The 62,500-nt window shown below is 44.5% G+C and overlaps 2 protein-coding genes across 2 annotated transcripts; one reads left to right on the top strand and one right to left on the bottom strand.

The window, feature by feature from the left end:
- The first annotated feature begins 2,389 nt into the window (after positions 1–2,389).
- LOC128446350 (S-adenosylmethionine mitochondrial carrier protein) lies at positions 2,390–17,390 on the top strand. Its single transcript, XM_053429372.1, has 5 exons — positions 2,390–2,476; positions 2,694–2,763; positions 5,569–5,633; positions 8,752–8,825; positions 16,205–17,390. Exons 1-5 carry the CDS (start codon positions 2,390–2,392, stop codon positions 16,299–16,301), a joined length of 393 nt encoding a protein of 130 aa, XP_053285347.1. The 3' UTR covers positions 16,302–17,390.
- Positions 17,391–18,446: 1,056 nt separating this feature from the next.
- lrig1 (leucine-rich repeats and immunoglobulin-like domains 1) lies at positions 18,447–54,898 on the bottom strand. The gene is made up of 18 exons (XM_053444516.1): positions 53,897–54,898; positions 43,498–43,569; positions 42,618–42,692; positions 36,534–36,671; positions 36,088–36,231; positions 34,766–34,909; positions 34,048–34,191; positions 32,197–32,340; positions 29,479–29,559; positions 26,944–27,015; positions 26,387–26,458; positions 25,978–26,141; positions 25,309–25,662; positions 24,216–24,497; positions 22,228–22,662; positions 21,665–21,799; positions 21,157–21,435; positions 18,447–20,505 (listed from the first exon to the last, which is right to left on the bottom strand). Exons 1-18 carry the CDS (start codon positions 54,097–54,099, stop codon positions 20,303–20,305), a joined length of 3,141 nt encoding a protein of 1,046 aa, XP_053300491.1. The 5' UTR covers positions 54,100–54,898; the 3' UTR covers positions 18,447–20,302.
- Between the last annotated feature and the right edge of the window lie 7,602 nt (positions 54,899–62,500).

The raw sequence follows: 62,500 nt of genomic DNA on the forward strand, positions 1-62,500 counted from the left end.
AAAATGCCAGAGTGAAGGAATTTGGGGAAGTGAGTGTGTGTGTGGCATGATCTCCCAGCTGCTCTGCGGGATAGTAATGTGCTGCGTTATGACCTCTTTCTTTTTATTTCTCACCGAGCCAGCACAGCTGTCAGTGAGAGAAACAGAAAGACGGGAAAAGGGGAGAAAAACCAACTCACCCAACTTGCTGCAGGCCAGTTGGAAGAGGAGGCAGCAGACAAATCCTCTGCATTAACTTCATCTGGTCACTGAGTCTCCAGGATCAGTGTTCCATGCTTGGAAAAGTCAGAGAATTTGGTCCATTAATTTAGCAAGTCACAGGATATGAAAGAATTTTACATATTAGTCACTACATAGATTTAAAGCCGTTTCACACCAGCCACCAACATCCATCTGAGTCATTCTTACTGTTTTTCTCACACATTAATTTCACAGTATTGTGGTTTTTAACCTTGCAGTTTACTCCATCTGTTCTGAAACAACATGAGCAAAACAGGAGGGTGTAACACTGTTAGGTTATGATTGAACACCAAGAAAGAGCCACAAAAAATCCACGGAATAGAGCTTCCCAGGCATGATGGGAACGCGAACGAAACCAGCCACATATGTATCACAGGGACACAAGCACGCAGACCCACCGCCTCTTCCTGTGGGAAGTCGTCCAGGTGCAAAGTGCGACCCTGACACGAGGGTTCACAGGTCAAAGAGTTTGTTTTCCCAGGTTTAGCCCTTATTATTTATTCATGAAACAGAGGGGAAGAGGGAGGGAGCGACTCAGAGAGGCAGAGAGACGGAGAGGAATCCCCCAGTGTGAGATCTTTGATGTGAAAAACTAAATCTCCTTTTTTAATCTGCCCTCTAATGGAATACACATGACGCCTCCTGAGCTCCTACTCACTCTCCTTACTTTCTTCTATGTGTTTACTTGTTTGCATTTGCATGCACATGCACGCACACATAGTCTTTCTCGTGTGTGAGGTAGTAGGAGAATGAGATAAGATGCTGCAGATTAAATGTGCAGGGGGGAGGCAGCCGGGGATGAACAAAGAAAATATTAGTAATCGCTCCATGCTGTTTCTCTATTGCTCTCCCTGAGAAGTAATCATACCTTGCAGTGCCCGAGGCAGCCCAGCTGCGCATTTATACAAAGACTAACCTTGCGTAGTCTGTCTCCTCTTTGCCTCGCTGAAACTAGTGGTGGGAGAAAAAGAGACAGGCCGCCTCCCCATCCTGAGTTCATTCTCAAAACAGAAACATCAGGTGGTTTCACTCAGTGGTCACTTGAATATGGGGAAAGCAGTCCTGTGACCTGAGGTTGTTCAAACACAGATAATCACTACTGTTTGACTCGCATTTAATATTACAGTTTCATTTTTCAATAATCGACTAAATGCTGTGCGATTAGTTTAGTTTTCAGGTAAAAGACCTGTAGAGCCTCTTAAGCTCTGCAGTCCATACATGAAGAAGTTCATTTTGAAACCGATGTGATGAATAGTTTGGACAAATTGCACATAAACTGAATTGACAAATGTTCATCATTCATATTATGCATGTCAAAATGTGCAACATGATGCAAAAAGTTATTTGGTCTGTTACATCAGCATGATTATTTGCCCAAATTAACTCTGTTTGTTGTGATTTGCCCAGATCATTCATTTCAGCTAAAACAACATTTCCAAAATGTGTGGGATTTATTTATTTTATAGAAAAAAAATGAAATTGGTATATTTCTTGGGCGCTAATTTCACCTGCAGATTAATACATGGTTTCTTACTGTCCATGCATTTTAATGAAGGGATATGAAAGTAATGTGTGCGTGTCTGTGAGTTTTAGAATAATCTTTATTGAGTATTGTGTAAATTGCAATCGTGTGCGTGCGTGTGTGCGCTTGCGTTCCCGCCTGCCCTCCTGTCCTTCCCCTCATGGTAAATGTTGTACTGGACGCACCTACTGTTGTGGGAACTCTGTCTGTCTAAGTGCTTTTGTGTTTATGTTGTAATGAGAATCATGTTGACGAGCATCCCTGTTGGTGGGATCCCATCACAAGCTGCTCTTTCTGTTTTGGAACAACAGTGGAGCTCTGTAAGCTCAGCAATAACATTTATCAGCCTTTGGCTACACACACACACACACACAATATGTGTCAATAGGATCAGTTCATTGTGGCTTTTGACCTTGACAGAGCTTATGATGCTATTGTAACAATAGAAAATGACCAAGATCACTTGATTTATTTTATTTCACGACACCAATCAATATTTGTAAAAATGGCTGGACTTGATGCCATTCAGACCAAATGTGTGAAGCATTAGGATGACGGAGTGGGAGCGGTGCAGCGTGGTCTCCTGCCTCCCTCTGGTCCAGTCACAGTTCTTGGGAAACAAGTATCATGACATCATTGGGGAGAAAAGGCAACAGGAAAATAGCAGAACAAGCATTTTCCCAGCCGTGGTTCTGGACCCCAGACCAGACCAAGGTTCACAATGTGTTTTCACTGTGTCTGTTATCTCCACTAACTACAACCTCCTCTCTCCCTCTCTTTGTCGCCCTCCCACTTTCTCTCCTTTTTTCTTGCTCTTTCATCATCCTCCTCTCTCTCTCTCTCTCTCTCTCTCTCTCTCTCTCTCTCTCTCTCTCTCTCTCTCTCTCTCTCTCTCTCTCTCTCTCTCGACATTTCTCTCTCTTTCTCCCAGACTCTGTGGTCGCGGAGGCAAGGTCACACACTCTACCCTTGGCAGGCTGCAGTGTGCGGAGCTTTTGCAGGTGCAGAGGATTATACGGTGCTTTTGGAGACAGGGGGAGTGGGGGGGAAAGGGGGGCAGGGGATAGATGGATGGATGGATGGGTGGATGGATAGGTAAAATCATGGCCACAAGACAACAGGACAAGTTTGTCCAAAGTCATATTCTTATACAATTCCACAAAGGTGCAGAGCTCAGCTGGTGAAACTTCCATCCTCACCCTCTGAAGCCGGTCTGCAGAAGAAAAAACGAAAGAGGAGAAAAGGAGAACAACTCATTCCAGCCTTTTTCGTAGACTCTTAGACTCAAAATGACAATCCTCAATACTGTGACTGCATCACTGATTATCACACTATACCATGATTTGTATTCGTCTGTCTCAGTCCGGAAGAGCATCAGGGGAACGAGGAGGGATGGGGAACGGGTACGGACCCTGCAGCTGTGCGACCTCCTGAGTACTGGGGCTTGAAGTGGTTTAAGAGAGAGGACGAGAGGAAGGCACAAAAAAAAAGAGGGAGAGAGGGGAAAAGGAGCAGACTAACATAACAATGAATAGAGGAATGTGTTTAAGGATTTTTTTTTCTCTTATTTAAAGACTTCCATCTGACGACCAACTTCTCCAAAAACATATCAGACCTTTAGGATTTTTACATTATTATTTTGTTATTGTGAGAAATTTTCAATATTATTCAAGGTCACGTGACGTTCCATTTTGTTCACCTTTTAATTGCGTCATATCTGCTTTACCCGAAGCTTTTATGACTGTTATAACATCTTGGGCAATTATGACGTAGGAAAAAGTTGCTGCTTGTCAGTTAGCCAGTCAGCTGTTTCTGTCTGTGGTGCATTTGCAAAACACTGTTATGGATATTTGGCTTATACATTGTCAGTATAGGGGGTAGAGAATGATATATATTCAGGACCGTGCACCTCCAGTGTTTGCATAACAAATCTGTCACTTCACCTCTCTTTTCACAAAGTCTGAACTTTAGCAATGAGAAAGCAGAACCACGATCAAAACACATATTTCAGCAGAAGAACTTTCCTGCACTGGAATCAGCCCGTGGAGTTGTTATTAGACGGTTGTAGCTTTTAGTCCATAACTCCTGCAACACTGCGGCTCACCAGACAGGGCAGGACAGGAAGATGGAGGCTCGGTGCTCTGGGTGCGTGGAGAGATTGAGAAATGGAGCTGATGGAGACAGCACCCCGAGGAGCTGAGATGAGGATCTGTGCCTCCCCACCAGGACTTAATCCACCCTGGGATGAAGAGATCACAGAGGAATAGAAGAAGAGAAGAGGAGACAGGAGATGTGCATGAGTAGGCGTGCAGAGAAAGAAAATCTAAAAGAGAAAAGAAGTTTCCAGACAGAGCTTTGACCATTCGCAAGACTCGCAGAGATTACAATCTTTGACATTGTCCTAACTTGTTATCTTTATGGGTATATATGTGTAGTATTTGAGTATTTAGAATTAAGCAATCTGACGGCCTTTATATCCACTAGAATGACAGAATTGTTTATTGTGATATAAAGGCAAATGATTAAGAAGTTGACATATACGAGAAGCTAAGACAGCTAGAGGCCAAAAGCAGGAGAAGAGAGGTATAACATGGGGGCAGGGGTCTTGCTTGGTTATGGGGGAGAATGGGGGTGTGGGTTCAGGGTTAGGAGTCAAGTTCACAATCCTCTGCTTTCCAAGAGGGATCCTCAAGTTTCAGCCACATCCCGTTTTACTTTGCACTTCACACTCTCTCTTTGGCTCGTCCATAATCTGCCTGACACTGGAAATGCTCACACAGGCGCGTTTAATCACCGCAAACATCTCCACTAGTGCGCGGCGCTGACTTACGACGGACTTGACCCCGTTTGAACCAACCGGAGAAGCCTGCCCGAGACGGGGGGATTACATCACCGTCTCGTCTAACCTTCATCACATCACATGGCAATTCCAGCCAAATTTAGATCCTCCGATTCAGCGCCCCCACGTGTAAGATTTATCAGGATAATGCCTCCTTTTTATTGCTCTCCAAGAATATTACAGACCAGGCCGCTCTGCGAGGCCTGTGTCTTTTCTATTTCGGCTGAAGTTTGAGTTTCCTCAACCTAAGTAGGAGGGGAAAAAATAAATAATTTAAACCTGCTCTTAAAATCAAGCAGCATTAACTAGTAAAACATAACAGTGTGTTACACCACACTGATCCTAATGTTTTCCTGTGTCCTCAACTCGCCTGCGTCACATTGCTCCTTGGTGGCCCATATGGATATGTTTACCCTGGAACAGTTGCTATGTTTGTGGCAGAGTGACACACACACACAGTTTCTTACTCTGACACACTGTGGCCCAGTGGGGACACCTCTGGAGCGCAACGCCAGTCTAGCTTCCAACTTGGAGCGCTGGAGGGAAGTTGGGGTGTAACAGCTCCAATGAAACTCTTCTGAGAGAGTGGGCGTGTGTTTGTGTGCTCATTTGCGTCTGAACATTTCGAAATAAGCTTAAGCAGGTGTGTGTTTGTGTGCGTGTGCTTGTGTGTGCAATAGGAGGGAGTGTGTGTGGCTTGGATAAGGCGGTGTAGGAGAGGGGTGGCGGTGGGAATAGAAGTGTGTCTGTCTGGTTTTTGTGGTCTAATAATGGGGATGGTTCTGGATTGGAAATACCCTTTTTATGAACTCAGTGGAGACGAGAGCCAAGAGTTCTGCTGTTTACTGCAGAATTAGAACATTACTGTAACTGTGGTTAGGTAATTGAACTCTTTTATGACTTTATTTTTAGTATTCAAAGACAGCACGGAGAGGGTCTTTTCATGTTTGCACTTTGTCTTTTGCAGGGGCGATAGCGGCATTTGTTACCACTCCACTTGACGTGGCGAAGACCAGGATCATGCTTGCGAAGGTATACAAACACACACACACACACACACACACACACACACACACACACACACACACACACACCCACATCACTGGCAGCGACTTTTAAACACTGCTGTCAGGTGATGCCTCGCAGGCAGAGAGCAGAGCACACAGCACGGAGCAGGCCGATGTTGCACTGGGACAGTAGTGACACACACACACACACACACACACACACACACACACACACACACACACACACATTTATCACCTGATCTGGACCATGGACAGTGTTGGGAAGAAGTGTTTGTATTCATGGTTAGTGTTAGAGTCAGGACTTGCTGCTGCTCCAGAGGAATTTCCATCTCAAGGCTGCTTGTCACTGAGAGGTGAAGCAGAGGGCCACTGAGTCTCTCTCCTGTTAACTCATCTACGCTGTGTAAAGTCGTCCCCCCCCCCCCCACACCCACACACACACCCACACCCACACACGCACACACACACATACACCCTATGTGTGCTGTGTGGTGTCCCTCCTCTTCCTCCACATATCCACCTCCTCTCTTACTTCTGGCTCACACTAACTGTAAGTCTGGCTTCCCTCACTATGTCCTGTGTGTGTGTTTGTGTGTAAAGGGTAGTGAGTTCAGAGTTACCCCAACCAGCCTCTCTCCACAAACACACACACACACACCAACACACCAACTGTCCTTGGAGAAGACACAGTGTTCCTCCTCCTCCTCACCTCCCTCCATCCTAACTAATGAGATACTGGAATTAACAAAACACTGTCTGGCTTGATCTCTTGCAAGAAGCCGTTGGCTGTAGGTGGACGAGCTCGGGACAAACGCTTCCTGTAAACATGATCTGAAATGCAGCTGCTGTAATTTACCACCAGCAAAGGACTCGGCCTGTGCTGCCTCAAAGCTGCTCGGTTATAACTTTATAAGGCCAAGTTTTTTGATTCACTAACGGCTCCACAGGTCCGCAGTAAAAATAAAGGCTTCATTTGATTCAGGGGGAATAAAACATCTGTATTAAAGAAAATAAAAGCCAGATGAGAATGCTGCTGAACAGTTTAAACTCCCCCTGTCTGAACAGAGGTGTCCTGTATCTAAAATGTTTTGTAATTAGGATTTTTAATATGTTAACATTGCTGTACATTCAACATGTATAATTGCACTTTTACAGAAATAACTAGTCATTCGATATTTGCTTTAAAAACCTATTTTTACCCTTATACAACTCCCAAATGACAGTTACAATTAATATGCAGATTTTGTTCTCAATTAATGATCAATAAAAAGCAGTGGCATTATAAAATATCAGTGAAATAGTTAAAAATGCAGAACATAATTTCATAAGGCTCAAGGTAACATGATATCAGAGGTTTTGTTTGATCAGGGATCCAAAACTCAATCTGCAGGAGCTGAGAGTAAGAACATCGATTTCTGAGGGAGAGGCTCCGGACTCTCTGGGGAGTTTCACCTGCCAACCTCTTATTAAAACCTCCGGAGAATGTCCGATTGAGTCTATGTGAAAACACAGCATATGAACATAAATCAATCAATCAACATAAACCAGACGCACAAAGTAAGATCTACTTCCAATACAACAAAAAGACAGTCAGTGATGCCGAATACATCCTACTAGATCGAGTCGATATTGCAAATATGCTAAAGAGATAAAAATGTAAATGTGTGTTGTATGAGTTATGTGGCCCCATAAGACTTTAAAGTAAAATATGACCTTACCTAACCTTAGGTGGTTAAAACCTGTAAAGTGACATGTTATTTATTTGATAAACATGTCATACATATTATACTTAGGTCTTGTCCCACAGCAGCAGAGGATGACAAGTCCAGGCAGAGAGACGGGCAGAGGGAGCAGGGCTGGCGTTGATGGGTATGGAGGGTTTAGATTGGACGGAGCGGAGGAATTGTGGGTGTTGGAGCTTGTCACATTAGTTTCCTTCCCACAGCAGCCGAGGAGAGGGCTCTTTCTTCTCTGCAGCGGGCGGAATGAAAGAGCCGTGTTGTACAGTAGTTGCAGTCTGGCGCGGACGAGACTGACCAGGGCCGGCGTCCAGGGCACAGCTGGACGTGTAAAGCCCCTCCAGCGCAGGCCTCCTGCCACAGCACCACCCTGCCTGCAGCAGCAGGATCAAGCCTGGCACACCTCGCTGCCGCTGCACACCTCCTACACTGCTACTGTACAACACTGCTCTTCTGCTGCTATAATAGTCATATTCACCATCATCTACACATAGTCAGGGTGGCTCGATGAACCCCTTCATGTCACTGTATGAAACAGTAGAGATGCTATAAAGTTCAGTAAGAAGCCTCTTTTCAAATCTGTCATCATGATTTTTAGGACTTCATGACCTCAACGTGAGCCAATGAAATATGAATATGTTTTTGTGTGTCAGCCTAAGGTACACAGGGGCCGTGTGTGTGTCTGCCTGTGTGTTTTGGACACCCTGCTCCTCCATTCCTTCCTTCCACCATTCCGCAGCGGTAAAGGAAAAGAAAACTTGTTAGACGAGAAGAGGGGAGACTCATTTCTCAGCCACCTGTCTTCAACAGGAACATACAGAATAGGGGTATTTTTTCTCTCCAGCTCACATGAAAAAAGGGAGTGAATCTTCATCTTGTTTCTGCAGATCTGGGAGTCACAATGCATAGCGGACATTTTTCCTACACACTCAGTGAGCTGTGGCGTGGATTGAGCGTGTGCACCTACACGCATACTCCTACCCTCCTCTTATCCATCCCTATTTCGGTCTGCCCTCCATTGCCCCCTTGCTTTTTCCCCCCTCTCTTCCCTGCTGCCACCACCCACTCTCTCTTGACCCCGGCTGGGCCTTATCCTGCAGCTCTGCCACTCCGCAGTGATGGATTAATAACTCTCCGGCCAGCTAAGCCCTATTGTGTAAATACAAGTGCCAGACGGACGGGTGTGGAGGAAGACAGGGAGAACTTGTTGAGTGTGTTTTTTTGGGTGGGCAAATGGCTGGGTGTGTTTCCAAGCTGGTGCGCGATGGAGGTGTCACCTGCGCTGACACAGCTGTCCGTGTGGAGAAGCAGGAAGCAAAGGAGACAATCCATCCATCATCACACCTCTGTTTGCTCTCTCTCCCCCTCTCTCTCCCTCTCCAGGCTGGGTCGACCACAGCGAGAGGCAACATCCCGACCGTGCTCTACGACGTGTGGAAGAGCCGAGGCCTCACAGGGTGAGCGTGTGTACCTCTTCATTTTGGGGAAACGTTTAAAAGGCCAGTTGTGATTGTTTAAAACCAAATGGCCTCTTTACACAAACACTTTCGTCCCAGCACATTTAAAAACCTCTTACTTTACATGATTTGATTTAAGTCGGCCTGATCCCGCATTTAATCAAGTTTGGTGTTAGAGCGCTCCTCTCGGGAGGGTGAATTTACAGCTGCAAATTAAAAGATGAGACGTGTAAAAGCTTTTCCTGCCGTCTCGCTGCACCATCCTATTGATTAAGGTTCTACAGGGGCCAAGTGGAAGGGTTTATTTGAGTGTTTTGATGCGTTTATGATGCACAGCAGACAAAAGGGCCGCTCTAATGGGGCCACAGAGGGCTGCCAGCACTAAAACAAATCCTCAGCCACAGGGAATGATTGGCCCGCATGTGTACAAGCTGCTGTCATTTAGTAAGGATGCACCTCGGCTTAATGCTCAGAGGGGAGCAGGCCAAACACCAGTGGGACGTCCCCCCCCCCTCTCTGTTCCTAACCACTGTATCAGTGTTTGTTTGTGTAGCTGCAGAGCGTCAATCTAATCAGAGAGCAATTACGTTTCTGAATTATTTTAATAAAAGTCGAGGGAGATCTCGTCAGTCTCTCATTAACAGGCTGCACCTCATTTTGATATAAAATCAGGTTTAAGACACAATCTCAGAGAGGTGGGAGCAGGCGAGCCCCGACTACAAATCCCTCTCTCCTCTCACTGCAACAGCAACTGAGTGGTAATGTTCAGGAGAACTCTTCGATGCCTGTTCTGTGCACCACAGGGTTTGATGGCTTTGTTATCTCCCTCTTTCTTTTCACCTTTTTCTCCACTAACTAACTCCTCCTGGTGTCTCTATTATAACGCAGAGTCCAGAGAGAACGTGCCCAAAGTTCTGCAGCACGATGAGCTCCTGTTAATCTGTCTCTCCCCTGATAATGATGGAGGAGAGAGGGCAAAGGGAAAGAGGAGAGAATGAAATGCATAGACAATGGAGAGTGTGTTGAAAGTGAAAGGAGGAAGGAGGGAGGGGGAGCTGTTGTTCCGCAGGGCCAAAGGCCTGGTGGTTGCGCTGGTGCATGCCTGATACAAATTGCTGGAGCTTTAAAGCTGTAATTATGGTAATAGGCCCAATTGCAGTGTAGTGAAGCTCTAAAGTGCTTCCATGTGTGTGCCATGCCCCAGAGACCCCGGGTGAGCGCAGAGCGGTGCAGCCTCCCCCCAGTAACCTGCAAAACAACCACACTGCACCAGGAGTCATGTCAAAACAGAGACCAGAGGCGGCGCGGCCTCCAGGCTGTGTCTGCTCTGGGCCTCCTGTTAACCATAATGGAAGAACAGTAAACATGTGAGCCGCATACTCACAACACAGCAGCGTCTGGAAGCTTGTGGTAATTGTTCTTTTACGACTGCGGCAATCTTTGTTTTACAGCTGAGGAAATGAAGCTGAGGAAAGTGAACACTTTTCACCTTCTTTACACTGGATGTATTAGGACTGTTTAACTGGTTCTGTACAGTGATGACACTGTGATGAGCAACTGTCCAATCAACTGTCCCATCAACTGAAACAAAGTATGTACCTGTGCAGATCCTTGTGGTTAGTGAGTCCTCCTCAAACACTCAAACAATATACTGTCTCTTTTTATGGTTTTATGTGCAGAGCTTTTTATAAACAGTCTATGGTGCAGTCAAGTTAGAACACGTGTTTATCCTACCTGGTTTATCTGCAGTGTAGATTTTATTCTCAAAGTTTTTCATAAAGTGAAAAAAGTTTTAATGACAAAAAAGGAAAAATATAAATACCATTGTATTGATATATTGAACAGGTTATTATAAAAACATCTAAGGACTCAATTTCATATGCACCTTTTTAAGCAATTCTACAGCATGAGATTCTAAGAGATAACCCACCCATAGCAGACAACCTAACAATTCATGTTGGCTATTTCAGAGGTCGACACAATCGTTAGACCCAAGTTGACCCTGATCTTCTGCTTGATGTGCAGTAACTAAACAAATGTGCTTTTACTTTAAAGACAAATTGGTAACGAGTAGGTGATTCTATAAATGTTGCTGTCAAAGCAGAGACCAGCACCTGCTCAACCAGTGAATGTCTCTTCCAGTCCCATATGGTAAAATATGAATAATGAAGTTATTAAAATAATGTGACAGGCCAGATAATTAAAAACTTCCTTATTAATAACTTTTGCAAGCCAAGGGGACATAGAAGACAGACTATTTTCATGCTGTTGGCCGACAAGATAAATGGCTCTCGATATATACCTTACACACACACAGGAGTTAGGAGGTAGAGAACCCAGATTTTAAACTAAAGATGGAAATGAACTCCTAATGTTTTTCAGAAAGGATTTGATGTTCAAATGAAGCAGGAACTACTTCAAACTCTAAAGATTTCTCCATCCTCCAGAAAAATAACACAACAACTTCTGTATTAACAGAAACTAAAAGCAGGTTGACAAAATCAGAAAATAAGGCTTGTGATGTTTTGTCAGGAACACCCATAATTTCTTTACATCAGGCAAAGACAGTCACTTAGGATGATCTGATGAGTATTTAATCAAAGGTGAAAGATCAAAGTTACTGTCACCTCACTAGACTCTTTTTTGCCTTGTGAACATGTCATCTGAAGGATGCCTCAAGACAATCCTTTTAAATTTGGCACAAATTATCACTTAGACTCACCGTTTAAAGGATACGATTTGGATGGCGAAAGGTGAAAGGTCAAGGTAACTGGGGCCTCACTAAGTTTTTGAGTTTGACCTGTGGAACATATCTCAAGTCTGCCTTTGGGGAATATATTCAAATTGTGACCAGTTGTCACTTGGACTCAAAGGTGAGGATGACCTAATAAGAGTCTGGAAACTAAGTTTTTCAGTTTAGTAGCAGACATTATTCAGAGAATGGGGAATGGACAGTAGTGAAACAGAATATTATGATGAATATTATAAACTTCCTTCATTGTGGGTGGTGTTTGGATTCAATTTTTTTTTAGTAAGAGTGCTCCAACATCTGTGTTTTAACTTGACTTTTGTTATTATCATTCACCTTTTTCTCCATGAAATTCAAGTAAAGCCGCCCCCCCACTGAAGGAATGTTTAAAACATCAAACCGTCTCCGTTTTGATTAAAAGCCACACAGGTTAGAACTGGTCTGCTTCTCTTAAACGTATCCAATGAAAGAGACTTATAACTTATAAAGGTAGTTTATTGTCACCTCAGCATTGTTCCTAGACACGAGCCAGAAATTTGTTCTCGCTTCAAGATTTAAAGATTTCAACCCTTCTCTCCTACCAGAGCACAAACATCTCTCTAAAGTGAAGCCATGACAGTTTTCTTTGAGCTCATCACTGTTCTTCCATATGCTGCTGTCGAGCCCCGGGAACTATATTTAGTCTCATTCCTCAGTGGAGGTGATTGGTGGACAACGGGGAGAGGGTGACGGCTCTCAGTGGCCGGCCAGGCTGTGATGTCACAGTGAGTCAGGAAGCCGGGGGGGGATATCGGAGCTGGCTCTGCTGAGTCCACAGGTGGGTCTGATCCCGCACAGGAAACGTAACGCCGCTCCAGAGCTGAGACAAAACAAGAGGTTAAAATTAGTTCATTTCTCACTGTGCTGGCGATCACATGAGGAGACCAGGGGGATGTGTCAGGACGTGTTGTGTCTACCGCTACGTCCTTTAGCTCGTCCAGCTGCCCAGTGGACACATTCTCCTCTCTTCACTTTTTTATTTGGATGAGTTTTGGATCACAGTTAATGTTGCTGTGCGAGTAATGCTGAGTGGAGCAGGCCCGCAGCTCGGGTTGCAGCAGATGGCGATTGCAGTGTGGAGATGGAAAGAGCTTGCGACAACAACCTCTGACTCATGTCTCCACGTTTATTTGGAGCTTTTACACCTGCCCATTCTCTCACACGCACACACACTGGTCTCAAACTTCCCTGCTCGTCTTTTAAAACCACCTGATCTGGGTCAGGCCCCTCTGTGGAGTCGTGCGAATGGCCGGGGTGTGCAGGAGATCGCTGACGTACCTGGGACCAGTCGACAGAAGTGACGTACAGGCAGTAAATTCATTTGTGACCCAAACCTTCAATTTCCAGTGCAAGAGCTGCACATGTGCACAGCCAGAACTATTAGTAATGTAGGTCAGTATGAAGAAGAAGCACAGACACCATGTGCTCAGAGATTATTGAAGGAAAAATTCCCTCTATGTGGGGAAAAAATAGGCGTGCACATGTTGGCTTAAAGGCTGCTAACGTTTGCACAATTTTCACCATGTGCACCAGAAGCGACAAGTGGGTCGGTTTTGTTGGTTAGAAGAAGTAATAGTGCTCCATGATACACATAACACCCTCAGTCAACTCCACTGTCAGCTACTACTCAGTCCTTTCAGCACCTCTCAGAGAACTACATGTTTTGATGTTGTTCTAAATTGACCATGTACCGTATGTGATTGTGAGTGTGAGTGGTTGTGATACATTGGTGACCTGTCCAGGGTGAACCCCTTCTTTCTCCCAATGGCAGCTGGGACTAGTTCCAGTGCCCCTGCGACCCTCAAAAGGAAACACAGTGTAGATAATGATCGAATACATTTCAGACAATTAAGAAACTAATGTGAATCTGAAGAGAGAATCACAATGTCTCCCGAGGTGTAGAAAGGCAAACTTCCAACAGTAAAACTTTCCTCAGGCTCAGACACCAACCATGTTCTTTGTCTTGTGAGGAAACAAGAGAAAAAGCTGGATCAGCTCATCATACACACACAAATATTCATCCAAACTCAGGTTTTTGTGTTTCAAACGACTCCAGATGTCAAGTTTGCGAAACACAAATAAGAACCCAGATTGTGAGTTAATGTCTGGTCGACAAAAAAACAAAATTAGAACATATGAATCCTTCTCCTGCAGCTCCACAGGAAACTACTAAACTTATTCTAACTTTGGACCAAATTTGAAGTCAAATGTGGCACAGGAGGAAAAGTGACATCCCAGATCTCATGTCATCGGGATATATTGTTTGGGGACCATGAATGTTTCTACATTCACTGAATATGTGAAAGGTGTGACCTGCTGGTGGCGCTAGAGGAAGAGCAGTGGTCACCACTGTCGGTAGGATTCATTATCTAAGTCTCCTGACAGTGGATTCAAGTTTGTAGTGGTTGAGAAATTTCAGTCTGGACCAGCATGGTGGACCAGTATGATATTTACAGTGTTGTCCTGTAAAATATTCAAATAGACAGAAAGTAATAACACACAAACCCACAGGGATGATGAAGGCAGACAGTCCTTCTCTGTGTGGAGACAGTTTCACATACTTTCTCCTCACAGAGGCACACACATCCATAAACACACAATCCTCTTCATCGTCACATCTGGCTTGGATGAGTCCAGACCGTGTGAGCGTGGGGGCGTCTTGGCAGACAGGAGGTGTTGGTAGGCAAGTACAAGGCGAGAGAGAGAGAGGGATGGAGAGAAATGGGAAAATAAAGGGAGAGAGAGAGGTGAAATGGCAGATGAACGGACTGGACAAAGCGCGCACGTGTCGGAGAAGGATGACCCAGCAAGAAAAGGAGACGGAGGAGAAATCCCCGAACAACTGAGCCAGCTGAGGGGGCCGCTGCTGGACGTGGAGAGGGATGGATGGATGGATGGACAGTGGAGGTACATGTGGGGATGTCATCTGGACATCCGTCATGCTCCAAGCGAGGGGGGGAAGAGAGAGAGAGAGAGAGAGGGGAGGGGAGGGGGCTCCAGGGAGGCACCGCAGTGAGGGCTTGAAGCTTAATCCCCAAAACAGCTGTTTGTAGCGGGGAGGGTGGGGAAATGGTGGGAGTGGGTAGTTCTTGGGAGATGGGTGCTCTCTCGTGTCCTTTCAAATCCTCTGACACTGCTTCTTGTCTTGTCGGGGGCACCGGCCGCCGTAGTTCGGGGGGGGGGCACTCGCACTCGTCATGAGGTGGCTCCACCGAAGAGGCCTCATGTGGAACCCGCTCTCATGGAGCCGTTGTGCCTGAGGCGGTCCCACAGTAAATCACTCACAGATACTGTCCATCAGCCGAGTGATACCTGATCCAGTCTGTCCACAGCGTTCCTGCACAGACTTAAAGCTGCAGCAGACAAACGTTAGGAAACTGTCCAAGAAATACAAAAAAAACGTCTACTTTGAAGTTTGGGTGTGTGCATGTTGGGAAAAATGAAATGCGCTGAATGTAACGGATACAGTGCGTTCACTTCGCTGGGGAAGGGAGATTCAGGTTTATTCTCGGTGTGCCTTTCCAGTTCTCTCATGTCAGGTCGTCTGTGGACGTATTTGTTTTCTCTTGGTGCGGAGTAAGGACGACGCTGAGTCATGTTTGATTGGAATTAGCGCTCCTCCTTGCACTGAGCTTTCCTGCTTGTTTTTACACCACCAGTGAAAATAAACTGAGTTAATGTCCTCGGCTTTAGACTGTTAATGGTGAAGGTCTTTTGCTACTTTTCTCAATGGGGGACTTTGCCAGCATCATTGTTGCCTGTTATCGATTTTAAATCTACGAGACTCTGAAGTCAATAAAAAACATAAAATCACTCAAGTGGGCGTTTCTTGCCTTTTATTTTAGCTGTGGATCGTTGACAGAGTGGAGTGAGAGGGCTCTGCCCCGAACAAATGCCAGCCTGAAAAATATGAATTCAGACAGCCAGGGTCTGTGATGTCATAAATCTTGGTAACCAATCCTGTCAAATTTTGGGTGGAGCTCGGTAGCTGGAAAAGGCTCCTCAGCTGTAGGGGGCGCTGTGAGGGGGTGGGGACACCATATCAACATATTAATAGATCCCAGACAGGAAATGAAGAGTAATATTTAACTTACTTTAAGGCAATTAGGTGACATTTTTCATATCCACCCTTTTGAATATAATTCTCTTTTTGTGTTTCCTTGTATATCTCCATTTCATAATCTTCACCTGAGTTCATTTAGGAATCTTGTCTTTTAAAACATCAGTTTTGTGTATGAATGATGAGGAGATGGTGAAAAACTAAAATGAACACATGACACAAAAAGTCATGATCATGTTTTTCAGTTGTTCTCTGTCTGAGCTTTGAGTTTCAATGGCACCTGACAGCAGCACAAACTGCTTCTCTCAACAAACGCACTCATTATAATCACTTAACAGAAGTGGAAGGAAACGTACATAATTTCACAAACATTAAGATGGAAATGTTTATTAAAAGCATGTCAAAAAAACTTGATGCGATAAAGCTTTAATGATTCTCCCTTATCGAAATGCTTGGTCATTCATTTTTGGTAAATCTAACTCTGATTACAACACACATCAAATGCTTCCTCTTCTCCTTCTTCTTCTGCAGTCTGTTTGCGGGCACCATACCGAGGATGGCCTTCATCAGCGTGGGCGGGTTCATCTTCCTGGGAGCCTATGAGAAGGTCCGTTGCACTTTGCTCTGACCGTCAGTCAAGAGTTTCCGTTGAAAGCATCGCTGGAAGTAGCACCCTCGTCTCCTGGAGGGGCCCTACCCCACCCCACTGTGCCTCCATGATGCTGCCCCCCCCCCCCCCCTCCACCTGAGAAGCAAGGAACACCCGGTGCTCGGGGCAAGAGTCGGCCACGAGCGCGATCGCGTTACCCAGCATTCCTGCTCACCAGTGCCCTGCAGATTGAGCCTGACAGCTTCAGTCCTTCTTGTTTAACAGCAGCAGTGGTTTGGAGAAACGAGGCCACACCCGGAGCACTGAGGGATCTCTACTGTTTAATGAGTGTGTGAATGAATGAGTTATGTTTTTAAAGATCTGATGATTCCTCTAGTTCCCCGTGGGCGGCTCGCTGTACTTTCTACGTTGGTTCAGGATTATTTTAGTGTTTTATCCATATTTTGTCTTCTCCATGAAGTCAAACCTCCTGTTAAATACACGCCTGGGAGAGACAGTGATGTCTCACCATTGCTACATTCCCACTGGAGCAACACTGAGCTCATCCATCTGCAGCAGCTCTCGGTTTGTACTGAAGATGACTCCAACAATAGACCACTCTGTTCAATTAACAAGGCTCTGGTTTTTATTAGGAGTCTCAGGTGTCCTCCGCCAGCCTGTGTATTACAGTCTGAGATATATTTATCTTATTTATTGAGAAATATTATCAGGCGACTGGAAAGAATTATGTACTCGTTTGTTTTTATGATGTTAGAGCTAATTTCTATCAAATAAATGGTGACTGATTCTTCATATGAAAAATAAACATGTCTCCATACTGCTCCTGTGGTGTCATCCAAGTGTCCCTAAGCCCCGACATGCAAATTCAACCAGAAATGGGGTCATTAACACAGTTTTAGCCTAAATGTCCTTGTCCTGTGATCAACGTGTGAACGCAGCTCCAGAGCAGGATATCACTGTAAATGAAGGGTTGGCTCTAAAAAAAACTGCTGCTATGAGGCAGAGGAAAAGATCAATTTCAGTCAATTACACAGCTATTTCATATAGATCACTTGTCAGATTTTGATCCAGGTTTGGCAGATTTAATAAAATAAAACTATTCACTAACTGTACTTTGTGTCCTTTTTAAGTCAGATGTACTCTTTCCAGGGAACGGCTCATAAAGGAGCAGGTAAATCATAAAGTATCAATTCAGTCAAATGAGGAAATACATACCATCCCACTTTCACATGATGGGGTGGAGCCATCCACAGAACATGTACGTGTGTGTCCAGACAGTATCTGTGGTTGTGGAAATCTGAGTTAAACGACCATTTAAGTATCAGTAGCTACGATGATAAAACATAAACTACAGATGTAATTACAGGTGACTTTAACCAGGAAATGTTACGTTTCTGTTAATGTGTCATTGAGCCGTGAACGATTGGATTTCTCAGGGATTCATTTAACGTTATGGTGCTGATGTGAACAAATACCAGAGGACCGTTGAAGATAGTTTCTCGCATGATGAAGAAAGTCCTGTGTGTCGGATTGAAGGACGAAGCTCTAAATGACATGTGCAGGACCATTCAGCCTCAGTCAGAGAGTTTCCAGATAATGGGCTCAGTGTCGGCCTTCAGCAGTCGGCACGGAGGCCAACTGAAGACCTGCTAAATCCTGCTGGGGACCGGGGGAGACTGATGGCTGCACAGGTGGGAGTGTTTGTCATGCTGCCTGTCACTGGGCCCGTGGACAACAATGGTCGTCGTGTGATTGGTGGAGGCCACAGCCGGGGGGGTATGTCAATCACGTGGTGACAAATATCCATCTGGAATGCACATTCTGGCCACTCGCTGACCCTCGGAGTCCACGGCCAATGTTTTAGACGGAGCACAGAAAGACAAAATATGCCTGCTGTCTTTGGAGCTTCAGGGAGCCTCCTGGTCAGAACATTAGTGTGTGTGTGTGTGTGTGTCTGTGTGTGTGTATGTGTGTAGCTACTTGGCTGCTTTGAAGATCAAGGTCTCGTGTCTTCGCTCCATTTGAAATAATGGCTTCTCCATATTCACTGTGACATGTGTTCAGCGCTAAATGCTAACTCAGCTGTTTGTGATACAGTCAGCGTCATGAAACCCCTCCCCCCGGCAGACACACAAACACACACAAAAGAGAAAACAATTGTGATAATAGCAAAATGTGATTTTTTTTATTAGACTCTTCAATGCCATGTTAGACTTCACCGTTTCAGCTTCGACGCCGTTACAACGGTTTCAGACAAGTTTTGTTTCAAATAAATTATTCAAACTGCACAACCATCGCTCCGTCTCGTCCCTTTCACCTGCTGCGACCGGGGATTGGTTTTTCCCCACCAGGGCTCTCTTGATTGGTCGTCCCGGTAAAAAAAAAAAAATCAAAATCAAAATCACCCGTGACAGGTGTAACCAGAGGAGCGTGTCCTCTAGTTCACCTTGATAAGGCCACTGCTAACAGAATACAATTCAGACAAGGCCACACAGAGGGGAACAGGATGCAGCTCCTCTTACTGGTGTCAGACCCTCTGTGTGTCGGGGGGTCGTGTAAGTTTGTGGGTTCAGGTTTGGTTCGAGCACATTTCACAAGAGTTTTCACTGTTCACAGCATCAAGCCGCACCTTTTTCACCTGGGGCACAAAGCGGTATTCACCTGTAGCCTCACTGACACAGGAGGAATACAAGCACTGTGCTTCTGGATGCACGACGGTGGATCAGGAGCAACATTACAGCAGTAACATAACGACAGAGTACATCACTTCCATTTAGCTTCAGTTTGGCCAATTACACGTCAGTGCTCCGAGGCCCATAGCCGTAGCTTTCCTGACAGGTGTCCTACGTCCACACACAGATCATTACTGGCTTTATTAAAGACACAGCTCCACGTTACAGCTGCCAGCTGATGTTCGGCCACATTTGGTTACAAACTCGTGCCAAAGTGACTTTTTCCGGAAAAATAAAAATAAAGAACCTGACTGGAGCAAGAGAAGAATCGTTTCCCCCCCAGAGAGCTCATAGCAGCTTAGCAGTAACATGTAGTGATGTGAAACAGGTGGAAGAGCCTTAACGCTACACAGTGGACCTGTCGAACTTGAACGTGTCACATGTGGATGTCTCCTCGTGCAGAAGAGGCTCCTGTTTTCCTATTGGCAGATGTCGTGGATCTGCTTGTTTATGAAGTGAGAATAAAAAGTGCTTTTCACCACCCGCTCCACCAATCATCGCACCATGAACCGTCTAACGTACCAAAACAAAATTGACAATCAAAACTCCTCCTTCATACAATAACGGCTGTGAACTGTGTTTTTTTTCGTAAGGCCGTGATTGGCAGCATTTGTCACAAAAAGAAACATTCAAGTGCAATCAAGTGTTTTGTTTTCTATATCAAGAGTGAACCAGTATCTCTCACAAACAGTCTGTTGATATATGTTATTACAGGTTGACTTTTCTTTGATCATGCAATAAGGCACCGCAGCTGGATGTTGGTAAAAGCTGAAAAAGGCTGTTTTTGTCTTGTTTTTTTGCTTTTTGAATAAAAATAAAAATACCATCACTCCTTTCTTTGTCATGCACATAAATTCAAATACTCTTTTTGTAAAGGCTATATAATATATAATATAAGAAAACTCTTATGTACAGTCCAATGTCCAAAGGTATATTTCTCTTTTTTGCCCCTGCACATACGTACACTGTACAAGATTCCCTACATTTACATGCTTCAAATGCAAGTCACATTTTTTTGGAGCTAGAATTTTTATTAGTCACCTCCCAGGGGAAGGTTATAACTATGTACAGCTGATACGCTCAGATGGGACGCCACCCACACAAGCTCCGCCTTCAAACTCCGGATGCCGCCTACGTTTGATTCCCCCCCCCTGGCGCTTCGTGTCAGTCTTTATCCAGGAGGCGCAGGATCAATCGCCTCGATATGAGGTAGCAGTTTATTTCCCAGTGCAAAAAAAATAAAAAATAAAATCCATCTCCTTTGAGTTCGTGTTTGTGTTTTGGATGCTAGTCGCTGGCTCTCCTCAGGGGGGTGCTCTCATTCGGAGACGCTCTGAGGGCGTGTCCGTTGGACAGCAGAGTCTGTCTGAGCTCAGGCTCACAGTCTGTGTCGGAGCGACCGTTGCTCGTCACGCCGGTCAGCCTCACCGGTTTATGGAAGGACTCCTCCTGCGATGGCGAGCACGCCGGCGTCTGTCCCGCTCTGCTCCCTGATGAACACAGAGGGGGAGGAGGTGGAATTAGAAACAGGCAGAGTCAATGACGTGTGTGAGGATGAATGTGCGATGTTCAGCTTTAGGATACAGGGGCTGTGGAATGTGTGTATAGGGCTGCGTGGACCTGTGGAGGTGAGAATTGGTATTCGGAGGCCAATTCCTCTGGTAATACTCCTCGCAAAAAAGAAGCTGAGTCCCAGAACAGGCCCCGACGTGCAGCAGCAGAAAGAACTCAGTGCTACTTTTCACTGTTTTACTGAGATATCCTGAGGGGCTCTGGGAACACAACTATGATAGACTGTCAAATGGGAGGAGCCAATCTATCAACAATCATGTCCTCAAGAATTTGTCTGCTGACACTTCCTCATGGTATCACCTGATATGAGTGATATTCTTAGAAGAACTGGGGCTGTAGAAGTCTACTGGATTTACCGCTACCTCCACCAAGAACTATATTTCACCCCTGTGTGTTAGTTTGAAGGATGGGCCAAAGGCAAGGGAAGGACATTGGCAGTTTAACCAGGGAATAATCAGGCATGTTTAGAGGACTACTATCTTTGAGTGGTGCAGTTTGATTGATTGGGAGAGGTGTGTGCTCTACTGAGTGCGATTCCAGTTTTGCTGGTTTATCTCTGATCGTCTCACCTTTTTTATCATGATGGTTCATTTGTAACGTGTGGTGGTTTTCTCGAAACGTGGATTCCTGACTGTTCCGGATCCCGTTGGGCGTCCCGTTGCAGAGTGGCGTCGACCCTGTGTCATGGTGCTCGGCTGGGTAAAAGTGAGAGTAGGGCGGGGGGACAGGGTGCGGCTGGTACTGCATGTCTCCAGCAGGGCCGAAGCCGTGCGGCAGGTAATCGGGATCTTTTGAGTAGCAGTTGCTGTTCTCCATACAATCTGTGCACACAACTGCACCGTCGAAACCTGCAGCCAGGGAGGGAGAGAGGGGGGGAATTAGTGAATCACAGGCAAATAATAAACAACCGTGTGTCAACACAGTGGTTTGGGCGACCGCTGTAATTATTTCTGATGTTGAGCAGGCCTTCACGGACAGCAAGCCTTTTATCGTTATGCAACACAGCGACTCTGCTCATGGGAAGTGGGAGAAACTGCCGGCGAGCGCAAACATTTGGGAGAGTTGAGCGTCGGCTACCTGTGGTGTCTACGATGTGTCCGTTGGGCTGAGGTCCACCGCTGGCCTCCACTCGGATACACACATCCTGCCGCTCGGACAGAGTGCCCTGAGAGGAGAGGTAGCTGGGCACGTCTGGAGGAACGTTGGTCTCATCTGGGAAAGAGAAGATAAGATCCGAACATGAGACAACAAGCCCAGGGCTGCGGACACTGAGATCAGAGCTGAAGGATTCATTGTGGGTTTTAATTTGCATTTAACTTTGATTCGACTACATAATCTGTGCACTATGTCATTGAGCAAGCAAAGGCTCTCTGACTCACAACTCAAATATATATATATTTTACAGTTTCTTTGAGAAGAACCGAAAGCAATAATTTATTTGCAGTTCTAGACAACTTACAATTAAAGGCAACTATTTTGATAATCTGTCAACTTTCTGTCAAAATTTTGTAAGAATAGCAAATAGATGTAAGTTAAATGTAAAACGCTCTTTTTACTGTGCAGCTGGACAAATATTTACAGACACATCCTACAAAACAACTATTTTGACTCTGTAATGTTTCCAAGTGAACGCAGCTCACCTGTGTTGGTGACGCTGCACTCCTCGCTCTTCTTCCTGGTCTGGTAGATGATGCACACCCACACCAGCGACGTCACCACAATGCTCGTCACCACGGCGATGACGATGATCCCAATAGTGACCGTGCTGGGGCCCGGCGCGGCGGTGCAGGGACCTCGGCGCTGCGTCACCACCAGCTGGCTGTGGGCGCGCTCCGTGCCCAGCGTGTTGGACATGACGCAGGTGTAGCGACCGGCGTCCTCGAGCGCGGCCGAGCCGATGACCAGCAGCTGGTTCCCCGGGGTGAAGTGGTGTCTGTCGGTGGGGCGCAGGGGCAGGTCATTGCGTAGCCAGGTGATGCGGGGGGGCGGGCTGCCCAGGGCCTTGCACTGCAGGGCCACCGTGTCCCCGACCACCACGCTCCGATCCCCCAGGTCCTGGGCCAGGTGGGGGGTTTCTGTAGGGGACACGAGAGATAGGGTTATGATCGAGAGCAGGACTCCTGAGGTCAGTGTTTTCTATTATTCTGATGTTATTCTGTAGCATCTGAGTTTTAGATTTCTGGTCTCAGGTTTCTGCCTCGTCCTCAGTCTCGGCTGCAGACTGTGGGATCATGGTGATTCAGCTGGACAGAGTGAGACCCGGGAGTTTGATATCCAACCACCGAAAGTCATCCCATGATGACGATCACATTTATAGATCTGAGCTCACATCTGGTACCATAACAAACTCTGTGAACATCTTACTTTAACTTTAACTAACGCATTTTAATTATGACAAGACACTATCCTCTCTCCCTCCATGTTTTCAAAGTTTCCCCCGGCAACTTCACTTTCGGCTGAATTGAGCACATAGAGCTGAGTGTGTGTGTGTGTATGTGTGTGTGTGTGTGTGTGTGTGTGTGTGTGTGTGTGTGTGTGTGTGTGTGTGTGTGTGTGTGTGTGTGTGTGTAGGCCTCTCCTCTCAGTCTGAGCACTTCCCATCACAGTGGGACGTTCGCAGATTAAGAGATCTCACTTAACCCACTTCAGTCGCCTCTCACTGTTCTATCAATACTTTCTCCCTCTTCATCAATCCCCATTTCTCTCCCTTCCACCCTCCTCCCACCTTTCTTCTCTCTAAATCCCACTCCCCTACCTTCCCCCACACAAACACTCCAACCATTCCACTTCTTCTTTGGCTCCCATTTTTCTCCCCCCGCCACTCTTTTCCAGACAGGGGCCCCTCGACTGCAGCCCCTCCACCGCCGCCGCCTCCTCTCAAACCCAAACATCAGAGTCGGTGCGAAGCCCCAGTCGCTCGCTTCAATATTCCACATAGTTGAGTGGATTAGCACCGGACTTGAACTGTTGTGCAGTCGAACGAGTCGCACAACATGCAAATGTGCTGCTAAAATACCTACAGCACCAGCCATGTTAAATACAGACAGTGTTGTTTATCAGCTCTATAGGGGGAATTTCAGGCTGCTAACAAAGCAAGGAAAACCCCCTCAACTCGTTTTAAAACTCTGTCCAACAAGGGGCTGCTTTGCTGAGTTCAAACACAGAGGACAAAGATGATCTATGTGCAGAGATGGTTATAGGAGAGCAGTTCCGTTTTGTTTGATTTAACAGTGTAAAACAGCCAATAAACTGGGAGCACTGAGGCCTGCAGTGAAGCAGCCATGACTGTCCCTCCCACCAAGACAGGGGGGTGGGGGTGGGAATGCCTAACAAACACCCCTCTATGAGTCCCTCTAACTCCCCCACCATCCCCCTTTGACCCCCAACTGTGACCTCTGGCCCCTGACCCGCAGCAAGGCCACAGCTGCCGAGAAAAGAAAAATATAAAGCTTCCCATTCTGCGGCCTCGGACTCTTCAAATCCCAACTCAGCGCAGAGCTGTGTACAAGTGCTCATTTTTAGGGGGGTTGTGGGAATATGATCAGTTCGGAAAGCGAGTCGAAAGTGGGACTCTATTAGATCTACAAAATAACAAGATCAAAATATCTCAGCAACACGCCACTCTTACCCAGAACAGTGAGGGTGGCGTTGGCAGACATGGTGCCTGCTGTGTTTTTAGCGGTGCAGCTGTACACGCCCATGTCTTCCGGCTTGACGTCCATGATGAAGAACACGTCGTCGTCGGGCATGACGTGCATTCGCCGCTCGCGGGCGGCAGGGAAGTCCGTGCCGCCGTCCTTCTGCCAGGCGATCTGAGGAGTCGGGTGGCCCTCGGCGGCACACTCCAGCCTGGCTGTGTGGCCGGTCCTGATGGTGCTGTCCTTAGGACTCTTCACAAAGGACGGAAGAACTGTGGACGGAAAATAAACAAACCCCATTAGTATGTGTTAATGTGGACATTCAGAGGAAATCAACCGTCCACTTTTTCCTCATTGATATTTGCACAGTTCTAAACTTTCACACCTGCGAGAAAGTTAGAACTCTACTGGAGGACTCATGGGTGAAGAGCCTCGACAGCAGTTGTTGGTGATTACAAAACGTTACTCATTCATGTCTTAAGACCACATTTTTCCAGATGGTGCTGACATTCAAACCAGGAAACTTCCGGTCAGAAACCACAGTCTCCAAACTCTATAGGAAACTTTGGCCATTTCCGCTTCTTAACATCCATATGAACAAACCAAACCACAGACAGAAAAACGACTCTGTCAGAGTGTGAGTGAAGAAGAAGCGACTTGGGCAAAGTACCAAGCTCTAGATAAAGAATCTCTGTTTGTAAGAAAGCAGAATGACAGAGTGGAGAGGAGATGGCCTCTGTTAGCGCCGACATGCGGCTAAATCGATTTGTTCCGAATACCATCCTGGAGGAGATGGAGGAGGCCGAGCAAGAGAGACGACTTTATTCAAGTGAACGAAAAGAACTCAGCAGGGACACTTATCTCACTCTTCTGTCAAACTGGAGGATTCAAAATGTTCAGTTTAACATATGGAGGTGTTTTATATCATGAAAGCGATGTTATCACACTGAGCAACATCTTGAGCTACATTCATTTTTTTGTCCATCTCGTCTTGACACGTTTTAGTTGCCATTACTCCTTTTATAACCACATTGACTTATCTCTCCTTTTAATAAATCTTTACAGGATTCAGCTTCTGCCTACCGTTGACAATGAGGCGGGCCTTGCTGGAGTAGGTGGAGCCGAAGTGATTGGTGATGATGCACTGGTAACGGCCTTCGTGTGCAAAGGTGACGTGTGGCAGGTGCAGGATGGTGGTGTACTCCATCACGCCTCCGCCTGCACCCGGCACATCCTGTGTGGAGCCTTGATGGTGAGCTTGCACATGGGCGTAGTTCTCCGTCTCGGCGTGTTGAAGCAGCTCCTGGTCCTTTCGCCACGCAAAGGTCATGGGGGACGAGCTGCTGCTCGCAGCCGTGCAGGTGAGACGCACGTTGCTACCGAGGACCGCCACCGTGGTTTCTGGCTGCACCGTGATCTGGGGCTTTGGAAGGTCATCTGACAGAGGAGAGCGATACAAAAGAGCAGGAGTGGAAGAAGGACAAAAAGTAGAAGAAGCGAGAAGATGGTGAGGGAAAAGGAAGAAAAGCGTGAGGACAGTTACAGGAGGGAAGACAGAAAGCGAGCATAAGGATCCATTAACAAATGCAAAGCTAAACAAAAACACCACACACACACAAACAAATATGTGTGAGTATCTAAATAGCAAGAGCACCAAGCTGTCAGTGTGGCCCATCTGTGTCTCCTCTTGCTCAACACAGCCGCCCACATAAACACAGATTATGCATGCACACGGAAACACACACAACTCACCACACACAAAGCTGCTGCCCGGGGCCTGGAAGATGCTGGTGCCCTTCAGGCTCACTGGGTGGGCACAGGTGCCATTGACTCCAGCCTGCAGACCACGTGTCACCAACCAGTCGGGCAGCCAGTGGAGCTGGCAGTCGCACAGGAAGCTGTCGCTCTGAATGAGACTGAGGAGGAGGAGGAGCAGAGAGGAGCGGTAAGTAAGTGCATGTGGTATACATCACAACTGTTGCAGCTGTAACTGAATATGTGTTTCTGAAAAGTGCGTGGGTGCCAAGAACACAGTGGGAGTGTGTTTCACTCCGAGCTGAGGCGTGCATGTGGGTGTACATGCGCTGCTGGCTGTTCCTGTGTGTGTGGGTTTGTGCACATAAATTATGCGGGGTTGTGTAAATGCACCAGTGTAACTCACAGGGATTTGAGATTCTTCATCTTGCTGAAGGCGTCGGGCTGGATGGAACGAATAGCGTTCTCTCCCAGGCTCCTGTTGGGACATTACATTGCCTTATTCATCAACTGTATACACTTCACAGCCGTACCTGCATCCTGGCTCTCATTAGCAAGGATCAGCCTTGTTGACTAAGGTGAAAATATATCTAGGTCTGTATCTCTGACCATACGTTCCGTCTCTCACTGCCCTCATTTGACAAAGGCCTGTGAAAGTGCTTATAGGAATTCCATTTCTTCTACGGAGCTCGCCATATGCTCAATAACTCTGTTCCTGCGTGGAGGCAGGAAAAAAAGGCCAAAGTTGAGATTGTGCTACGCTAACGAGAAAGAAGCAGCTGGGCGCTTGCAAAAGCCCCTGTCTTCTCCTTTTACAAAGACGCTATTAAATTGCTAGCAGCCTCCCCTCTGCCAGCTACTTTTGGCAACATCCCCCAAAAACACACACATACACGCCGCTCTCTCTCCCTCACGCTCACTCCGGCTGGGAGGAGGGGCAGCCAAGCATTGTGGGATACTCACAGGTGTTCCAGGGTCTCCAGGCCAGCGAAGGCTTTCTTGGCCACCGACTTGATCTTGTTTCCAAACAGAGTCCTGCCGTTTCCAAACATGAAGGGTGTCGATGGATGAAGAGAGGGTGAGCAAGAGGGAGGGGGGAGAGGGGGGTGAGAAGAGGGGTTTAAAAGAGAGTGGAAGAGAGGGAGAGAGGCACAATTAGCGAGGCTGAATCTGATAAGATTGAGGGGATTGAGGTATTGGAAATCTGAACTGCATGGAGATTAGCCAGGAGGAAGGGTGATTGAGACTGGATGGGGTTGAGATGGGGGGTGGGGGCACCTGGGCTCAGCGCCGCTCTTCAAAGACCACTTTTATCTTTATTAGAATGTAATAGAATGACCAGGCGCTGTGTGAGTGTGTGTGTGTGTGTGTGTTGTTCTCCCTGCAGAGCTAGTAGGGACATGCAGTGAGTATGTGTGTGTATCTGTCCATGTCAAACCTTGTTTGAGCCAAGAAGTGAGTTGCTGTTCCCTCTGATTCAGGGTCCTAATCCCTTCTTCCGCCCTCTACCCTCCCTCCCCTACCTCGCTCGCTCCTCTCCTGTTGTAGCCTCTGCTTCACAGGAAGGGGAGCCACGGCTGGTTGGTTCACAATGAAGACCCCAGTGTTCAAACTCATCCACATGTTCACACAAACAAACGGCTGTCTTGTCACAGAAATGACAAGAAGGCTACTTTGTCATTTTTGTAACTTTTATTTGGAATTAGAAAAGCCAATAACAACAAGTAGAGACTGAATTAAATCAGATTATTTTTCCTTGGCTTAGGACTTAAAGAGTTACTTCCCTTCACAGTGTGTGATGGACACTTGTCACTGTTCAGATCTCACACTAACATCTGTCTCGGGCGATCTGCTCACTAGTGGACAGATTTAAGTTCAATTCAACTTAAATCCAATTCAGAAATGGCATTGAAATGTGTCTCCAGTGACCAGTTGTAATCAGATCCCACGTCCTCACGCTAAGTTAAAAATTAAATTAAATTAAATGGATTTCTGTTCAAAGACACCAAATCGGTGGTTTATAGCTAGTCAGACTTTACATCTGTTGTAAGTGTGTGTGTGTGTGTGTGTGTGTGTGTGTGTGTGTGTTTGTGTGTGTGTGTGTGTGTGTGTGTGTGTGTGTGTAGGTGAATGCATCACTGAGGGCAAGGGCTGAGCAAATAATTGCACCACATGTAGCTCGAAAAAAATTAAATATTCCTGATTTGAAAAGAAAATAGAAAATCAATGTATTGGAAAAAAATGAGAGGTATAAAAATACTTTGGGTTCATTGTGAAACTGTAGCGGGTCGGAGGACGTCATCTGAGTAGGAGGTCCTTGAATGTGGCCCAGGACACATTTGCGTTCATTCTGCTAAAAGAATGTGTCCCAGTCGACCTCTTGATGAAGTCTGACTGATCCGATCACAAATGCGTCCTCAATGTGTGTGTTCACACTTTTATTTGGACAGACGGATCTTAACGCTAGGTCTAAACAGGACCTTTGATCACTCGCTCCTTCTTTCTCTTTTCTGTATCTTTTTTTCCCAGGCATAGTTTCGCCAGCGTTGGGATGCAGTGGGCCGCTTCCGCCAAGGTCCTTACAAAAGGGGCAGGGTCAGAGGGCGGGGCTTGTGAGGCGTTTGATGTTGATGACTGAATACAGCCCTCAATTTCACCCTCTCGCAGTTCCTAACAACGGGGACTGGGAAGGGGACAAGACGAGCGGAGGCATGGAGAAGAAATAGAAATAAGCCTATTGGAGAGGGAACCCCTGCCAGCTCGAAGAAAAGCCCTTTCTCCCGTTCTTTCTCTTTCAGCCCTGCTCATACTGGGAACCATCTTGGCTGGACACCATCTTTTCATGCTGCAGGTTGCTGATTGCCGCTCAATGCCAGTAACTCTATGTCCGATGTTATTCTTCACTTGCCAAGTTTTGACATGAACTTTTTTTTATGAGTATTCATGAAAAACAAATAAAAAATACTTCACTGCATGTTCTCCTTGAGCCATTAGCAACACAGAGAACCTGGTTTGGCCAGAAAGCTACAGTGAAACAATGAAATCACAAGGTGAAAGCCAGACTGAACTGGAGATAAAAAAACATCCTGGGCTTCTACAGGATGAAGAGAGGAAAAAAACGTATTTTATATTCTAACCTTCAATGTTTCATGATCTAGCTTTGTTAAAAAAGTAAAGGGGGTCCTATAAATCATCCTACACCATGAACACTTCCTCTCCAAGAAAAGTGTGGGGTCTTGATGGGACTGATATCTCGAACTCTTTGGCCTTCAACTGGACTGGTTAAACTTTTCAATGAAGTGCGAGTGGGGGATTTGGGCGGAAGATTTTGAATGTGAGAAAAATGAGAACGCTCACTCCTCTGGTTCTCTGATCGTATGTCTTTGAAAAACAGCAGCGAGAATCAGTGACAGGCCAGGACAGAGAGATGAAAAGGAGGGGTTGTTAGAGAAGGAAAGCTAGAGGGAGTAGAAGAAAGAACGATGGGGAGACACTCACAGCTTGTTGAGGCTGTCCAATCCAGAGAAGGCCCCATTGGTGTCCTCTATTGTGCCCGAGATGTCGTTATGGTCCAGCTCCCTGTGGAGAATGGGAGAAAAAAGAGGGATAAGAGAGATGGAAGGAGGGAGAGCAGGGACAGATTCTGCCAGCGCTGAAGCGTTTCACCGCCCTGGCAGAGGCTGGTCAGGAAGTCACGGGTTACCCCCTCTCACTATCACCCTCCCCCCACTGCACCTGGCCTTCCGTGGCCCTCTGCTCTGCCAACCAAGCGCATTCTTTCCTTAGAAGGGTGGAGAAGGAGTGTGCATGTGAGTGTGTGTGTTGGTGTGTCGAGAAAAGCTCCAGCACAGGGAAACACATGTATAATTCATGGCGACATGGAGAGATTGGCACGAACACAATGCCGTGTGACAGTCCAGACAGTTGGGTTTGTTGGTCCGATGGTGGCAGGCACAGTCAAAGCCAAGAGTGACAATAAGGGTAAGGACCAATCTCAGCCGTGGCCAGGCAAAGAGAGAATGGATCCAGTGAAAGAAGGAAAAGAGAAACCTGTTTTATTTTATTTTTATTTTTGAGGTTTACAAATGCTTGTTGACTGAATATTATTCCTCCCTCACTACCTCTTAAGAAATACCTCTGTAGGTGAAGTCATAGTTGCGGAGGAACCACCACTCCTCACTTTAGCATGATAATTGAAAAGAAAAACACAGGATCAGAGGTCTCCTCTGAACAATTAAAGACTTGAGAAGGGCCTTTGAGGTTATTGGTCAGCCACACCCTCCACCATCTCCACAATAGCACCCTCCGCTCCACCTCCTCCCTTTGCTTTCCAAGCATCTCTTATCCCCCTTTGGTTCCATTCAGTCTCTATTGGACGCTGTCTTAGTTGTACTGGACTGGGGCTGCCAATTTCCTACTCTTTCTGGCTGGCTGGATGTGAATGGCTGCTGTCTTGTTAAAGCAAAGCCAGTGGTGGGGGCTGTGGAGCAGGGAGAGTGGGCACAGAGAAGGGGGCTCTGATGAGCCAAGGCTTCCCCCTCCCCACCATGGACGAATTAGAGGGCAGGATGGCTTGTTTGGAGCTTTCACACCCCGATGCAGGCTCCAGCCCCATGCCAGCACGGCCAGCAGCGGACCCAATTAAAGCTCCCCGGCTCCTTTTCAGGGCCCAGCCTATGCCCGTCCTCCCGACCACTGATTAGATTAGGCCTGCCTCAAAGACACACAGCGCAGGAGTGATACAAGGAGAGAGGAAAGATTATGTAGAATCAAGACAAAGATAGCGAGTGCATTGGGGATGAAATGAGGAGATGATAGAATACGCTAAGGATATCAGAGGGAAGAAATGGGCTTTTAATGTGTCAACAAAAAGGCCTAAAGTAAGCAATTAGAATCAAGACAGAAAAACACGATAGATGTGAGGGAAGCAGTGATATGGCAGTCACAAGCTCAGCTCCCTGTCCCCGCCTTTACTTCCCTCTGTAGCTAGTTATCTAACACCCAGTGAGCCAGCAGAGAAAGGCCTTATGTGCCTTGGCTTGTCACCTCGCTGAGAGACGGAGCTTGTCTAGCAAGCTCTGGCACAACGCTCCTCTCTGGCTCTCTCACTGGGAAGAGGCACAGCCAAGGGGACCTTGGTTCGAAAGCAAGACCCCCAAGTCGGTCGCCGGAATTTATCCCCTGACTTTCTCCTTTTTATTCCCTCCTTTTCTTTCTTCAGCCCTGTATGTGCTGTTTGTGCAAAAAGTGGATCAGTCGGAAGAGAAATCACTGTCTTTATTCAAGACCTAAAAGCAGGGAAGAATCTCTCCAGGGAGGTGAGTGACACAGAACTCTTTCAGAGCCAAGTTTGTTGAGAAACAGGATCGAGACTAAACAGAAAACCCCAAACAAAACCAGACACAAGGAACAAAGCGAGAAAGGACACGAAAAATAAGGCTGCTAATAAATAGGTTGCCACAGAAACCATGACAATAGTGAAGCATCAGCACCTTGTAAAAGTTACAAAGAACTTGTGAATTGACACAAACGGGGCTGTCCAGTAGGATGATTGTGTAACTGTTCCACATGATCCACATTTTTATCAAACTCACGCAAACACAGAGGATGATGAATGTGACACAAAACATGGTACTTCCGACCAGGACTCCAACCAGCCAAGACAAAATAAGAGGGTCGAGGAAGGGCTACTTCTGTCTGATGGGTGTGGTCTGGATATGAGCAAATCACCACTGACCTGTTTTTACCTTCAACACAAAAGTCATTTGAAACAGGACAGAGAGAGTTGGCGAAGGAGAGCCACAAAGTACAGCCGACTGCTCAAAGCAAAAACAAAACCCAGGAGGTAAAAAAATCTGTGTTACAACTCACAACAACATCTACAGAAATCTGTATGAGTTGATTTTTCTGGATATGAAAATACTTGTATCAGATTGTGAGGCTTTGGTCATATCTCAGAGCGTTAAAGGCCAATGAGATCAGACCTAGCTTGAAAAGTAAACAACCCTCACTTTCTAAAGTCAACGGAAGGTACTTTGTGAGATAATATATCACATATCACACAGGCAACACCAATATTAAAGAGCTCAGCTTTCACAGCTCCCGAGTGGCACATTTTAGCCCTTATCGTCAGCAGGTGCAAAACCATAATGAGCTGGTTATTGGGGATTATTCTGGGCTCGGTTATAGCGGGCGGTTTCAGGGGAGTGTACTTACAGGATGCGTACGGCCTTGAGGCCTCTGAAGGCTCCCTCTGTGATGTGGCTGATGGAGTTGTGGCCCAGACGGAGGCTGTGGAGATCCCCCAGCACCGCCAGGCTGCCTTCATCCAGACGAGTCAAGTTGTTGTATGACAGATTGCTGGAGAGAGAAACGGAGCATGAGACGGAGAAAAGACAACACAGGCAGACACAGAGACGGAAAGAGGGAGAGGGAAAAAAGGGGGGAAAGAAAGAGAGGTGTTCTGTGTGAGGTCTGGAAGGAGATGACAGGTTGGCAGAGTGCTGAGGCAGCTCGCGACATCATTATACTTTAATTTCATGGCTGATTCAATGTCTATTTGCCACGCTGTGGCGTGTTTTTCCATTGTGCCTTTTTTCCGTCAAAAGATGTTAACAGAGAATGGGCTCTGCAGAACTTGGAGCTCCGCTGAGGACCTAACCATTTGACAGGGAAGAAGAGAAATTCTTGGTCTGAACTTTATGTGTCTACAACCTCCATTTATAAGCCCACTTAAGCATGTGGTAAACCCCAGGGGAATATACTGCCACTCAGGCTTTCTGCAGCCATCAAAATATTATTCATTTTCACATCCAGCTCCCAGCGGGATGAGTACACCACAAGGATTAAAATGCAGTTTTACTCCTTTTAGGGATTTGGAAAGAAATAATAATCAGTTAAGAATCAAGTTTAAATGTAGTGAAAGATTGTTTAAATTACTTGAAAGGATGTTTCTTCATAGTATGCATATAATACGTCTTCTTAAATCCTGTCTGTAAACGATGATCCCATAAGTCTATCTTTCAAACAGTGGTCAAAGGCAGTATTGTGTATTTTCCCTCTGTATGGGCCTCGCTGTCTGTCTCTGTAGCCAGACCTTAGGTCTGCTTGACCAGTCATGTGTGCAGAGATTCTCCCTGCTGACCAGCTCAGCCTGGCCCACTGGGAATGCAATAACAGGCTCCTCATAAAGAGAAGTCACTCTCCTCTATCAGCCATGGGGTTTATCATAACTCTAGATAATAAAATCAGAACCACTGGTGCAGTTCGGGCAAGATGACTCAAGGATGGCACTGGGAGCAATCTGTCAGTAATAATACCTGCGCACAGGAAATGGCATTGATATACACAGAGCATACTAGCATGAACGCCATCTATCGCATTATTCCTACTGACTGTTACACGCAAACAAACAGAGGCGCCACACATTCCCAAGGCTACCTTGCAGTTAGCAACGCCTCAGCTGAGCAGAGCACTTTACAGGAGCAATATGACAGTCATGTCAACAGAACAGGAAAGACTCTCTGATAATAACTCCTCATTTGGTAGACAAAGGCCATGGAGGCGATCCCTTTGTGTAATTACCACAACACAACTGGAAGAGGATTACACGCCAGTTTGCCAAACCCCTACGCTTCAGAACTTAGCACAAAAACTCTTGTCAAAGTGCTTGAGTGCTGTTGAGCCCGGCTCTAATTATGGGATAAACAGGCTTATCCTGAGAATAGCTTAGCATATTGAGTGTTAAAGCACAATGTCATTTAACCCCGGGGAAGGTAGATGGATGATATGGGTGGGGGTGGCGAGTGTTGTGTTCTTAGGGTTCAAGACAAGGGGTTTGCCTTAATACAGTTTTGAATATACAAATTTGATGTTTTATTAAGAGTATGCTCAAAGCGCTGTAGTTCTACTCTGAACTTATATTCTTTGTTGCCTCCAACTCTCCCTGATAACCGTTATCATACCAGTTTTAGGAATTTAAACCACAGCCTGCTGGAAGTCGTTTGCAAGAGGACATCTGGAAGGAGGAGTTTGGGAGTTCAGGGCAATTTAAATGCTGGTACTCACAGTTCCCTCAGCTTCTGGCAGAACTTCCATCCATCAGGATTGATGCGGGCTATAGAGTTGTTACTGAGGAATAACTGCTGAAGGGAAGACAGGCCGTACAGGGAGCCACTGTTCACCTCTGTCAGACTGTTATAGTCAAGGTGACTACATGGGACAAACAAATTGAGAAATGTAGGTATTAGTTTAGTGAGAATCAAGGGAACTTTGTAAAGATGTTTGCAGGCAACAGGATGTCAGGTGGCATTTATTAAAACCCTAAAATAAAATCTGCAGCAGCAATGAAATCTTACAATGTAATTAGTGGCAATTACTGTGGACACAAATTGGGCATGTAATAGTCGCAATATGTACAAGTTGCATACTGGCTAGAAAATATGTGATTGTTGTGATTGTGCCCAAGTTCCAGTAAGTGTACAAAATAGTTTGTTGGGGAATGTTTCTTTAATAGTCACTAAGTGAGACAAATAGGATTAGCCTATCAGTGCTTGATTCAAATCAATGGCTTACAACCAAATTCAATAAATCAGGAGATTAGTTTGAGAAATTAGTTTAGAGATTAGATGTCTTATGATAGGGCGGCTAAATGTTTTGCATGGAAGAGGTAAGTTGCAGAAAAGTGCTACGTCAGATGAGAAATGTTTTTTCCAATTTGTCTGATTGTGCAAATGTATTATTGTGCATGTGTATCAATAATGTTTCAGTGTTTTCTATCACATACAGGACTTTCATCTTTGCCAGGTCCCAGAAGGCACCGTCAGTAAGCTTGCTGATGCTGTTCCTTTGCAGTTTGAGCACCTCCAGGCTGGACAGACCCTGGAAGGTCAGACCCTCCACCTGGCGAATACGGTTCCTGTTCAGCTCACTGAGACAAACATACAAGACAAATTAAGATGGTCATGGGAGAAATGCAGAAAGGCACTTAATCATACTTGGTAAACATTTAAAATCAGGGAAACCATTTCCCCTCATCTCTTTTCTTTTTAATGTTTTGCCCTCATTCTTCTGTGTATGAGCATCCCTCAAACTTAAGTCAAAACAAAAGAATCAAGCAGCCTCTGCACTTCAGCTGACGCATGTGTCGTTAACAAACCCCCATCTTAACAGGCATTCCTCAGAGTGGTAAAGAGCCACACCTGCAGACTAGCTTACAAACAAGGGTTACAGCTATGAACCTTCAAATTAAACCTGGTATAAGATCTGCCGTTATTCTGTGTATATTACATTATATTTTTACGTTACATTTCATTCAGCTGCCGCTTTTATCCAAAGCGACTTACAATAAGTGCATTCAACCATGAAGGTACAAACCCAGAACGAAAAGAATCAAGTAAGTACAACTTGCTTCAAGAAAGCCAAGCTACAAAGTGCTATATGTAAGTGCAACAAAATGTTATTTCTTTAAATTTTTATCCAAGGTATAGGTATAAAGGATGAGATGCCAATGAATCTGTAAATCGGGTATGTGTGTGTGCATGTGAGTCTGTTTATAGGCTGTAAAAGCCCCCAGGTTGATAAAGATAAACATCCACACAGGTTATTTAGTGTCTAATGTGCATGACCACTGGTATGAGCAGATACAGTGACACCGGGGCCACCTGGCCGACAAAAGGCACTTGGGGAAACCACAATGTGGGAGACTACCATTGCGTACCACTCTCCAGAATGGAGGCGTTGATCTACAAATGGGTCAACGTCACTGTTTCGCTGGAGGGAAGTTTGACAAAGATAATGGAGACGTGTGGGGAATAGAGTGAACAAACCACTTTAGGGATATGGAATAAGGCAATAAATCAGCAATAATATTGCTCTGGTATTTACCTTGTCAGACCACATCCATCCCTAGAGTAAGAGCTCACCCTAATAGCATTTAAAATGTTGAACACACAGAGCTCAATCAACAGACACTACAAACTCCCCCTGGTTCAAACTCCTAATTCTTTCCAGTTCTACAATGTCTCCAGGGTTTAAAAAGGGGAAACCCATCCATTTTCAGCCCTAACACAAATGTCTAAAATGTATTGTTTTTCCATTGGTACTCACAGCTGGGTGAGCCTTGGGAGCTGGAAGGCTCTCACGGGGATCTGGCTGATGCGGTTCCTGCTCAGTCTCAGGACCTGTAGCGTTGAGCCCAGGTGGTCCAGAGCTCCGTGCTCTAACAGGCTAATCTTGTTGTTGCTCAGGTACCTGGAGACGGATGCAGCACATTGTGACATCAGAGATTTATTTAAACCCGCTACATTTTCATGAATACACTCTATGAAGCTTCGGTGTTGACATTTTCGACACGAATAATAAAAATCTCCTTTTGCAACATTATTGTGTGCACTGTTTTTGCTTTTATTTAACTTTTATATCAATATTGACTGTTGCTACCTTGTTTCTTTGCAGGCACTGTTAAAAGTTTCACCTTATTTACTTTCATTTCAGTAAATAAGGTTTTAAAGATTAGCTTGTTATGTGCCACAGTAATAATCCATCACACTTACAGGTCTCGGATTTGAAGGCCTGCAGGAAAGCTGTGCCCTCGTAGCTCGGTGATGTCATTATTGCTCAGGTCCAGAGATTCCACAGACACCAGCTCTCTGGTCCGCCTGCCGTCAATACTGCGGATTTTGTTGTGATGTCTGGAAAAAAAACACAAATAAAAAGGCATTAGGTGTTGTTGACAATCCCTCTCACAGACTTGCATCTTTTCCCTACGAGATGTCCACCTTGCAATCTCAGAAAATATTACCCTGCTCAACTTCAGTGTCCTTGTCCCATCACTCAAGGAGGGAAGACACTCCAAATCCCCCAACTTCTCTAAGCCCACTCAGGCACAAAGAAAGAAAGGTACACAGAACAAAGTGGTCTACATCCACCACAAAATGTGTACTTTAAGAGCTTCCAAACAGAGGCTGGCCTTCTTTAAACAATTCCAAGGACACCTGTGCTTCTCCACAGAGCTCACTCTTAAAATCTACTAGATAGACAGGGCCTCCATGATCAACCAGAGCCACTTGAAGAGGTACTGGAGTACTTCAGTGTGTTATGGAATGGAGCAGTGGCTGTGTGATTCTCAAGAAGGAGCAAAGCTTCTATCTACTAAGAAAAGTCCTAATCAGCACAGGACACAGGAGCAGAGACAAGTGACTGGAAAAAAAAATCGAACCACTTTACCACAAAAAACATTCAACCAAAAGAAAGAATTCTAACTCAGGAGGAGAAAAGACACCTTTCTACACCCACTACAAGACATGTCATCCCTTGTGAATCTTTAGGCAAGGAAATCTTGTACCCAGATAAAATGCCATCACTTTTGTGAGATCACATTGATATGACCTTTGACCACAAAATTCACTTCATTATTCAGTCCCAGTGAATGTTTGTGCGAAACGATTGAATTAAAGAAATTCCCTTGTGGAGATGAGATATTCCGTTCCTGCAAACAAGCAGACCACCCGAAAACATAATGCCTCTGGCCATGGCAGTCTCTGGCACTAATGCATATAGAAAGATGCTTTCCCTGACATATCCTGCAATTTGAAAGAGATGATGCCTAGAGGAAACACTGGTGACAGTGACACCCAAACACAAAACCGCTTGTCAGCCGAGCTCCCGGAAGGCCACAGGAACCACAAGAAACCCAAATGAGAAATGAATACAGTAGGTATAAAGTATGCAAAGCACAGAGATGGAAGAACACAAAGTACACATACACCTCTAAGTCAAACATCTGATTTTAAATGAACAGTTTTTAATCAAATTTGATGACTGCACTTACATGATGACTCAATTAAAATGTCCTATCTGTAGCATAATCCTATCCCAAGCTCATTTGTTTTCTCATCAGATGATATTATATTGATATTACTAGTTGTAAATAGTAACTTTAAGGAATATTTAGTAGTTGCCTGGCAACCTCACAGTAGCGACTACACTCCAGGAGGTCATTGTGGACAAGGCACCTAACCCCTTGTAACAGGTCACTAATATAAAATTGAGGTGACCTGCTTCACATTATTTCACTCCAAATCTGATGACCCACAGGCCAATAACAAAGGGTGCAACCAATCGGCAAATCAGGCAGTGTATATATGTGTGTGTGGCTAATACAAGGTAAGTGTTCTACCAGTCAAACTTGTCAAAACAAGGTCTGTCCCTCCTTCGTAGCCTTTAGCCAACACACACACACACACACACACACACACACACACACACACACACACACACACACACACACACACACACACACACACACACACACACACACACACACACACACACACACACACACACACACACACACACACACACACACACACACACACACACACACACACACACACACACACAGAGTCATTTATTGGTGTCTGAGAGGAGGAGGGGTCTCGGCCACCTGAGTAAACAGTGGCAGTAAGGATGAGCGATGCAAGCACGCCTGCGCAAACACACACACACACACACACACACACACACACACACACACACACACACACACACACACACACACACACACACACACACACACACACACACACACACACACACACACACACACACACACACACACACACACACACACACACACACACACACACACACACACACACACACACACACACACACACACACACACACACAATCAACAAATGCACACATGATCCAGAGACAGTGGCTACAGTGAGCATGAGCAAAGGGGGAGGGGAAGAATTGGGGAGGAAGGAGGGGAAAAAAGGAGAGGGGAGTGAAGCGGTGAGGTGGGGTCAACAGCTGGTGACCTTTGCTGGGAAAAACAGATCAGTCTCAAACTGGTGGGAGAGGTTGACCTCTCCCCCCCCCCAACCGCTCTTCTTCCACTGCTCTAACCAAATTCCCTCTCCTCTCTCCCGCCCACATCCCAGAGCCCAACTGTGTGTAAGAGACAGATAAAGCCTCGGCGCTCAGTGTGTTTGAAGTTTTGAAACTGATTATCATACGGGCAGTGACATTTCTGATAAAGCGGAGCTCGGCCCGCTCTTGTTCTCTTTCATGTCTCCGGGTCGTATTCGCTATTGATTCCATTTAATTCCAAATCTCATTACACTGCCCATTTAACCGTCAGATCATAGTGGGCCCGGCTCGTTTTGACACTTCTTTTTGATGTATGGAAAGCAGACACTGGCTATTTCCAGTGTCATCTTTGGGGGGCGATTGTTTGGCCTGTTCCTTCCTGTTTGAAGCTGGTGGTCAGGACAAAAGGAGAATTATTTCAAAATCAGATGATCCAGTGGGCCAGATGATTTCCAACCCGAAGCTGTTTTAACGCTCCCCTTTGATGCTGACTGGAGTGGCGATGAGCACAATGGGAAACTTTGTGCTGCTCTGCTGACACTGTGTTTTTAAACATTTTTGTTGCTTCTTTTTTTTTTTGCCATCCTGCTGTGGCATTTTGGGAGTCTGTGGGATGTCAGTGGGCTTGCCAACGTGCATTGTCAGACTGTGGCAGCCTGGCATATGGGCTCTGGTTGGTCACATGCATCTGAGCATCTGTTTTTAACGTAACAGCATTTCCTGATGAACGATTCTCAAAGCTCTGTCCCGATTGGTCGATGTACTGTGTGTAAAGATGACAGTGATTGGCTCAAAGAAAAATGAAAACTGCAGCAATACAACCCCATATGGTCGGCCTTATGAATTCCATGACAGCTGCAGCGATTGAAAAGAGCTGCCAGACATGTGAGTATGAGGGGGGGTGTGAAGGAAGCTGGAGGTAGGGAAAAGAAGAAGACTGATAGAGAAAGAAAAAGGAATAGAGTCCACTCAACTATCCCTTCTTAGTCCACCTACTTCTTCTTTTTATTTTAACACCTAATAAATTTGTACATCGCGAACACCCACACTGACAAGTCATCCTGTTCTTTGTAAGTACAAACTGTCCTAGATTCTGATTCAGACACTCAGAATAGCATTTGGCTGAAAAGATCATAATCTGATTATTATCTTGGTAACACTTATTCATCGGTTATCTTGATATTTGCACTGAATATTGAAATGTGTAAAGTTGTATTTGAATTGTCTTTTCCCCCCAAAAATAGCAATTTTGTCTAGTAATTACTAACAAAGCTGTATCTAGGAAGACAACAACAGTAGTAAAATGTCCATCATTTCTAGAACCTTGTTTGCCCCACACTTCAGAAATATAAGAATAATTGAACATTTTACAGGCCTTAAATCCTGGAAGCCTGACAAGTACTTCAGCTATTGCATAAATTAAATTCTAGTTACTTTAATAACTTCATTAATTTTCTTCAGACAGAGCAAACCTTGTCAGCAACTGGCTGCCTGACACTCAAGAGTCAGACAGTCAGACAGTCAGACGGTAGAAACCACATTTAATGGGCGCTGAGCCTTTTGGAGCGTTTGCTGTTGGCTGAGGGGCTGCCGACAGATTCTGTGTCCATTTGCTTAAACAAGAGTGTTTGTGTGTGTGTGTGTGTGTATGCAAGCCGCTCTCTCGCAAACTTGTAGTCAGACAACATTCCAGACTATCTCAAACTAATGGCACAGGAACACTTTCCTGCATTCTATCCAGCTGCCTCTACTGGGGCACACAAGCGCTATCACACTCCAGGGGACTTGGTGGCAGTCGAGTCGGAGAATTGGATTTAACTTGAATAACCCTGAAACTGAGATCTTATTTCTCTTTTTCTTCCTTACGAAATTCTCTCAAACTATTCCTCTTTAACATGATGTGATGTCACCCTGATCTGACATATTCACATCTCCCGTCCCTCACCCCCTCCCTGTTTTCTCATTCTTCCACCCCCTTGCTCACCGTCACCCATTTTACTGTAAGCCATGTGACTGACAGCTGCAGCTGCAAGTGCTTCAGCGGGCCTTCGCTTCAGCTGCATGGCTTTGTAACGATCCGACCCTCCCTCCAGCCTCCACTCCCATCAGGCCAACAGGCCTCCCCCTAGCAACAGGCCTCAAGTCAGGCCAAAAAAAGACACCCCAATCATTTGGAGGGGCTGTGACTTGGCACAGTTTGTGCAAGTAAAGGTTAACTTGCTTCAATCCCTTCTGCACCAAAAGTGAGTGGGACGTTTGTGCTGCCTACAGTTTGTGAAGCCTACAGGTCCAGGCAGATAGATATCACATGACACAATAATAAATCAAACCTGCGGGAAACATGACACACTTTTAACAGGCAGCTGTCAGAGTTGCTTACTCAAACCTCAAATGTCCCCTCTTACTAACTGCCCACAGTTTATAGACATACTCTGACCACCGATCGGTGCATCATGATAATTCTGAGAAGCAGGCAGATGACACACGGGATGGCAGAGGTACGACTCCCACAGTGCTCACCACAGAAAGTGATGACGGTGATACAAACAACAGCTGAGTGCTGTACTACCAGGAAGTCTGCTGGCAAGGTGGGAAAGAAAAAACTGAATTAACTTTCTTGTGTAAGGTTGAGCGAGATGTAAGAATGTTATCTGGTCAAACTAGGGGGGAAAACTGCTGCATGGTCGAAAACAACAGTCCACCCAACAGATGATTTCGGTGGAAAACTGTGTGTATGTGTGCGTGTGCGTGTGCGTGTGTGTGTGTGTGTGTGTGTGTGTGTGTGTGTGTGTGTGTGTATCTTATAACAGAAACATAAGCATTGCCAATTATTGCCAATCATCCAGTTAAATGATTTTTAACAAGTCTTCCCATCAGCTCCAGCCTTTTGTTTTTCAACACTTATTTTGGGCTAACCTTAGAAAGCCTTTCGTGGTACCGTGCTTGTTTCGTTACCCTTCATTCCTTGAAACATTCTAGAGCATCATACCAAACAGAAAATAGTCTGTATTGAGATAACACTCAAAAAAAGTATGTATAATGAGGTGTGTAAGCATTTCGTAAAGGAACAGTTCCTCAATTATCATCAACTTTATCCAAAAAAGTTTATGAACTCCACATGTATTATAGTCAATTTTTTTTAAATGAAACATTCCTGTGCATTTACCACAAATGCTGCATTCACTGACTTTAGCTTGATTAAATGCCCAAACTTGAACTTTCTTGCAATGAGCTTCCTTCAGCTGTAATAAAACCAGAGATTTGACGGACTACCGAGCTCACGTTTGTGACATGCACAGGCGCACGAAGTCCTTCCCAAGTAGGGCAGTAAATCCCCAGTGAGATGCCAGTGCGGGCAGTCCCCACAGGCAGTTTCACAACTGGGAGCAACCAAGCTGGAATTATACACAAGCTGACACGCTGAGCAGCGAGCGCTGCTCGAGCACCGCCAGCTAACAAGTCTCGTCAGTTACCTGACCACATGCTAATGGCTCATGGCAGAGCTCCATATTTACGCCAGGAGAGCTCAAGTGGAAAGGTTTTTTTGTAGTAGTAGTTTTACATCATTAAGTCACCCTCATTGGTAACTTCACATTTACGCAGTGTTACCTCTGAGACGTACAGGCATGTGCATCCTCAACAGATGTCAAGAGACTATTTCAAGGGGCATTTCAAAGAGGCCACTGACCTAAGAATATGGTAACAGAGAGCCAGATAATTCTGGTACTATGTCAGGCCGTAAATGGGGTGATACTCACAGGTAGAGCGATACAATCTTGGAAGCAGCCGATCCTAAATGTGGTATGGAGGTCAGCTCATTGTGGTCCAGCCGCCTGAAAGTGACAAACACGCACAATGTAGCAGGTTAGAGAGAAAATAACTGTGCCCTGAAAGGAAAACACAAAGAAATACAAAAAAATTTAAAAACTGCTGCTAAAGACAGAAAAACAAACAGAGATTGTGTCAACTGAAGACACACTTAGTAATGGTCAATCCGTTTTGTAATTTCTACATAAACTGTGTATCCCACTTGAGATGCGACAACATTTAAGGCTAAATTCAATCAACTCTTATATAAATCAGAGGGTTTCCAACACAACTTGTCACTTCTGCCGCAGAGCAAGTAGCAAATCATTCTTTAGAAAAATAATCTAAAATAGCATGGGACTAAAACAGATGTCGAGGAGTGTATGACTGGCTGGCCAGCCTGCCAAAGATGTCACCAGGGTGTGTATCACCAGTTAGCTTGTCTATGTGTGTGTATGTGTCTTGTGTACCGGTGCTGAGTGACACAGAGCCAAGCCCTCTCCTCACCATATAAAATATTTACAAGGCCAGCGTTGGCCACAGTATCAGGTGGTGGAGGGGAGCCTTAATATAGAAAACCACCACTTTATTCTCAATTGGACTTAGTTCAAGGCAACACATACGAGGATGCTGGTAGGAAGTGGAACAGCAACCATGGCGAGGCAGTCAGAATAAAGTCATTGATAAAGACAACTCACAACTCACAATCGTGGTTTGGATCAAATCTAAACCTGAGTTTAAGATCTAGTGGGGTTCAGTTAGTCCTTCAGAATGTGTTCAGTTGTTCGCCAACTGATAAATCATGTGAGTACTTTGTGAATGATTACTTACAGCTCTCTCAGGTTGGGCAGGTTGGAGAAGGCTTCAGCGCTGATGGCCGTCAACTTGTTGTGCCCAAGATTTCTGTGAAAAAGAAAATAGGAAAATAGTCAAAATCCTTGATTTATAATATCATTGCTGAATAATTAACAATCAAAATATCAGCAGCGCCAAAATTGTTATAATTCAATAGTTCAAATAAGGAGCCAGTACAGTATGCCTGAAAACACTGCAGTACATCAATTCAGCCGGCCTTCAAGAGGGCCGGGTCGATACTATTGATACAGAGCGTGTCTCTCTCCTGGCTCACTTTCCAAACATAACCCACAGGCCATTCATCTGCAGCAGTCAATTTGCACTTTAGGCTAACAGTGTATTTAATAGCTGGCACTTGACTCGTACAGATGCTTATTAGAGAGGGATTTTTCCAGTGATATAGCGTTACTGCTGTCAGTTAGGGGCGGAGGGGGGTATGTGTGCGCTCCTAACACACATCTGCATTTCAGATTGAGCTTCCCACGCTTTGTGAATCAAATCCATTTCACACATAAACAAGTCCTATCTCTGTCACACACACACACACATACACACACACACACACCTCCTGCTTGACTGGCATGCAGCCTGCCTTTTGGCAGAGAGGAGGCTGCAGTGAGAGCGGTGTTTGTGTTTGTGTACTGGGGTTAGGCTGGGCCAGACAAAGGGAGCCCACAGCTCCGGGCCGCCTGCCTCCCATCCCTCCGTCCCACTGTCCAGACGTGAGAGACACACCAGGAATGTTTCACAAGCCTGCAGAGAGATGGCTGCTTGTTCCCAGAAGCTGGGGACACTTTTACCTGATGAACACACATTCCTCATGCTCTTGTACCATTGCCATAAAAGACCATGACAGAAGCAGAATAATGTTGCTTCATGCTGCCGATTCCTAATTTTAATAGACATAATTTGTGAAGATTGGTCAATACTATAACAAAAGACAGTTTTTAATACTATATGCTTATCAATCTTAATCTGTGTCTCACTTTAAATTTCCCTTTCTTGTCTTCTCTGCTTGATTGCAGATAATGACAGTCTCCCTCCCCAGTTATTTCACTCTACTTGTGTGGTTGTGACAAGATAATAGCAGAGCCTGTGTCTGCCCTCTAGGCACAGGCCTGACGAGGAGGGGAGCACATGTGCCTATGTTATGATCGTTTACCAGGGCACCTCCCATTGTTTCCCTGATCACTAAACTGTAGTCCTCTGCAAGAGAAGTTAAGTGAAAAATCACACCGCTTTTCTGTGGGCCGCCTCTGCCTGCAGGTAAGCATCTTCAGTCCCCGTACACATAAACACACAGCATAGACAGGATGAACTAGCGATAGTACTGTCATGCTTTTGGACAAAATTTGGCTCAAATGTTCAAGGAATTTTGAATTATGAGCATATAAATGTTATTTAAGAACATTGCCTCCCGACAGCTCACATGACTATAATGTGAGGGAAATTGTGTGCATATTTGAAGGCATGAAAGTCAAAGCTTAAAATAAAGAAGAGGGACTAAGTAAAAGAAAGTCACGCTTGAGAGCCAAACCTGTCGTACTGGTGCTAAAGGCCACAGCAGCAAACAAAACTGGTCCTTTGTGTGCATACGCAGACAAACATGTGCCCCGTTCTCAGTCCCCTATGGTGTTTACATAACTTTTTCTCTACATCTCATTCAGCCAGATTGATTTTCTTTCCTATCAGATGAGATAAGTTTCATAGTGTTTTAACACCTACTGTCTGAGGGGATGGTGATAACGCTGCTTCTAACTCCAACTCTTGATCCCTCCCCTTCTCTCCCTGTTGAAGAGGGGGTGGGGTGGTGGCGGGGAGAGACGCCAGTGCTATGCGTGGTTAATGCTTTCCAGAAAGTGACCTTACAATCGTGCCGTTTCTGCAGGAATTTGCCGAGCTGGGATCAGAAGCCTAGAAGTCATTAAGAGTCTCTGACTTCTTTACTGGGGGGGAGGGCGAGACGTACACACCGGGAAACAAACATACCGAGAAAAAATAAGAACCATCCAAATAACCTGCCAAACTCTACACTACATGCAAAGAACAAGTTAATGAAATATAATTCAACCAATCAGGAGGCATAGTTGAAATGGGAACTGGCGCCGTGATTAAAAACATGGCAAATACTACAAAGCCATTTAGTTCTGAAAGCCCCGAAAGTTTCAAACACTACATTCCACTGTATGGTACAACTAGTTTATACAAAGGGGCAGCACTGTTTGACATTAGTCAGCAGGATCAAAATCAAAAGCACTCTCTGCCAGGTACTAAATCATAGAAAGTGAGTGATAATTTAAGACTGCATCTTTAGCACAGTACTACATTTTCCCCACTGAATTCAAGCTCATGTGACTGCTACAACAATAACTGATTTTCTAAATTCATTTCATTAAATTATTACTAAAATAGATTTATTAATTTTGCATATTTAATGCTCATGTTTTCCAAGCACAATGGCCATTGTTTTTTAATATATCAACTAAACAAACAGAGAATATTAATGATAGAAATTATCATATTCTATTTGGAGCTGCTTGATACTCCATACATCCAAACAAGCAAAGAATAGGCCTGTTTAATTACTTTATCAACTTTTCATACAATATATAAACATGAACTTTGCAGACTTTGATAAATTGCACATTTTGTTTACATGCGTGTTCAAGTAAATCATCACTGAGCATAGAGGTCAACATGACCTTCTATCTGTCAGCAGAACTGCAGAGGCACACAAAAACGAGGGCAACTGGAGTGAGGGCTGGTCTGAAAAACACTTCCCCTCTCTAACCCCACAGAACCAGCACAACCCAACCACCAGCTCCAGCCCACACACACACCTCACTAACAATAACAACAAACACTGAGAGTGAGTGACTTATCAGGAGGAAGAAGGTTCACTATTAAACACAACAGAAATATACTACACTATACTAGTCATGAAACTAAAGGTAAGTTAACTAATTAGTAAATCTTTTTGGATGACTACTTAAATCAATGATTGAGTAATCTATCAAAAATAAAAACCAAGTTTGGTTTGGTTACAACTTCTAAGATAAGAGGTTCTTTGCTTTTCTCTCGAGAAGGGCATTTATCATCATTATTATTATAGGCTGAACAAAATTAGTTGCTGGATCAACTGATCATCAGTCAACTACTGGAAGGAAACATTGGCTTCAATCTTAGCTCTGCCTGGAAGATTAATCTAGAAAAATAGGGCAGGGAGGCTGCAGTAGACGGTCACTGCTGGACCATGCAGCTGATTTGACATATAAATCTCATTAAACAGCTTAAAGAAAAAGTGTCATATTGGTGCTGTGGGAGTAGAGGAAAGCTGAGAGTGCAGGGTGATGTCATAGCATATGACACTATGCTTGTAAGTCAGCGTTAAGTCTGCGTGAGGAAGAGAGGAGATGCGGGCCAGGAGGATGAGAGATGGAACTTCCACACAGGGAGATATATCATCATTATCTTTCCCTGTTTCTAATGTAGATAAATGCAGCATGAACTTTGCTCACTGGAAGTGTGAAGTGATGTCAGTGATGAGCCTTCTGCAGCCCAGCTGGGAGACAAAGGCCCTTTAATGTGGTCGATTTCAGAGGATCATAAAACTGGTCAAATAATAACCTGTGTCAGGGAGGAACACACACACACACACACCACTCTTCCTGTCATTAAAGACCAGTTTATAGCCAGGCAACTGCAGTGAGAGTGTACACAGGGCTTCAGCTCACCATTTTTATACACCAGCCAAACAGAGGAAGGAAACTGCCAGAGAAAAAGACAGACAATGTCGTACCAAGTGTGACAAGGTTAAAAGCTTGAGCCGATGACCAAGACGAGCCAAGTATAAAGATCAAAGATTTGTAGTGCTGAAGGGGGTCAGCATATTTTAACATTCACATTAAAGAACCCCACACACACACATGCACAAGCGCACACACACACACACACACACACACAAGACAACAAAGGAGCTGCTCGAGCCCTTGAAATCAGCGTAGGAGCGTGACTCAGTTTCTGAAGTTTTCCGAGGCAGGAAGGCGAGCCACATCTTGGGGCCATGTGCACTGCAGCTCTCTTCTGCTTGGCTGGTTTTGGGTCCGAAGCAGGAGATGGAAGTGGAGCACTCAAAACAAACAGGGACAAGGTTGGGAAAGGGGTCTGCACTAGCCCTGGGCACTGTATGAACCGATGGCCAGGCCTTGCGATGCCAGCCTGGACACTCAAGATGAAAACCACAATAACGCTCATGCTGTCCACACTGCATGTCCTTCAGAGTGTGTGCAAACCCGTCCACACACATGCTCATGCATTAAATACTGGATTCTGGTGCGATAACACTCTAATTTGCAACGAACAGCGCCAGACTACTCATTAAGAGAAAAAGGAAATGAGTGTCCACAATTAATCTGAAAAAAGAACATAAACACTGTATGTCTCTATAGTGGGACTGCTTTAGTACTGTGCAGACAGCTGACCTTATGCTCGCAACTTCAAAGTGAAGAAAGAAAGACGGATTGTTCGACATTTTTCCCCCTACTTATTGTTTATTATACTAGCAGAGAAATAACTACACACCAGACAGTGGAGAAAGAAGTGTCTAAATAGTGGACCATGCTATCTTTACAATCTAATTGCATGCAAATGTGTGGCTGTCTAGACAGTGAGATGCTCCTTTCTGCAGAATCAGAAAGTACAAAGGCATATTTTGGGGGGAGGGCTTCAAGAGAACAAAATTGGCCGGTTTCAGGCCTCACAGCCTCACTCACTTCCTCGAAGGACTGCCTGTTTTCTGGGGTTTAGGAGCTGCTTCGCTTGGTAGGACCTCTCACTCGCTGTCTAAGTCACGCTTTTTTTCTAACCCCTTCTCCAGATTTCCCAACTCTTACCAGATGTAGAGAATTCACAGATGATTCATCGATCAAGCCCACTTTGTAGACACCGACTTCAGGGGAGAGGGAAAGGTGGAAAAAAAACTTGGCACACCGAAGTGTCTTCACAAAAGGGCCCATCCATTTCAGTGACTGGATTCCTGCAGGATGACTTGTGGCAGCAGCTGTTTGATTGCCATTAAAGCCAGTGCGAGTCCATGAGCTCATTCCATATCTTCATGTTAATGTCAGACTTTATCTGTTGTTATAAGAGCAGGAGCTCAACCTTAGTGCTTCCTTTGTAATTTGTTCATAACTTGTGTTTTGCATGAATCATCTCAGCTGGTTAAAAGAGGATCATGTACAATGAAACAAAATGTATGCTTCAAAATCTGCATCTGGGAAACTCACTGTACACAAACAAAACAGATATGGGAGGAAAAGATGAAGAGCAGCTGAAAATAAAAAACTGTGACCATTAGAATATCACCCAAAACCCTTTCAAACGCTTGAGTTGTGACTTTTAAAACATCTGCGAGAGAACGTGCAAGTCATGAGGCCGGGGAAACTATGACAATAAACAAAGTTGGTAAGAATCACTTGCAAGACCACAAAATTACAAGGCTGCGTAGTGAGAAATGCCCTCAAAACCACAAGGGGCACAGCGCTACTGAGTGCTGCTGCTGCTGCTCTGCAACATTTGCTGAAAGGTTCATCTATATAGGAAGTATTTATGAAGATTATTGTATTAATCAGTCCTTCTTGGTCAAACTTATAAACAGCAGAACTGCTCGTGAAAGAAAGCCAACCTATCACAGTCCTATTGTAAAAGATTAGTTAACATGCTTATTATCAATAAGTAAGATTAAGTAAAAGACTGTGACTAATATTAATAGTGACAAACAGGTAGACAGAACTGTCATTTTTCATTTCTTCTGGGTTTCTCACTGTGTTAAACCACATGTGACGCTGGATGAGGTTTCTGACCAGCAACACGACTTTCACAAACTAGTGGAACCAGTCTGAAGACAGAGGCAGCAGCAGCAGACCGTGACATTGACAAAACACCTCCTTTCAGTGAGCGGAAAAAAGCCTCCCCCCTTCTCCCTCAACTGTTCCTTCAGTCCCCCCAGGCCAGGTGATGTGTATCTCCACCCTCTTCCGACCAGTCCGCAACCAGCCAGCTAAGCTCACAGCCTCTCTCCGGAAACCACCAACACAAACCCATTTCCTTTGGGCAGAGGCCAAAACCAGCTGTTGGGGGTAGTGTTTACCAATAAGGCTGTACTGTGAGGTTTAAGGCTATGGCTTGGGGTTGAGTCACAGAAAAAGTTTTTGGTGTACATCATGCATTATGGCTAGTACATTGGAAAACCTTGGAAACCGCTTGGTAAATGCTAGGTTACGAGGGTGATCAATCAAGATCAGACTTCCTCTTGCTTCTCACCAGAGTGGCCGCAAGTCGGTTACCATTCTGGTGAAGGACACAACATTGACAAATGATAATAAAAGACAAACCTCATACAAATCTGTGTCTTTTCTGTAAGGGTAAAAAGGATTTTACACTCTAACATGAGAAAGACTCTAAAGCTAACAGGAAACATGTATCTGCTTTATCTCTGGCCAACCACAGAGATCGCAGGCAAAATCAGTCATGCTCATGCTTTTATTTAATCGCAAAATCCCATTACGCCTGTGGCACTGTGGGCAAAAATGAAATTTACACACATTACCGTGGTCACAAATAAGATAAGGCACCACTCCTGAGGGGCTATATGTGACTGCGTGAGAGCAAACTTGCTTTGAATGTTATTAGCCTATTCATCAGCCAGAAACCAGGGATAAACATCTGAGGCTGGTGGTCAGTTTATTAAATGTTACACGCACTGATGTAAGACAGCACAGGATGTGTCCGAAAAAGAAATTTAGGACTGCAGAGGCTTTAAAGAAGCTGTTAGCCCTTTAACCTCAAGCGTTTGCACCATGCTGGGGAATACAGTGACGGAACAAATGTGAAGCAATAGAATATGGTTAGTGTTCCTGCAATAATTATCAGTGGATTTAGCATTCCTATACGTGGTTATTATGCTCTCTTCTCAAGGGTATGTTTCATTCTAATTAGAGCACACGTCTTAACCACAACCCTTCACCATCCATCCTTTTTAACTCCGCCTGCAGAGCCAGGATGTGCCAACATGATTGTTTCCCCGATCCTCATCAAGGCCACGCTCTCACAGGGGACCAATAAAATCAGGGTCCTGAAGGCAGATTATTTTGACAAGTGGAAAGCATTAGGTTTATTTCCTTCACCTAAAGCCACAGGACAGCTTGTGATGGATAAACTACCCCGATGTACCCTCTAGCCATCTATCTTCTTGGGACAAACATTCATTCAGGGTTTAAGAATAACTCCTAAAAAAAAAAACACTAACAACATCAGAGCCCAAATGCTGAGACATGTTTGACCTACCACTGCGTATTATGCATTAGCCAAAACAATTCTTTAATGCGTGCATTAATGTAAAGGTAATCTGGCTGCAGTCATCAATTAGGAAACTTCTGACTGTCTGTGCTTCATATACACAGCCATTTTAGCCATACATCAAGGATGTCCGTATTCTTTACCTCCTGCTGAAATCTCAAAAAAGTCTTCAACTTCCCTGCAGCCTGGAGGAGAGAGGAGAACTCCCCTCAACAAATGTTCCTCTCTGATAGTATTAATGCAAGTCCTGAGGCACCACTGCAGTGTTCATAACTGTTAGACCAATTTTAAGCCTGTAAAGATATAACTGCAACAGCCACCTGACAGTGCAATCATTCTTCACCCACAAAAGGGTGGGAAATGTCCTTTCGTTTTAAGTTGGATTGTTCCGCTCTGCTTGAGTAATCTTAATTTTACAGAGAGCCGAGCAGAGTCTGCAAGGGGTTGTACAAGCCACGAGTATATGTATAACTAATTGGCAGGATTCTTACTGATTAAAAACTGCAATAACACATGTTTTAGCCTTGTACTACTACTTACTTAACTGCCAAAACCTACAGGTGTTTCAGGTTATTGAGATTCTCCTCCAAGTCTTACATCTGCATTATGTAGAACAGAAAGCCGCCCGATACTTTCCTCCCTAGTCCCTACCACTGCTGCTGCTTCTACTGCTGTTGCTCCCTCCCTGGGGTAAATATAACAGAGACAGTCGACTCCACACTGATTTCACTTGGCTCAGATGCCTGGAGGGAGAGGAGGATAAACATGCTTTTTTTTTTTTTTTTAACTAAGGCACTGTGCACACTACCGTTGCATTGTCCTATAATCTTTTGCATATTATTTGCAAAACTATCACACTTGTATCCACAACCAGCTCATATGTACTTCTGTGCACCGGCAAAACTAAACTAATCTACAACACAAAGTAATTCCATCCATGTGGACTTGGCCTCGAGTAAACTTATAGGCTCGCATTAGGCTACAAGTGAAAATGTTCAAACTTTTCTTTTCTGGGTTTACAGTAATCATCTACTGATCCAACCCATTTAGAGAGCTCAGGGAAATTGAAACAGGTTCCCTTTGAGTTACCTGCCAACATAATGTGACTATCACAAGTGGTGTGGAAATATGCAACCTAGGTGTTTTAAAAGATAATGTAAAGCCATAAAGCCATTCCCTTTGAGAACAAAAAGATAGCGGGACCTTAAATCTCGGCCGATAAGGTTTAGGCGAGATAAAAAGAAGTCGGCATGGAGTGAGACTGGACTCACAAACCAGAAGGTTTAGAGCAGCTGTTTCAGCGGGGACAGGCGTCCAACAATAGTTGTCCTCTCTCCAGGAGGACAGGAAGAGCAGTGTGTCAGTGTACGTGCGTGATAAAAGCGTCTGCACTTGAACTTGGCTAAGTGGTGCTTCGGGGCAGTGAGGCTACCTGGACACAAGTGCAGTTATTCATGTGTTTTGAGAACTTTTTTAAAAGTTGCATTCCTCCCTTCCCAGGAGAAGAAAAACAGCCTAACACTGGAACCTGGGAGCCAGAAGAGTATTTGCACCACGTTCCCAGAAACACATACAAACAGATGCCTGAAATGTCAGTGAGGATTCTCAACTGCCACTGGTCGTAGTGTTTGCAATACAGTGCAGTGGGAGCAGGAGGACAGAGGGTAATGTTGTCTGTAAATAAATTGTTGATAAGTGCTTAAGTTCCCCAAGCACCGGAGGAGGTTTCATAAAAATGCCTCATTTTCTAAACGAGTCAGCAAACAACGTTTCAACTGTTGTCCTGGTGGACCAATGCTTCATTTATAAGAAATGTGATTTGTGAACTATGGCTAGAAACACTGAAACAAGAATTAGTAATTCCCTTCATAAATCTGACTGAACAAAGCAGACGTTTATTTGTTATGACATGTTTGGGCCCAATTGTTTACGCACCCTGAGAGGACAGTTTGTTCGTATGACACTGTAAACAGGAATTCATTTTTTGATAGCTATGTTAGAATGCACACGTCTGGTATCCATGTGTCAGAAACCATGAAAGATATCAAAATTCACTGACTTCACAGGACATTGATAAGGGACGGGCTGTAGCATTACGTGACATTTCTATTACTACGTTTGAATGAAAGTTTACTTTAAATTAAGGTATATTATACTGGGGATCTGATAAATAAAAGCCAATCTGTTAAGAAGTTATGGGCGTAAATAGAATGCAGACGGATTTCTCAAAGGAGCAGACAAAATCATTTTCTATGCTCTTGAGCAAGGTTTTACCAATTTCACTGGTAAAGAGTATTCTGATGTGCACCATCATACTTTATATGAAAGGTTTGTGCACATCATCCTTCTTGCAAGTTATATAGCAACTGTATGACTGACTAAGTCACTAAGTCCAATTCAGTAAACACCGAATACCAAAAATTATCCTAGACAACGTTGAAAAACACGATAAATCCTAAAATACTACAGGTGGTTTACTCTCAAATAAGTTTCCAGTTTGCCTGTTGTGAAAGTTTATGAGAATTTTGAACCAATGTCAATCCTAATCAAAACACAGTGTGTAGCAACTGCCCCAGCAAAGACAAATGCTGGTAGTGGAGTTGTTCCACTGGTTCCCAGAGTGGGGTGCAGGGACCTCTGATGGGACTTCGTGGGGTTAACAGGGGGTCCCCGAATAAAAGAGGGCCAGTTTCATTTTACTCATGTCAAAGTTGTTATAATGAAGGAGGAGTTGACATAACTTGTGTGACTGGTGTTCTCCCTCTCCCTGCTGAAGATGAGGGACAATAATGCATCACCACATTACCACAAAAAATCTCATTAGACCAGATTCCTGGAGAGAAACACCGCCGCAACTTGCGTCCGTTTATAATTGCAAATTATTTGTGTCGTTGACTTGAGAAAGTTTTGAAAGTCTCTATGCTATCTTGCACTTTCTCTTTTCTTAACAAGCAGTGGTGGTACCCCGTTATGGGGCTGGTCAATAAATAGTTGCGGGGCCACTGAGCGCTCTACTTACAAGGAGACGGTCCGAGCAGGAAGGTCCGCGGGCGTCTCCGTCAGCTCCAGGCCGCTGCAGTCCACTGAATCCCCGCTGCAGGTACAGTTTCGGGCACAGGGCAGGTCTGAACCCAGTCCACAAGTACCGAACAGTCCGACCGTCAGGATTAAATAAAAAACACACGCACAAACACATCCAAATCGTCCCAGGGAAGCCGCCATTTTGTATCCAGCTTTAATAGCGCGGCCGCCGAGCTCTCTCCTCGCAACCCCACGAACCGGGATATTAATGTAGCTTCGTTGGGGTTGAATGGCGCTCACAGCACATTAAATCATCTCCTCCAGCTTCCACTGGCCAATACACGACACAACTCGGGAAATGAAACCGTTTCCATCCCAGTCACTGTAGGACACAAGTTCCCAGTCCAACTTTCTCCTCCGTTCCCCGACGCAGGCTTTAAAAAAAAAGTCAGAGGTGGTTCACAGCAGGCAACTTTAATGTCGCTTCACTTCGGTTCCACTTGGAAAGAGTTTGTCCATACGAATGTTAGAAGTGTACTCTCTCCACAGCTCGGGGTGGCATGTTTGGAAACATGCACCAGCGGTAGAGGACACCGGGCAGCGCTGAAGCTGTGGATCAGCGGAGCAGCAGCGGAACTGTTGAAACAAACTTCACCGGAGCTGGAGCCCGGTGTGTGTCCACCATGAAGTGGAGCTGGTGGTTAATAAGTGAAGTCCCCGAGTCCCTGGAGCCGAGTACTGCTTCCAGTCCAAATCTGCGCTGCGCTCCTCCGCCGCCGCAGTAAATCCAAGTTTGAGATAAGAGAAGGAGTCCGCCGGCAGCTTATCAGGTGCGATGTGTGGCCGCCAAATCCCGACGATCCGATTAACAGTACGACCCAGTCCGCCTCCTTCTGTCCGTGCACCTCCACCATGAGTTTCTCCCTGTCTACGGTTACTTTTCCTTTCTCCTGCTCGATCCTCCGGAGTCCCACGTTGGATGCACAACAGCGATCCCGGTGAGCCCTCCCCCCCAGTGAGCAGCGATTGGCCAGTGGGATTTGACGGGCGGGTCAAGCTCTGCTCCTATTGGTCGTGGCGGGCCGTCGGCGCCTCGCGGAGTCGGGGAGCCCTTTGAGCGGCTGTCACTCAGCGGTTTTTGTCCCCGCCCCCGTTTCCCACCCCGGGGTGTGAAACCGCACCCCCCCCTTCCTCCCGCCCCCCTCACTCTCACTGCTTCTTAAAGAGACCGTCACCCAGATCAGGCGCTGTAATCGCATTATAACAAGCCATAATAACATAATTGGTTTGTGCCGCCGCAAAAGTTCCGTATAAAGTGTTTGTCCTCAAATGTGTAAAAAATAGAGGAGTGTGTGTGTCATGTTTTTCTCCTGATTTTATGCCAGGGATTTGCAAAGCAACTGGTGCTGTTTATAGCCCAATCCTGCCATCAGTTATGCATCATTTATAACATCCTCAAAAGATAGATAGATAGATAGATGGATGGATGGATGGATGGATGGATAGATAGATAGATAGATAGATAGATAGATAGATAGATAGATAGATAGATAGATAGATAGATAGATAGATAGATATTGAAAATAAAATTATTTAAATATTAGGTGATTGAAAGACACAAGTAACTGAGGCAGAGTATTGCAGCCAAGTGATATGAAGTGCCCTTAAAGTGCTATAATCTGACGATTTATCTGTGATTTATCAAGAAAATATGAAGAGACGGTGAGGTGCATAGCTGCAACTGAATCAAACTGCGTTGTGTGTGTGTGTCTAAACTCATTTCTAAATGTAATGCACAGTCCGACAAAACTGGATGCGTGTGTTCGGTTGACAATGTGAATTTTCGTGTGCACTGTTTGTTTGTTTTGAGTGTGCAGCTGCAGCAGTGGAATACAGTATAGGCTGCATTTACTGAAATATAGTACTCAACCCCGATCTTCTTCTAAGGCCTGACTAGCATCGTGCTGTTCACTGCACTTGCTACAGCTACTTGCTTTGCAGATAAAGTTTTAAGAACTGTTTTTAAGGTGTGATTAATGATTGGCATTTTGTAGTAGCAAAATAGTAATAGGAGTATATGTTTAGTAGTATAAAGAATCATACTTCATAGTCATATATAGTTATTTGCTTTTGTTTTTAGCCTAAGTGCCTATGTGCACTTTATATAGCAAAATGCAATATAGATAAATTATTATTATTATTATTATTATTATTATTATTATTATTAATACTGGGACCATTTCAATGCAATAATGTGCAACACATTGGACTCTTTAGCTGGAGTGGCGAAAACAAGTATAAGGATCATTATATTAAGTTAAACAAACAAAATCACAAATGTGCATCAAAATATACTTAAAAGAAACAAAAGCAAAAGTTATCATTATATCAAATGGTCCAGTTCACAATAATACATATTAAGGGATTATAACTACTGATGCATTGATCTGTAATAATCACTAACGCTGTGGCTGGGGAAGGTGAGGCTCACATCAGTTACTTTACATTGTCTACTTCCACATTGTTTGATCCATAACCATTAAATAATGATTCGTTCATTAATTAAAATGCTTAAAATGTTGCTTGTAAGCTTTTGCATGAATTATAATGTTTAGTAATATATATATAAATATATATTAATAAAATGCCAAATAGGGTAATTATACATTAATGACAATTTTCATTTTTAATAATATGTAACATTTTACTAGTATATTTTTATTTTTGTAAAATTTTGACTGCAAATGTTACTTTTTATTTGGTATATTTAGATAGGGTTGAGGTAATTTTATGTGAGGAGCTGAACACCTCCTCCACCACTGGAGTGTCCGAGCATCTTGCGTTCCTGCTTGTGTGCTAACAAGGTGTGTATACCTGTCTGTGCAGGCACACCCATGTCCATGTGTGTTTTATGCATCTGCTTGTTATTTCCTCCATCTCAGTATATGCCACGTAAGGTCAACATGATAGCACAAAAGTCCTCCCAAATGCTTAAGTCATACTCAGACGTTTTCTTAAAAAATACCAACTACAGTAAATCAGTGGTCTGGGCAGTCTAATGGCCGTGTGAACACTTTTTTTCTCATCAGATTTTTTCTTTCCCCTCCCACTGACGGATGGTATTGATCTTTGTCAGAGCCATTGTGATCACTTCACACTGGGAGAAGTACCCACATTTCATTGCAATTAATCACAGTAGGTGAGGACACAGATATTCACACCTGTAGCACTGCAGGCAGTTCAGTGGCACAGTTCCCTGTTCCTTTTTCAGTAAGGTCTCACATTGCATCACGCATGTGTGAGTGAGCACGGTAGCCTACAGGTGAGGCCTCCGACTCTTTGTAGCATGGAAGGAAAATATCTGAGAAATGAGACGCTGTTAAAACATGAATTCACTGGTGATGGAAAAAAAGAGCAATGGAGGACAACTAATTTCTATGGCTCGTCCGGAAATCGTAATACTCGGAGAGTTGGAGCTTGTTTGTAAAACGACTTTGGAAACAAGACATGATTAATGGATCCCAAGATTAAAAAAGTAATCTTAGACTCTGAAATGTGAACTTGACAATAAATTGTCCATTGATATGACAAGAGTACGTTTGAAAAGTATGGAAATGTATTATGGCAACTTATTATAGAGCAAGAATTGAAATTATGCATTGAGTTTTAATTAATCAAGTCAAGAACTAAACATTTCCGAGTGTGTCTTTCAGAACTAAGATCGATCATCTACTGCAACTTTGCATCTATAAATAATAGCCATTTAAATACAAACGTTTTTTTCACAAGATTTGATGATCAAACTGAATTGCTGTTACATTTTCTTTTCTTTATTTCAGGTCTGTCACAGTTTTTCAGACGTTCTGTGCACATTTTGGTCCCAAGTGTCAGGGTGCCTACAATTTCAGCCATCCCAAGTATGCTCAACCCTGCATTTTGATTCCATTCCTTTCACAGTTGGGACATGTGGACCAGGTATTTTGGGGAGTCTATTTCGAGGGGACTGTTGACACGTCTTTTAATGTGATTTATTTGCTGGATGACCCCGCTCAGGATGACTTGGCACACAAATAACTTTACTAATACACGCGCTAAGCTCAGGTTCAAGGGTCCTTCGCGAGAATTGTTTGTACGTTAATATAGAAGTTTGGGACTTGTTGTATTTGTAAATCCGGCCTGATAAAGATCAACCAATTTTTACATGATGTATTCAATTTATTTTCCTCTCACTGATATATCACATGCTGCAATGTTCTGCATTACACAGTAAGTCACGATTTCCATGTGTTGTCGCTGCAAAAACACAATTTTAAGTGACTTAATTCATATTATATCTTAATGAGCATGGATATTTTACTCATGCATGGACTGGACTCATTTTATACGGTATTTGTCATAGGAACATGTGCCTTTCCCTGGGCTCAGACTTTTCACATGGCACCAGCCGGAGATGATATTTCTCTCTGGGTATTGATTGATTTATTGCATGATCTGAGAAACAGAGGGCCAGACAAAGAATTCACACTTTAACGAAAGCATTAGCAGCTTTTGCTACCATAACTGCCCGGCTTATTCTCCCGTGTGCTGCTGTGTGAAGTTGTGACTGATGTGAAGAGTGCATGTCATAAGCGTGCATTGTAAAGAAGATAATGGCTGCACCAGATGAGCCCTTGTCTCGTTTTCCTGCATTTTGTTTTAAACCAACCATATTAGTGTTTACACATCTGGATTAGAATGAAGGTGTCGATGTGGACTACAGATTTCCAGGCCGGTATAAGAGAAGAGAGAGCAGTAACTTTTTAGGTGCGTCTGATGAGTCAACTACATATTGTTCGCATTTCACTTTTTCTGATGCCTGAGGGGTCACGTGAGGTGGTGGTGGTGGGGAGATGGGGGATGACTGTGTAAGGCCTGGAGCGATTCATCACGCTCGTCTTGCTGGAATCTTCAAAGATAACAAACCATCTGCTGCAGCTATTCATCAACTATAAAATGGAGAGGCGTGAAACCCGGCCAACTCATCATACTCTTACTGCGTGGCTAACGGGTGTTGCAGGGAGCGCGGAGATGCCTGGCTAATAGGAAGCAGGAAGAGCGTGGTCATTTCTGTCGATAGCAGGCCGACTGCTAAGTGGCGTGATGCGTGGCCGACAAGGGGAAGAACATGAGTGAAGAGGGGGAAGAGAAAAGCAAGACAGATGTAGAGAAAAGAAAAAATGTAAAGGGACAAAACGCAGAGCGATGAGACTCATGGGGAACTGACCAAATCTCTTGTCTAACACAGTCTGAACTAAAGGCTCTGTTTTGCCTCTCCTGTTTGGCTGCAACACAAAAGTCTCTGATTACTTGATTAGCAATTACCATTGCATTACCATTAATAACTTAAACTACATGTGTATATAGGTCACTTGATGTGGCCTGAAATTTTAATAGGGGTTGTATTTGAGAGCACAAATTTCAAAGTCAGATGCTTTTGACATCATCCAAAACCTTTCCTGCCAGCCGTCTATACAGCTCAACAGTGTGGCTCTGCAGGAACAATTCCCATTGATATTCTGAATATAGATTTTCATCACTGGCCATAATATTGAAACTATCCAAGGTAGACTTATCACAAGCTAAGAGATTGTGAAACAATGTTTTTTTCTCCTGTAGTAGCCACAAGTTCTTTAATATCAACTGATGTGGAAAAGGGAAAGGAAAAGGAAAGGGTGTTTTATTCCCAATGTCCATGAGAAGTACTAAACTACCCACAATTCTCAGCTGTAATAGTATGTCTGGGATTGTTGGAGCTTGCTGTAACCGTGGAAATGGTAACTACAACCGCAGAAATAAAGACGGCTGTCGATTTGGAGATACAAAGAGATTCAGGAACTTTTGGTTATAATAGGAGGTTGGTGTTGATGTTCTGTAAACAAAACACTTCCCACATTATAATGAAGTGTTGTCGTTGACTGCAATCAGTCCAGTGAGCTGCTTCTACATCTGCTTCTTCTTCTATTGTTTAAAGCTTTCTCAACTTCCTGCAGATGTTCCAAAACTCTGATTCATCCCATAAAGTGTTTTCAAGCTTCAAATGAACTGAGCCCTGGTTTAGTTCGATCAGGAGCCAGACCACCGCTTTTGGTTTGGACTGAAATGAAAGGTCTGAATGTCCAGACCAAACACAGTAGGTATGAAAGCACTCTAAAAAGAAAAAGGTAGATGTTGTCTAAAAACACAATTACAATATTGTAAATACATTGTTATTGTATTACACTACTTAGTGAAGTTATTACTAATCCAAAAATTGGTAAAAGAAATGAGTTGTTGTTGTTACCAATTATACCGGCCATATGAAGGTCTTCTGTTTCAACCAGGTCATGAACTAAACGACTGTTAAAAGAAGCTTATCAGAATAAAGGACACTCAACTTTGGTGCGGCCGTTCGTCTTCAACACAACCACATGGTGTGCAGGTGTCTAAACAACACAGCTCTGGCTATTCTTCTCCCTTTAATATTTTCTTTGTCTATATTGAAAGTGTGTGCTAACATTTACATTTCTCATCACTGTTTGTCTAATGCGGAGAGTGAATCAGCCTGTGCCCGGCCAAGTTCCTGTCAGTAGGTAAGGCTGGGCTCTCCGTTCCCAACGGCAAGCGATGAGAGACAAACCATACCAGCTCCCCAACCTGTTCCATCATGAGGTGGGCGTGTCTTGGAGGTGCTCGCCCAGTCTGTTTTGCTTACACTTCAAGCTGCAAGTGTCAGCCACGATGAAGGTATGCATTGTTGAATGTAGGGGCAAAATGGCAGTTTGTTTCCATGTCCTTTCAGCAGGTGTTTACTTGTGTCCACATTGCTCACATCCTCACCCCGCGAAGACAAAAATCAAAGCCGTGCCTTGTTGGTTTACTGCTTCTTTTGACAGGCAGTGTGGGGAAGGGCCACTCTCTTGTGTATTTGGCCATGGTTGTTTTAATAGGCCTTGTCAGTAGAATATTTCATAAAAGAAGCAATGGCCTGGAACAGTTTTTGTTCGGTGCAAGGAGAGGAATGTGCTCGTTTCACTCTTTGAAAGGTGACTTCTGTGTTGCACGGCTGCGGCAGCCAAACAGCTTCATGTCTGCCAGCACTCTTTGTTTTTGTGTTTTTAGTGTGAGTGCATTTGCACCAAGAAGCTATCCCATTCTCTCATTTGTCTTTTTCTCACTCTTGTTCTCTATACAGTGGTTTAAACAAAGCTTTTGCTATGTCACGGAATAAACTGTAATGATCCCTGTTGGAATTGTTGAGCTCTGTGCCCCTTTTGCATATTTCACTCCAAAAACATAGATTGGAAATTGCAGTACGAAGCAGTATTAGGGCCATATTGAAGAAACAACATTTCTTGAGATTTCAAGAATAATATTTTTATATAAAGGCAAAGGGTAAAGAGTTGTAGTGTTACGACAATGTGGTTGTATTTTAATGAGGACAATTGATATAATATTACTTCAGGAGTTGGACAACATAGACAGCTGGACTTGCTTGTGTTTCTTGAAGACGTTTCAGCTCCTGAAGATACCATGACAGGGATGTCTGAGAAGCGTCACAGATATTTGATAATATTACAAGGATAAAGTCTTGATTTTCACAGAGAAATAGATGTAGTATTACGACAATGAAGAAAAAGATACTTTTAAGAATAAGCAGCGATGTGAAACCATTTCTTTCCACTCTTTCTGGATCCAAAATCTCATTGTTTCTTGAGAAACTAGGAAACCCCAGAAGTGACTGAAAACAGCCTTACAGTCGACCACGTCCAGACGTTTCCTAAGAATAGCCTAAGTTTCCTGCTCAATCTTTTCAAAGTCGTACTAATAATTTGATGCTGATGTGTGAAAAGATTATGTCATTTGTGAAACTTTAACTAAAGTATAATTTAACAAGATGCTCCACATTCCCCCTTTTTATGCAGTTCTTCTGATATTCCCCCTGTAAAAAAAAGAGGGTTTTAGTAAGTCTTTATTCTTGTAAAATTACAAAAAGAATTCTAGTACAATTATGACTCTTCTTGAAATCTCAGAATTTCTTTCCCTTTAATTGGCCCTATTACGCCGTAAGAAAAGCCATTTTCTCATCTGGTGTTTCATATTGAACTTTACTTTATTTAAACCAATGCAGAATAAAATTGGCAGATCTGCCTATGATCTGTCACATTTCACGGTTGGTTACATATTGGCCCGGCGTGCAGATATCTACTGAGTGGTTTAATTAGCCAGCTAAATCAGTATGGTCCGCCAGTCTAAATTCAATTAGGCTTTCAAACACACTCAATGGCACCACAGGCAAGAGGTGGAAAATTCAATTTATTTGAAGTAACTGGATACCCATTTACTGCAAGGCTGACCATATGGCCTCTCCCTTGGTGCTCGATGTGTATGTTTATGAGCAATTCATTCAGCATCATTACATTATCTTGAGTGTATCATTAACTGTAGAGAAATGGCAATTAGATGGTATGTTAACTGATGCCAAAGAGAGAGAGAGACAGAGAGAGAGAGAGAGAGAGAGAGAGAGAGAGACACACACACGTACACACACACACGTACACACACACACACACACACACAAACACAA

This window comes from Pleuronectes platessa, chromosome 2 (genome assembly GCF_947347685.1).
Source record: "Pleuronectes platessa chromosome 2, fPlePla1.1, whole genome shotgun sequence".
Classification (NCBI taxonomy): domain Eukaryota; kingdom Metazoa; phylum Chordata; class Actinopteri; order Pleuronectiformes; family Pleuronectidae; genus Pleuronectes; species Pleuronectes platessa.

Excerpts from the sequence above, each read along its gene's own strand:
- lrig1 (XM_053444516.1), bottom strand. The coding sequence starts at position 54,099 with ATGGCGGCTTCCCTGGGACGATTTGGATGTGTTTGTGCGTGTGTTTTT. Across the intron at positions 27,016-29,478 it reads TTGGACAGCCTCAACAAGCT|GACTCTGTTTGGAAACAAGA; the intron begins GTGAGTGTCTCC and ends TGGAAACGGCAG. Across the intron at positions 25,663-25,977 it reads GGGCAGCAGCTTTGTGTGTG|ATGACCTTCCAAAGCCCCAG; the intron begins GTGAGTTGTGTG and ends CTCCTCTGTCAG.
- LOC128446350 (XM_053429372.1), top strand. The coding sequence starts at position 2,390 with ATGACATCATTGGGGAGAAAAGGCAACAGGAAAATAGCAGAACAAGCA. Across the intron at positions 2,764-5,568 it reads AGTGTGCGGAGCTTTTGCAG|GGGCGATAGCGGCATTTGTT; the intron begins GTGCAGAGGATT and ends TGTCTTTTGCAG. Across the intron at positions 8,826-16,204 it reads AAGAGCCGAGGCCTCACAGG|TCTGTTTGCGGGCACCATAC; the intron begins GTGAGCGTGTGT and ends CTTCTTCTGCAG.